At 38.9% G+C, this 72,089-nt stretch overlaps 4 protein-coding genes across 4 annotated transcripts; all 4 read left to right on the top strand.

Moving 5' to 3' along the window:
• The first annotated feature begins 8,799 nt into the window (after nucleotides 1–8,799).
• Nucleotides 8,800–12,594, top strand: LOC144476387 (uncharacterized). The gene is made up of 8 exons (XM_078193255.1): nucleotides 8,800–8,883; nucleotides 8,950–9,024; nucleotides 9,083–9,145; nucleotides 9,223–9,288; nucleotides 9,811–9,852; nucleotides 10,195–10,269; nucleotides 10,353–10,466; nucleotides 12,457–12,594. The coding sequence occupies exons 1-8, from the start codon at nucleotides 8,800–8,802 to the stop codon at nucleotides 12,592–12,594; spliced, it is 657 nt and encodes a 218-aa protein (XP_078049381.1).
• A 5,696-nt stretch (nucleotides 12,595–18,290) lies between these two features.
• On the top strand, nucleotides 18,291–36,559 carry Geko (olfaction protein geko). The gene is made up of 4 exons (XM_078192028.1): nucleotides 18,291–18,968; nucleotides 21,256–21,656; nucleotides 25,000–25,132; nucleotides 35,549–36,559. The coding sequence occupies exons 2-4, from the start codon at nucleotides 21,449–21,451 to the stop codon at nucleotides 35,718–35,720; spliced, it is 513 nt and encodes a 170-aa protein (XP_078048154.1). The 5' UTR covers nucleotides 18,291–18,968; nucleotides 21,256–21,448; the 3' UTR covers nucleotides 35,721–36,559.
• A 6,008-nt stretch (nucleotides 36,560–42,567) lies between these two features.
• Nucleotides 42,568–50,574, top strand: LOC144476271 (uncharacterized). The gene is made up of 3 exons (XM_078192980.1): nucleotides 42,568–42,754; nucleotides 44,999–45,200; nucleotides 50,433–50,574. Exons 1-3 carry the CDS (start codon nucleotides 42,568–42,570, stop codon nucleotides 50,572–50,574), a joined length of 531 nt encoding a protein of 176 aa, XP_078049106.1.
• Nucleotides 50,575–53,410: 2,836 nt separating this feature from the next.
• LOC144476359 (uncharacterized) lies at nucleotides 53,411–56,343 on the top strand. The gene is made up of 6 exons (XM_078193173.1): nucleotides 53,411–53,562; nucleotides 53,646–53,790; nucleotides 54,799–55,064; nucleotides 55,170–55,411; nucleotides 55,972–56,219; nucleotides 56,277–56,343. Exons 1-6 carry the CDS (start codon nucleotides 53,411–53,413, stop codon nucleotides 56,316–56,318), a joined length of 1,095 nt encoding a protein of 364 aa, XP_078049299.1. The 3' UTR covers nucleotides 56,319–56,343.
• The last annotated feature ends 15,746 nt before the right edge of the window (nucleotides 56,344–72,089 follow it).

Genomic DNA, 72,089 nt, shown 5'->3' with positions numbered 1-72,089 from the left:
GGCGTCATTATTTGCACTGTTGCGCAAAGTTGTAAATTCTGTTCGCGACCCAACGAATATTTATCGTACCCTCGTTCGAGGACGATTATACCTTTATGGTTTTACAACCTGTCCCGCGAGCGACGGATTCTTTTTATCTCCGGTTCGATTGGACGTGGATTCGCGACGCGTTTCGTGAACGAGGCCTCCTTTTCTCCGCCACCCTCTTGTTCCCTTCGTACCTCATTTTATCGTCCGTCCCCCTATCCATGTGTACACTTATTTCATGCTCGGTAAAGCACCGGGACTTCGGAGGAAACCAGCTTTCTTATTTGATAACGGGCACAGAAATTCGTCTGAAATCCTCCGGCAAAACATCTTTCCGCGTTGTGTAACCTCAAGCAGGAATTACTTTGCGAGCGTGAGTCTCGAGCACCTGTGATACATTTACTCTACCTTCTCCTCATATTGCTATTACTTCTATATAGAACTCTTTGCAAGAGCAAAAGTTATCTTTTAGAGGCAATACCGATGGTTATAAGTAACCATGTCATATAATATACTTTCGAACTACTGTCGCGTAACATTAAACGTACCATCGCCAATCCGGTCAAATTATTGATTTCATATTTGTTATTTCATAACTATTGAAATTATAAAGATGCTTCCATTGGAAATCGTTGAATATGTTTTTTTAAAAAATTGTGAATTTTAATTCTGCAATTTCTATAAGATAATAAATAATAACAGTGACTTTTAGATCTCAGTATGTTTAATTGTAAGGTTACAAATTCAGTACATTGTTTTCATGATTCCTTTTTCTGATTGACACATCGATTCTCTATTCTACTGCCCAATTAATGCGTAAACTATACACTATATAGGAAAAGATTGATTTTAATAAAGTATGCTATCATTTTCCTTATAAATGACCTTACATCATGACTATTACGAATATATCTTCTAGAAGGCAAATGACGAAAACGCAAAGTGTCAACTCGATTATACAATAGTGGAACAATAAAAAATATAACACCACCTTACGGAATTAGGGTAGAAACATTTTGCAACATTAAAACATAGAAACGCGGCGTACCGAATTACAGCGTTAGTACCGCATGCTAAACTGCATGAAAGTATGAAAGCACATAGGAAATCCACTGGTGACAGACAATTTCCGCGAGTACAAGTACCGCGGCGACGACGGTCGAGCAAACGCCCCAGCAGCGGTCAGGTTTACCAACAAAGAACAAACGGATTCGCGACGACAAACATCCTCTCGTCGCGAGCTTATTTTTTAATTAACGTGCAACAAGCGGCAAGCGTTGACCTCCTCCCCCCCCCCTCGAGCGTCAAATGCTTGGGTGCGCGGTGGCTAGGAGCCGGGTGGCGTGCGCGCGTTCGCGTGCCCTCGGCTATGTCACCGGCGCGGCCTCGAACCACAATGCAGGAAGTGCTCGGTACCGGGGCGCATCCCGTTGCACAAAAGCCGCGTGCAACCTGTGCAGTTGCTTGAGAGAGAGAGAGAGAGAGAGAGAGAGAGAGAGAGAGAGAGAGAGAGAGATATGCCCCACCGACGCGTTTTCTCCCGCTAATGAATTCCTCTTTATGCCGGCGAGTAATTGGTACCCCACATTATTCTCAATCAGCGGTACTGTCCCCGTCCCTTAGGAAGGATCGGGGAACAGGGTTGGGGCCGAGGGTCTGGCGGGAAGAAAGGGTGGATCGCAGGAGTTCGCGGGAGCGAAAGATAGAAAAGGATAGGGAGAAACGGAGAACGACCGGGACAAAGGGTAAAGGCGAGGGCGGAGGGAAAAAGAGGGAGAAGAGGGCGGAAGAAAGTTGCGTATCAGGCGAACAGGGTGGAACGAGGAGGCGCGCAGGGTAGAGAGGCGACGGGAAGAGAAACGCGGGAAAACCGCAGCCAAAAGTGCATCGGTGGAGGTAGCTTTGCTGATTTACGAGGAGCAGTTGCTAGGAGGGCATTAATATTCGTGACGGAATATTAAACCGCGAGCGTCAATGGGCAGAGCTTCAAAGGGATTTTCCGGCCTCGGTGGAGGAGCGGAAGGAAAAGCGGAGGGGCAGGGAGAGAGATAGATCGACGTTCCCGCGAGATTATGAGATTCTCGTTAAGTGTCACGTGTAAAGAGTTCTTTCATACGCGGATGCGCGCCGACCCCGACCGGCGACGACGACGTGCTCGTTTATAAAATACCGGCGCATAAAGAGACGCGAGGATTTATCGGATGTCCCAGGGTTCGCGGAAATTCGATTTAAAGTCGGCAGGCCGCCGCGCACCCGGTTAGGCGACACACGCCCGTAGGATTTCACTCGAGCCCCGCGTGGGCATCCGCGCGTGCTTCGTAATTTCGTTGGCTCGATATTTTCCGTTCGACGACAGACAATATTAATTCGAGCGTTCCTCGCTGTCGGATTTTTGTCTCGCCTTCGCCGCGTGAGAAACGGCCTGGTTCGACGATCCGTACGAATTTCGATAATTCAATCGGTAACGAAACGCTGGGTCCGCTGATTGTGCTCCCGTCCGATCGCGTTTTTTTTTGTAGCTATACATACAATAAAGTGTTAAAAATAATTCTCGATTCAACGGCAGATACTACAGGATTCAATTTACCGCGAAATGGCGTACGCTGTGTCGACGTTCGTTCGTTGTAGTTAGCTTCGTAAACAGTAAAACAGCTTTTCAGCAATTACATGCTCGGACAATATTCAATTAATTAATACGATATTTGCTGTAACTAATAAACGAGAACATGCCCAGATACGTACATACTGCAGGTCTCGGTAATTGCATGGTTTTACATTACATGGGTTTAACATGGATTTAAGATAATTATGCTTAACGTGGCACAACGGTATCGAAATAACAGTTGATTACCGACAGACTGCAAGTCTCTACGTATGTACGTATGTATATTTTAATAAATCGTTTGGTGCAGATACAAAATTATATCTCTTCCGGCAGTTACATGATAATTCGGAGAGCATTGAAAACTAACCGTGTAATTTGCAAAAATCAGAATTTGAACACAGTTAACTTTGTTGCACATAGCGAACTACCTATTCGTCTCATGTAACACAATTTTATAGAACAAGCCATTTTCTAGGGATTTATCTGCCGTGTTATAGGAGGTTTACCTGAACTATTTTGGACTAAACTCGATGATCCAAGATTGAGATAACCAAAGACTGGGAATTTGGAAAACAAGATATTTCCAGCTTGGAAAAATAAACAAAATCGTTACGAAGGAAACCAGGCGAGAGAGGAATGAAAATTCCGTTGTAGGCAGCAACAAACATTAATGAAATAAAGTCGCCGCCTGAGGAGGGTTGATCCGGTAATAATGAGGAGCATTTTTATAACGAGGATCACCATCACGAGATCATCTCAGGGGAATACGAGAGAGAGGAAGAGAGAGAGAGAGAGAGAGAGAGGGAGAAGATAGGGAGGGGTAGGAAAGGAAAAAGAGAGCAAGAGGAAGCATGCCGGAGTAAAAAGGCGACGAAGAAGAAGCGACCGCGGTCCAACGTCTCCGGGCATCGTCGTCCCCGTCGTTGCGGGGGGGACTTAATTATCTAATTAATTAACCTCAATCAGAACGATGAGTAATTTCTCGGTTCGCTGGCGCCTTTGCCAGCGTTGAGACTTTCTTGTCACGCTGACTGGGGCCCCGAATCACGGATGAGTTCACGGCAAATCGATTATATCCCGATGCTATTGCCCGCCTCTATTTAGGCACAATACGCGCCGCCCAGGATTCTCGATCCTCCGGCGTTATCCTGTTTTCGCTGCTCGACCAATTTGCCCCCGCCGACTCCCGCGCCCCGCTCCTCTTCCCGCAGCATCCTTTTGCTACCGAGTCCTTTATCTTCGGCTTTTACGCCGATCGCGCGATAACTCGCTCGTGAAACGACCAGACGACGCGAGTTTGTTTTAGCCTCGACCTCGGGCTCCCTCACCTGGAAACTGCATTCCCCCCTTCCAGCATCACAAAGGAAGCCAACAGCGGAACAGCTCCTACGCGAGGCTCCTTTAGGGCGACACACGAGTTTCTCGAACGATCCTCCTCCTGTCTTCGAGAGCAATTTTCATTAATTTACGAGAGAATCGGGAATTTGGGGGAAACCGACTTTCTAATCGAGCAACGAGAGTTTTCTGAAATTCTTTGATCATTTCACTATGCCGTAATAGTTAATATTAATGGTCTGGTCGGATTTAATTTAGGAGAACGAATACTCTTGAATATACCCGAAAAAAAATAATTCTCAAATCATTTGCAATAAGACTTTCTAATCGAGCAACGAAAGTTTTCTGAAATTCTTTGATCATTTCACTATGCCGTAATAGTTAATATTAATGGCCTGGTCGGATTTAATTTAGGAGAACGAATACTACATGCGAAATTGATCCGGCAATGTTTGTGAAACTTCTGAAATGATTCCACTTAGAAGAAAGTTACTTATTATCGCTTCTTACCCTCGCGCCGTTTATGACCGCGAGCTGTGGACTCACGTTCCGTGCATTCATTACTGAGTAACTGATGTTATTTGAGATAACATCAATGAAGCAACTTGTTTATTATTATTTATTATCGGCGGTGATGCTTGCAATATTATTTTCTTATTTCGTACGCATTTCTGCGTCTATTTAGTATGATATTTACTATTGATACATAGACTGTGTGTTCCATGTTTTAACAATTTCCTTGTTTTTTTTTATTAAGCACTTTTAATCACTATAATGAGGTTTACAGATTTACAGAACCCGGGATCAGGGTCAATTGTAACATTTTATTCACTTCACGTGCTCTATTAGTGACTTGGGTATTCCTTAACGTACAACAAAACCACTGTAATCGAATAATCTCAGATAAATAGATAAGAGGTTCGTACAATAATTATCATTGTAAACACAATAGTTTATGTATAATCACGTTCTGAAATCAAAGTGTTACAACCATCATCGATCTCTCCTTTGTACCGTGAAGTTCTGATACAAGTATACTTGTTGCCAAGTGTCATACTGTTTTATATTATATTTTTAATCCACCTTCTTTCAAATAAATCGCAGTATTGGTCTTTGCGAATATCATATTATATGATAGTGAAAGAAGTATTTGCACAATCGCAATTGTTGAATAAATTTCAACCTCTGCGTGTCGTAAATAGGGCTTAATAACTGTGGCTAATAATTGATATTTCATTCGTCATGACGCAACATTTTACGGGCGACTGTATTTATTCAATTCGCCGTGCCATCCCCTGAAATAATAACACCGGGCTCCCCATCCGAAGAAACTCAAATTCCAACTGTCTTCAGTCAGGGGCGCACCCCGCGACTTGTCGCGACGCTTCGCAAACGCCGCCACCCCCGTCGAAACCACCCCGTTGCGTACCAGTGTAACTGACGTTTCTGACACGTCGAGTGGATCCGCCGCGCCGTCCCGTTTCTCCCTGGGACTCCTTGTCGATATCGGCTACTGTTTTACATAAATCGGAACGGACGGCGAGAGGTCGCGGAGGGGGAGGGTTGGGAGCCGGAAATCGCGGGGAGGGTGACACGGCCGGAGATTCCTCTAAGTGATCGTCGAGTGTTTTCGCAGTCGGGCCGGGCGGTGTTTGCGAGCGGAATTCGGCCGCGAGCGTGTCGGTTTTTAAGCTTGGTTTAACCCTGCCCGCGGGGCCCATTCCGTGGCTAACTTCGTATTTAGTTAGTCAAGCCAGGGGGGGTCGTGAGGCGCGATGGGAAACGACAAGTGGTGGCGCCCCCATGCTCGCCGCCCGAACACAGCTCCTACGGATCCGTCCGCTCCGGCGACGAGTTACGCCCGCGCCCCGGCCTTTCATGTGCTAATTCCTGTTTATTTAATCGAATGCTGACGCGGATCGGCACCGCGAAAGGGCAAACGATCGCCCGGGGATTAATTTCTAATATGGTTTATCGTGACCGGACGCTCGAGTGCGGATTGTTTGGACAAACGCTGCCGTATCGGCCGCGCAAACAGGATTTCTCGCCGATCTTTTTTCATTTCATCTCTGCATGCTTTTTTCCGCCCTGCCCCCCTCCCCCATTTTGTTGTTCGCTGCTTCCTTCCGTTGCTCGGCCGGCAGAGGATTAGGCTCGACGCGATGTGTCGTACCCGACCGGGGCGACACGACGCGCCGCGCTGTGTCCGATGATCGATTCTTGTTTGCGAGCCGGCGCGCGACAGATTGTGCCCTCGGTATTTGTTGCCGCGTGCTGAATCTTTTAGCGACGATCCTGTTTCTCGGAAAATTACGACCTTGTTTGGACTGGTTCGAGAATCGGCGACCGCTCGATCCCGACGACTTCGGGATCCGATCTTTCACGAGCTATTGTTTGGTGACGATGTCCACTACGTGTTTACCGAACTTTAGGAGATTTTTTGTCGAATGTCTTTTAACAGTAGAAATAACGAAAGTTGAAATAAAATAACGTGTATTTCCCTACAATGATGACGACAAGGTTATGTCATTTAAAAATGTATATTTATATTGTTATATTATTTATAAATATAACTTTTCAAAATATATATCTATGGGTCTCTTGAAACATGGTTTCTCACAGAACACGACATTTTCTACGAACCTATCTACTGTGTTCTATGAGGGTTATTTGAATATTTCCGCTCTTACGTAATGTTTCGCACGTACAACGAGCAATCATCTATTTTACTCTAAATATCATCACTTTTAAGGATCATTTAGCAGCGAACAGTTGCTGCTTGGAAATAACGCAGCGAATAAAATATACAACGATAAGTATCCATTTTCTCGGTGAAACGCGGAGGGAATGGCCATCGAAACAACCGCAGAAATTAAAATAATAAAGCTCGGCTGTACGAGCGCACATTGTCGGGCTCGCAACGCTGATAACCTGATTCCTTTTTATATCCTGGCATTAAATCGACGGAAGACAGAATGAAATACACGCGGAACGTTAAACACCATATTTAATATGCGGCCGTATTTCCCCGAGTTTCTTTTATTGACCCAGGAAAATCGCGCGTAACGCGCGGAACGTGTTATTATCGCACGATATATCGTTACGGTGCTCTCCTCCCGATGATAATTTCGCGGTTCCGAATCGAACCTCGTAAAATTATAAAGCCCGTCCTCCGCTAAAAGCGCGGACACCGCACGGACCAATTAGCATCTCCGTAAATCAACGGAGAATTACTTTACGAGCCGGACCCGATGAAATCACCAGGACGTTTCGCCTCGCTCTCGACCAAGAACGACGATAATAATTCGCAACGCACTCACACATTGTCCCGATTTTGTTTCACTCGTTTTTCTTATTTTCCCGGTCGCTCGTCTCGGTTCAATTTTTCTCCGGCCATCATCCATCGCCGCTCGTTATCAGAGACGTTATCAGCGGCACTCCCGACTGTGTTGTTATTACGAAGACCGATCGATATTGCGAAATTAAGTCATCGGCCTCGCGTTGTTGCACTTCAATAACGAACCGGTCGGTAATTGCACTTTCCTGATTTCTAGCGAACCTTAACACAGTTTATGGCAAGTGTATTACGTAAATGCGTGTCACTTTACATCTTGAAGATGTTGTTTTAACTTACCTTTTTGAAGTGACAATCGTAAGCAAAATTTGTTAAACTGTGAAAAAGGTTCAAATCTGAGCATTGTACACGATTTTGAAAATATTAATTACATGCCAAAGTTCTAAATTAAAACATCGCTGAATATTGTTTTAATAAACGAAAAATTCTTCGAAGTCATGTTGGCATCTTTCATTATATGGAAAAATGCATAATAGCGATTAGAAACAGTAACAACATTCAAAGAATTGAGGAGTATCGATACATTACTTTTAATTTTTTAAAAAGATTTAGTCATTTTATGAAATGCAATTTTTTGTTTGCATAAATATCCGCAGACTAGTTGCATAAAAAATTACAGTTGTAAAATATTTTCAACTTTTGGAGAAATTTAGAAAGATGATGAAAGATGATATTTAATTTCTGTATAAACTAATCAGCAGTTTATATCGACTACTCTATTATAATTTTTAAAGATAAATAAATTCACCACTAAGTCAATAAACACATTATTTCAATCTTGAATATGAGACTGCGGCGTTACCAGAAAATATAAAATAATGAATCTCGAAGGATTTCTGCGGTAATGCCATTATAAGGATTACTTAAAAGAATACAAACAGCGTGACTCACCAATGTTTGTCGCTATCCTCCAATAGTGGTAAGCTATTATGAACAGGTGACTCACGTCATGTTGGACGCGTTACTGCACAGTCTCAATTAAATGTCATAATCTAATCTATAATTTTTCATGACAAGCCGGAGCAGTTACACCAATTAACGATACTAAACTTTTTCGTTAGGTTACCTCACGCGTTAATCACGGAACTCACTGAACATAGCTTTTTCCTCGGCGTGCATTATATGCATCTGTTTATCGAACCACGTATTTCTTCATAAAGGTACGTTTTCACGTGACAGGTAATATTGGTAATATATTGGCAAGGTAATATTGATTAATTGTACAATTAATGTATAAATGAGAATTGCTCTTAAAAAGTAGATCCGAAATGAAAAGTTATGGCATTTAGTGTCAGGTCATTCTGTCACGTGAAAACATAACTCGAATTCACGATAAAAATGTTTTTCTGAATTATATTCACTCGAAATGAAATGTTTAACGTTCGATAATTCGATAGTCAATTATTTGTAAGAGATGGCGATGTACCATCCATGACGGTTACATTTTTTAATAAATTACACGAACATCTATTTCAAGATGTTCTGGTCGTGTAATGACGTCTTTTGCGAGCTGACTAGGTCTTACCCCTTTTTAAAGCATATTGACATTTTCGATCCCCATGTGAGTTAAGTTCCTTATTCATCTGCATGGTTCACGTATTGATAGTAACAGTAATAATTTTTGCAGTCTTTTATAAGATCGTATGTGTTGGACAAACTGAATTTTGTCGTCATCTCGGCGATTATTTGGTTCGCTCTCCTTGTAAGTGTGACTATTGTCTTCTATGCATGGGACGTCCTATACACTCTCTCATTCGCAGGTGGCTAGAAAAATAGAACATTCCAATGAGCAGAAGCTGAAATTTTTAAAAGAAAACGAAGCAGTATGTTAACCTTGCATATCTCTTGCGGAGCTGCTTTTTGTAAAAACGATTTACGTATCAATTGACAATTGTTACAGCGATATCAACTAGTTGCTGCTCTAAAGGATAAAAAGGCTGAATATGAGGACACCGTAATCAAAGTAGTTAGTGTTGTTTCTAGAACGAAATAAAAATTCATGATCATTAAACCGACACGCTATTTGTTTAATTAGAATTCAATCATTATATATTATATACCATTCATTATGTTTCATTCATTAAGTACCATTCATTAATTATATTGTAGTTTCTCAAGTTTATTAATCAGAAATTGTACACTTTAGCTAGTCCTTCGTGAACAAACATGTACATGAGCCATTTATTTTTAAAGTTGCCTAAATTCATTTATTTTAAAATCTAGGTATCTCAGGAGTTTGTGTTTTAATAAATTAAAAAATATTAGTAACTGATAACATTGTAGTATAATATCCTTGTGTTTTTAAGGGCTGCTGATTTAAGTCACTTTTAAAATAAACGACTCATATTATTTAAAATGTTAACTGAATAGTCGGTTTCAGGTTGTCTAGATTCATATACGTATAATTAAAATCAAATAAAAATGTATAACCTGCCCCAAATAATAAAACAGGGGTAACAATTATAATAATCAGCGAAACACTTTTTAGAAAGAAACTCAACATCAAACGGCATTAGACATCACTGACGAAGTAAGTTAAAGACGATCAACCGAATTTGTAAGTAAAAATAAAAGTCGAGTTTGATAAAAATTTATATTCTTGATAGCAAACGTTGCGCGAGGAAAGAAATAAATTGTTTTTAATTTTTATGTCGTTACTTTCAAAGACCTTGTCTTGTCATACAGATTTGTATCTTAGAAGACACTTAATATTGCAAGAACTGTCCTATACTCAAATGCAATCAATTACAATATACGACGAATGATTTACATTTTCGTCCAGCACTGTACAGATTTAGGTTTCTAATAGCTTCACGGACATCTTGGCCAACAACTAGGCACAAATGAGCAATCGCGCACTTGATTGTTACAGCAGCTCAAAGTTATAACCACGAAGGTGGACATGCTTAGGAAGGAAATAGCAAAGATCGATCAGGAAGTGGACAAGGTATTTATCGATCATCCCCGGTACCTGATGGCCGGCTATCGCGAACGCTTAGTGATTATTATAATATTGTAGCTGATCTTCAGGTGGCGCTTCTGCTCAAGATCGCGTGTCCTGCAGGCGACGTCGTCGACCGGGAAGGATCCAAACTGTCGCCGGCCCGCAAGGGAGGTAGCACGGTCTCGCTCCAAGATCTCAAGGTGAGTTTTCAATTAAGCGGTGCGGCGCGCCAAGAGCAACGCGCGCCACCGGGATATCCGGCTGGTGTGACGCGCTGTAATTGTCACGAAAATTGCTCCGGGTGCGGTTCACCTCTTACTGGCCCCGGCGGTCGACGGTGTAACAATTCCGACGAGCGTTACAACCACAAAACCGTGGCGGGGCCGGGAATGCAAACCCGCGACAGATTGCCTGGGAATTCTATTTAGGATATCGCGGCCGACAGATGCGCGACACGCAAACTTACTTCGGTGCCTGTTCGCGAAATTGAACGGAACAGTAGGTAGGACCACCGCTCAGTTAGTTAAGACACATTCAACGTTCGCGGTTGTTGCCGCAGTTAGAATTGAACACCTACTGACAGAACAATGTTGTCCTTTGGATTACCAGCTATTGTGTCATATTGTGTAATGTAACGATGATGTTTGTTTCGAATAATGGGATCGGCTAATCCTTGATTAATGGTAATTACGATGAAATAGACGCTGCTATGATCACTACTCTAGTTATTGTGTGAATATTATTCGTTTATTCAACTCCTCGAGTGCCACGTCAGTAGTAAATAAATACCATGGATATCACGTATCTTCTTTCCTCATAGATATATTTAAATGTACTCTAATTAAATATTTATTATAAAATAAGTATATTTAAATATGACAATTTTGAATAAACAAAAAATTTCTGTCTATCGCGAATTGAGAAGTATTAATGACAAGAGTATAAAATTTTATTTTTACCTAACAGAACGAAATAATATTCATACTCAAGAGTCAGACGTATTAAAATACAATGGGTTAAGAAAGGTAAACCTAGTTATCATCTGCGAAGTGTATTATACCTTACACTCTGATGTCTTGTATTATGTATACTTTTTTATTATTAAACTGACGTGGCATTTAACGCGTCAAAACAATTCAGTTTTGGTGAGATGGTGTCGATTATTCATTTTTTTTTTTAGATTGCTTCATTGAGTACATTTTTATCTTAAATTTATAACGTTGTAAATGAGTTTGGAAAGATGAAGATCGAGAACAGTTTTAAATTAATAAAACATGTAATTGAAAATATTTATTTACGTAAAATTGTATATGATTGGATACAGTCTACCCCAATCTGAACAACAATGTTAGTACATATTCGGAATGGCTGCTATTATCACCAGGCTTATTGTACTCGATGTAATTGTAATAATGATGATGTTTGTTTTGAATAATGCGATCCACTAATCCTTGATTGATGGTAATAGCGATGTAGCTACGTCTACCGTGATTCCTCCATTTGCTGGGAGATAGTTAATCATCTCTTTAGGGTACTCGAGCGTTGGCCACATCACAGTCGATAATTCAGTTCTTCTGTGTGATATCAACATTTTACTTTCACTCTGGCGTATATCGTTTACTTCATATATTTTTAAAATTTCGTAAAGGAATTTAACGAAACGGGGATATTTGATTTTTCTGTTTTTGCCGTTGATGATTCAGAAATAAAACTAAAATTGTATATTTTGGCAAAACTAAAATTGTATATTTTGGCAAAACTAAAATTGTATATTTTGGCAAACCTTAAATTTCACACGCTTTATTAATATCACTATTATTTAATAATGTTTAAATCTTGAGGTGAAAGATCCAGGTTCTGAATCCTTATTTTTTATAATAGAGACACGGTTAGGAAATTAATTGTTGTTTCTTAGTACTTTGCAATGACTTTTATTCATGATTCTTAGTTTGCAGTGACTTTTACTCAGGATTCTTATTTTGCAGTGACTTTTACTCATGATTCTTATTTTGCAGTGACCTTTACTCAGGATTCTTATTTTGCAATGACTATTACTCATATAAAACTGAAAAAAATTTTTATATGCAATATCGCAAAGTACGGCGAAATATTCGTTCATTGTCCGAAAAAATATCTATTTTAAATAAATGATTTATATGAGCACTGAATGGCATCGATTAACACATAAAGGTTTTGGAACCGTCCTTCCCGCCGCCACAGCCACCGCCCCGAAAATATGGGATCTTTGTCAGTCGACCTCCTGGACAACGTTGTCCGCCTGCAACGAATGCATTTGCAGCTGCACGCACCAAAATCGGACTCAAGTAACTACGCGTCCGTGGAGGCCTCTTCAGAATCAGCAATTCATCGGCGTAAGTACTGCCTTTAATATTGCGCGCAATTCTCTTACTATTATCGTTAATTTTAACAGCCATAGTGAAATTTGTGTTTATACCCGTCAAAAATCATCGGTGAAAGTAGCTCGGAAAATTGGCAAGTCGTTATAGCGTTTATAAAGGTAACATTACAAAGAAAATTTACACAGGAAAAAGCAGGTCTTAAAATCGATAGAAAGCACACGATGGTCTGACAGTACTGCCGTAAAACCCCATAAAACACCGTGAAAACTTTAGTTTACAGTTATTATTTCTTTTCACAATCCACGATTCTTTTCTCTTTACTACATTATTTACCGAACAGCCTTCACTTAATGATCCATCGATGATACACATTGTAATTTAAGTTCCAATTATTACCTATCTGCGGAGAAATAAGACGATCGGAGGAACTAGTCTATTTACCTCTTTCCGTCTACTTTCTCTTGTTCCTGACAAAGTGTACCGGTTGCGTTGCTACAAATTGATCATTAGACGCAAAATTGAGCACTGTCACTTTCTCAAACAAGTTCCGTGGCGTATCAGTTGAAAGCAGCAGAGGGAATGACTCGATGGCACACTTTTTAATATCAATATACATCAATGCCTTCTCGAACAGGAAATCGAAATAGCGTGTCAGCAGCGTTTGTAGAACAATTCCATCACGTACGTTACTGTATTAATATGGCTGTGTGTATCACTTTATACGTTCTGGAAAATGAGGGAAAGTATGTAGATCGATAATGATCGTATCATGTTCTCGTATTTCTCTTTTCAAAAACATGAAATAGGATCTGTGTGATTTACGAGACGCCTTAATAATAACAGTGACGACATACAATTATTTATAGATGAGACTACATTCATATTTAAAAAGATAGGCTAAAGGTGTAATATAAGATCCATTTCTTTAATCACAATTTCCAATTAAAAATGTCTTTCCTAGAACTAGCTACACGTTTAGAGATAATGACACCCAGTTTGGATTTTTCAGAAAAATTTTGTTTGCCTCCTTTCACACGTTGGACATATAAAATGTGTAGAACTTAAACTTTAAATAATTATATACGTGCCACTTTTAAAATATTTTTAATATAATTAAATTTCTCAAAAAATTTGTTTTAGACAAAATCTAATATTATCTACCATATGATAGGAAAACGATTTAAATATCATTATCGCTGGTTGACCAGTTAACTTTTGGTATCAGGTGCGAGCAAATTCATTTGGAACAGCAGCGACCGTCTACACGGTAGCAAGAAGAGAAACATACGCAGAAAATCATGCAGCTCGAACATGGCGCGCCTCGACCTTCGCACATTGCGCTCAGACTCGCGGAGCAACGTCTCCACTTTCGTTAAATCGTTGCTCCAACTTGTCACAATTTTCGTCAAGGAAGATTAAATTCGCGGCAGATTGCCTATTCGGTTGCCATAAATTTCGAGATCATTTGATTCAGTGTCCATTCCGTCAAGGCTCCATGCTTGTAATTATTTATGTTTAATTAATCAATGTCTCACGGCTGGCTGGTTCTTCGCCTTTCACTTTACGACTTTTTCATTTGCGTTGGCCAAGGTAAGTTATGAGAGTGAAGTAACCGCGCGCACGTACGCTATGCTCTCGGTTTGAAAAAAGGGACGGCCGGGTCTATAAATTATTATTTTATTCGTCTTTAATCATATTTATTATTTTGCATCGCTACGACTTATCTTAACTCGATTGCAAGTTATATTTAGAGTCTGTGGACACGTGTACATGAAAGTCTGTGATACATTTTTGATAATAATAAAATATTTCAAAATGTTTCACTTTGGTATTTTATTGACATCGGTAGAACAATACATTGTTAAAGAGAAGCTCTCGTTTATTAAATTAAGTTGTATAAAGCTGTCGCATTAAGAAATTCTGAGAAAACATGACATTTAAATGTGAAAATATGTTTTGTTCCTTTTCATGGTTCTCACGCGATATTTATAAATTGTATATTTGCTTTATAATGTCCGGTAATAACGGTTATGTAAAGGGAAATGTCACGGGGTCCATCGTTTATGTGTTAATCCATGTGAAAGTCGTAAGCGTCATGATGTTGATCTGAAATACGCCAATTAATTGCGGACATGTCGGACCGTCATCAAAGAAAAGAAACAGCAATGACAAGGTTATAACGTCCGACGTATTAATTATTGACAGCGGTAGTGTCACATGCATGCAAATGTACTTTCCCACAGATTCCGACACGCTGCTCTTTATCGCGTCATTTTTTCACGCAGCGCGGCGATATGCCGGCTGTGTTTAATAGCGTAAATTAAACAAGACAACATAGTTGCTAACACGATAAGCATGATGAATAACCGTTTCGTATTTTTTAGTCTGTGTCATAAAAAATGTCTCTATGTAGGTTCATTAAAGCCACTTTCTTTCACGATACATGTATTTTGTCGTCAATTTTTATGAAAGTATCTCGTGAAATTTCATAAATTTTCTTCGAAACTGAATGTTGGAAAATATGTAACATCAAATCTTTGTAGTTTTCTGCCATTAATTATTTTATTTCATACGAGTACTATAAGGTGACAGTAGGAAATTTTTTCTGGAAGAAACTACTATTATTATATTATTATATTATTAATTAAATACTTAGATTTATTAGGTTAAGTAATCAATTTAAAATTTCCATAGATAATATCGAAATTAAACGTTGAAATGCCTTATACAAACATTAGAAAAGCTAATAGAAATTGAGCACATAAAGTATGTGACTGCCGATTGTATCATTTTACCCACTTTCTATATTTTATTAATAACTTGGACATTCCTTAATACACAATCAAATCACTGTATATATATATTTACAGGATAAATATGATGAACAATATGTACACCTATGTAAATTACAAAATATCGGGCTCTGAAGGTTAGGCGGTAATTGTGCCTAATTAACGATTAAAAATTCTATAAAAGCGAAGTGAACGTTCATACATATTTAACACGTATTCATACGTTCATATGTATATGTGTATGTTCAAAGGGCTAGCAGCCTGATCCAGAAGCGCTCATATCACTGACCTTGAGAAAACTGGTTGTTGTGAGAAGATTTCCTTTATTTTACGCGCAGAGATCACGAGGTGAAATTTAAAATCTGCGCAATGTTTTTCTTTTAAACAAAAAAATGTTTATACTATATACCCTACCCATAACAGCTGGAAACAATAATATAATTAGTATAAATGTAATATTTGTTCGCGCTTCGAGACATTTCATATTCGAAATCTTTTTTTGTTGAAATAATATTTTATTAATCAGTTATTTGCCAATAAATATATCCTTTGGCATCCTTATACGATGCACTGGTACTTTTTGCAATTTCGTAAGTTACGAAGGACTCAATTCCTCTCAATAGTCGTACTTTGAGATTTACGCTAATTGCCATTCAAGCCGTGCACACATGAAATTAAAATCGTAATAACGAAGTTTGCCGACATTTACGATATTAAATGGGGAAACATTTCCTTCGAGTTTTATGAAATAAATGAACGTAAATGGTAACTTTTCATAATGATAATTTTGGTACGATATAACGATGAAAAGGAAGGTTTAATTCGTATTAATACATATTTTTCATTGGAACGGGCGAATTCCCTGGAATAAATGAGAATTATTTTCGTAAAAGAGTGAAAATTATTTTGCCGCGTACAGAAAGGGGATTTATTTTACAGAATTCATTCAATTTTACGAAAGAAACTTTCTATAAAAGCTTCCCATTCGATGTCACTGGACCATTCAGTAGTGAAGAGAGATCTTTTGTACTCGACGGGCGAAGAGTTATCAAGGGCGTAATAAAGGCAAAGGTTTATGCGCGATTTAATTCGAAAGAAAAGAATTTTTTCGCGATAAACCATAGAAACGAGAGAAGCTACAGCGAACATTACATCAACCGAATGAAAATCTCATTCTTCGTTATATCGGTGGAAAGGTAAAAGCCCATTATTTTTTAACTACGCAAACATTTCCCTCTGTTAAGCGATTACCTTAGAGAATGAACTAAAAAAAACGAAAATATGATTCAGGTTGCTATTATTATTCAGATTGCTCTTAAATTCAAATAAAAAGCGACTAAAGTGTATTCATTTAATTGCATATTTAATATTTATTTACTCACAATTGCACGAGCATTCTTTCCAAATTAAATGAACTAAATATTAAACAGAATACAATAAGTTGGTTCGTTATCTAAGTATAAAAAATTACTATAAGATAAGTTCGTTCTGCTTTCAGGAAGTTTTCTCCGTGTGTTGAATTGAACTCAAAGTTGGGCAAAACTTCATTCGAGGATAACGGATAAGAGACAAATTTTCTACAGACCGTGACATGCTCGACTAAACTTCGCCATTTTTAATAATTCGAGCATGTATCAGATTACCAGCGTCGTAAGAAATTGTATCTACCACATTCCGTGCACGTGCGCGCGTAATAAAGACGTGAAAGTCGATAAATAAGTGAACCCCGGTATAGAATATAAACAGCCGTGTTTACACATTGCATAATATTATGACGATAAGACATAAACATGTTTTATAACAGGTAAATAAGAATTGCTGTCGATTTGCGGTGCTAAAGATTCTGTTCCAATTTGCCCGACAAGGAATCATGTTTCCTCTCTTGACTTGTCCGTTGCTGCACCGACAGCTTATGCGTAATGCAGTTATTTTTCCAGTTCTAGAAACTTCCATCTTTAAGCTAACAAAGTTTCATCGTCAATTTACTGAAACCATGAGAGAAAATCGAGCTGCGTTTCATTTCAGTTTCTTTGAAGTGGTTAACAAAATGTTCATTTTCACTGGACCGCAAACTTTATGGTTCTTGGACACATAAAGGATAGAACAAGAAACAATATTAACCATATATCAAACAGTTTTCACCTTATTGCAGCAAGTATAGTGCAGCAACTGCACTCCAGATTGAATAATGGGGAAAATAACGCAGAAACCTTGTAAAGTTTCCAAACATTTAGGAAAACATCGCCACTGTATTTGTAATAACAGAAATAAATGTTTTTGTAAATGAAAATCAATTTTGGCAGAAATTTGTTATTTCTATTATTGTACGATTTTCTTTCCATCATTGGATAAAATTAATTTCTACATTTTCGCAGTTTTTCGAACAAGTCTCTACGCAATTCATAGCCTATTGTAATATTCATTCTTTATTCTGATTTTATAATAAACTGCGGATTTTCATGAAACTAAAACGTATCCACATATACAACAAGTATGCAAACAATATACGCAAAAACGCATCAATTGAAATTGATCTTATGCAGGCTTAAGCAGAAGCTTTGAGAATTTAACTAATTATCAATTTAAGATATGCTATACTAATTATGGTATTTCGCTCGCATAATCGATTGAAAATCGGCCTTCACTGTATCGAATAAGCGCATCTTGATTTTTCAATTTTTGCCAAACAAACTATCACGGTTTTGCGAAACTTTTTTAGTTCGGCAATCTGCGCGTCAACTATCGGCGTACTGTTACGAAAGAGTTGAGCGGCGCTAGAATCCTTGAACTTTTTATTTTCTACGGATCAGCCTTAGACGAGGTTGCACCAGTTCTCGGCAGAGCGGCTCACAATACCGAGGGGAACAAGGCGCGGCACGAGATCGGCCGATCGAATCGCGGCGAGTTGCGGGCGAGTGTCCAACTTTCACTGACAACTCGTTAGGTTCGCCGCTAGCCGTGGTTTCGAATCATTCACAGTCATTCCACGACGTCGGTAGGCCGCGGCAGCGTCGGCGAATTCACCCGTCGGAGACGTACGTCTGACTCGCGACGTTCAACACGAACCGTCGCGATCGGTAGCCGCGATCGTCCATTAAACCTCGTGCAACTATTATCAGCTTTGTGCGGCATTCCCTTGTACCGATCAAGAAAACGAACCTCGCGTCTCTTAGTTATGCTCCCGTGGCTGTGACAGTGATCTACGACTACCAGGAATCGATGTGTTTTGCGACGAATCATAGTGCGAGATAAATTACGTACGCCGATTTTATAAGATCGAAGAAATCACCAAGCGTCTTTTATTTTCGTCTTTTGTCTTCGACGAGAAGGATTCTACTGCTGGGCAAAATTTGTCTGATATTGTCCTCGTGCGCGGACTCGTCCGCAACGTTCCACGAAAGTAAAAGGAAGCTCTGCTCATTCGGAGTAGGCCGAAGAAAGTGGAAGCGAACGGAAAGCGAGAGTACGAGCGGCTGCAACATCTTCCCATCGGAAAGCGGCAACTCTGTTAGTCTCTGCGAGTGCAGTGCACCTTCGATGCTTCTCACGAGTACGTATTGTTCCGTTCCCACGTAACGAGTGTTTACGGATTCGAAAAATTGGGTTAAGGTGTTGCATACCGCGGCCGTTGCGCAACAAAGACGTACCTACCGCGAAACTTTGCGCAATTGACACTTTCGGCAAAATCGTCGCGGAGCACGAAGCGGAAAAATGATTCGCGAGCACGGTAATGGGTCCAAATTCAGGTGGAAGACTGCAGCTGTTTACGTATCTTTGGATTTTGGAAAAAAAGTCGGTGAAGGTTGTAAAACAGAAGATTATTGTTCTCGGAAGAAATTTCGAAATAGTTCATGTAACGTAGAAGTTTAAAGAAAAATTTTATTGGATTATGGTATGTGTACATCGCTTTTTATAATACAATTGGATCAAGTAGATTGTGGTAGATTGTATACAGTTACTGTAGAAAGGAATTTTTAAAGTACGATGTCGAAGATAAGATTGTTTATCTCGTAGAGGATTTCGAGGATATTCAAAATTATGGAAAACTTTGTCGCATTTCACCTCTCATTATGTTTGGTAGAGCTCACTACCAACTGGATGAGCATCCGCAGTGTGCTGATTGCGCATAACAGATGACGAGAACTGCGGATGTTTATGCAAGCTCTCGTTTTCACAGACGATTTTCTAGGAAACATAGTTCGTAAAGGTTTCTTTCCGGAGTAATTACAATGTAACTTGATTGGATGCTATTAGTTTGATTAGTTTTTTGTCTTATACTATTTTTTGAAAACTTTAAGATTATAAAAAGTAACTTGCGGCCGAGTAATTGTTGATGAGCAGTAAAATTACATTTTCTCCAGCACTGAACAAAAATATTTCAATGAAGTGCTCTATTTGGATGCACAGTTCTTCATCACACGTTAAAATAACATTTAACATGAAGACTCTTACACTATCAAAATTATATTAAATTATGCAATAAATTGAAAACTGTACCTTTAATATTGTTAATAAGTCACACAAGTGATTGATACAATAATATTTAGATATTTAATGTTAGTAATTGTTTTATTTTAATTCAATTCTAAAATATATTAAATGTTAATATTTAACAAATATTATGTCGTTTAAAATAATCACACTTATATTCACAATTTTTAATAACGTCTATTAAGTAAATTAAAACTTCCTATACTACAAAATGCAAGAAAGTTATAGCGCGATGCAAATTTTTACGTTACGAAATAAGTTGTTCTGACTTCGTGTGACATTGTTTAGGTATTACGAGCAAACATGTTAATTAAAGAAAATTCTATTGATCTTTGCTTCCATTAAGAAATTAATTCAAATCTATTCGCACGTGGAAATAAGAAACTGGCATGACACGTGCTATAATCTATATCTAATTGCTATTTTCTATTTTCTATTTTCTATTTACTATTTACTATTTTCTATTTTCTATTTACTATTTACTATTTACTATTTACTATTTACTATTTACTATTTACTATTTACTATTTACTATTTACTATTTACTATTTACTATTTACTATTTACTATTTACTATTTACTATTTACTATTTACTATTTACTATTTACTATTTACTATTTACTATTTACTATTTACTATTTACTATTTACTATTTACTATTTACTATTTACTATTTACTATTTACTATTGAGAAAATATCAATGGGCACTATTGCTTACTATAAAGATGTAAATGTCATGGCATGCAGTAAAATTTTTCTCATAGATGCACTTTCTGCGACGTTAATTTCATCGGCGTTTTCTAAAATGGCTGTAACACTTCCATCGTTTCAACGTAATAGTTTTGATCAGGACTTATCCAAAAATATATAATACCGACCATCAGGTGATCATAGATAAAAAAGAATTAAGTCTCGATGACCTTAGAAACGCGAAAAATATGACCACAAGACGAACTTTCTGTTCATCCCAAAATTAGCTCATTTAAACCAAAGAATCTTTCCCTTTGAGATTTTTCCACGTTGCCGAAACCATATGAATTATTCGAAGTGGCCAGGTAATTTTGTTCATCCAGCACAATCTCCATTTTTAACACGAATGTTTGCACAAAGCAAACGTGACGTTCTATAGATCCGTATCAACGGTTCTATAGTAGACATTCTTCAGATTACCGAATAATCGTGGCACGGGTATCCATGTGACGACATCGCGTTACCGAAACGTTTCGCGGTTGATAATGAAACCAGTCGGTCGATCATCGAGCCATCTGGCGCACCTAATTTAAATGGAATAGTGACGCGGCATATAACCCGCGGTTCCGTTGATTAACGTATCCATGCGTGTAGGTGTAAAGCCGGCCACACGTCGAGAATTAAAGTTCAAAAGCCAGACCCAGTCTCTGCGTACCGATCCAGTCATCGAATCGGGCAGGAGGCCGCAGTGAATCGGGGATCCTCGATCGGAGCAGACGAGAGAGACGCGGGCAAGTGTTATATACGAGCTTAGTCACACTAGCCGGGGACTGCCAAGGACGCTAGTATGGTCATGGACACGAGCACCATACGTCTGGTGATATTCCTAGGGATGTTTCTGGTGTTCGCCGCGGATTACAACTACCTGGTCTCGACGATATTCGGCAGGCACTCGGAGCAAAATCTCACCGAGCCGGTGAGGGGTCCTGTTGGGCCGCCGATCGAGTCGCCTGTTCCAAGCGCGATCGCCAAGAAGGACAACGGCAAGGAGACCGGTAAGGACATATGTCACTAACAGGCTTGGCAAAGTGCTAACACTGCTGTCGCGAGATATTATCATCGCGGAAGTAAATCGCAAGAATGACTAAGTGAAATATTAACGTGCATGTACGGGCTCTGACATTTGACATTCTTGATCCATGCAGATCATTGTACACGTCTAAACTGAATAGGCTAAAGGTTCGTCTAATTTAATTGGCCGAGTTTCTTTGATTCAGCTCACGATACTGCGATTCGTTGTAAATTGAACGTTTCTGTTGATTTAAGAAATTATTGCAATTCATTATTGCTTATATTTTTCATTCTCGAGTTATTACATATTCTCCTACAGCAAACGCGGTGATTGACAATTATCAACACATTCTTTTAAGTTTGCCATTTGCCATCGAGTCATGATTTGATTGATTACTTGTTCGAAGCGACTTCGCAGTAATCATAATCTATTTAGATTCTCGTAAACAAGCAATTTATAGGCCATAGAACCGTTCACTACCGTTGTTTTATCAATCGAGTGACCATCGTACGCTATTTTGTCAGTGATTTATGTAAACATGCTCCCGAATGCCATCCATTTCGCATATTTTCAACGTGATCCTTACGTAATCGTTTCGTAGTCGTTAAAAAGGCTCCGATTGATAATAACACTATAACACTGATGTAATCTGTGGGTATCTCCTAGTGTCTCAGCAGAATGTTTCTATCGGAAAATATGACAAATTCCGTAGCAACCTACCTGTCTTTATTATTCGCGCGAGAATACTTACGACGGGACGGAAAAATGTTAGGCGGTAATGATTATACATACGATTCCCATGTCCATTTGGAATAAACGCATATATGTATATGAAATGAGGATATAAAATATTCAAGATACCAGATATGATTTATAGAGTTAGCGTTAACTTACCTAACTGTTTAGGCGATTCAAATAAAGGATAGAACTGTTGAATTATGTATGTATAATAATCGATCTACAGACATTGAAATGGATATGGAGCATAAAAAGATCACTTTTATTTTAATAAACGTGGGAAAAATCTGACTGCAATTCTTTTCCACTCAGGTTGTCACGCGCATTTGTTGACCTTTACTGACTCGTTTTGTTTCAGTTCAATTATGAAATTTTTTCCCGTTGTTTAATTTAAAGCTTCTTAATCGGCGCGATCGATATAGATTGAATATTGATAAAATCTAAACATGAATGTTACTCATTCCTGTTGTAGCCATGAGAATTAGTCATCAAAAGGTAACACAATCGAAAAGTAATTCTTCCTACGTCACACGACTTTGTTTTATCCTTTACCAGATCTTTATGCGTACATAATCATGATTCTGATATAGCAATAAATTCTAATATTCCATTGGTTTCTCATTAATTTCATCTGCCAAAAATGTAGCAACCTATAATATTATTTTTCAATTCAAAGATTTCCTTTCCAAACTGCATTTCGTTTTTAAATTTTCTTCTCGAAAATTACCAAATACGCTTCTAAAAGTTTCTCAATATCGTTCAATAATTTCAAGGTATTAATCAATATCATCCCATTCGTCTGTAGGTTTTTCACATCGTTGTACATTTCATAAAATAATACCAATTATTTTCAATATAACGAGGGTATTTCGTTTCCTGCAATTTCGTCCGAAAATTCAGTAGATACAATGGATATAAATAAACTTTACTGGACGTCAAATATATTTCACAATAAAATCTGCACATACCATTAATATCTACAGCCTAGCGATGTTTTTTCCTTTCGAGAAAACTACTCGCAGTAACTCATTAATATCGTGAACGAAAATAAAAAGAAAAAGACGTAGGAAAGTCCGAAACAGGAAAAGTGGAAAAGCCCACACGCGCGAGGCAATCGAAGATTTGAAAACTACCTGCAGAATCGGTCGCGAATGATTTCGATCGATTGTATCACGATCGGTTATATCCCGTGGAACAGCCTGATATCGGCGGGTTGACCTCGGGAAACCAGTTCGTTGAGCTAGAAAATGCATTTCGAAAGCCGGGGACCGGCTCCGGTGTCCAACAGCCGTGGCAACCTCTTGGCGTCCTCGTCCACGCGCGAGTCAGGGTTTCACGCTTACACACGAGTTGCATCCATTATTTCTGTCCCTGGGTGTATTCTCTGAAATCGAGTTTCACTGCCGAGGAAAAGCGGTGCTTAGTGCCATCAAAGCCATATTAGCGCCTTCGATTTTTTCCGCGGACGCGTCCCCGCAACTTCAGCTTCGTTTTTTGGATATAACGCGCGCGGACTGTCGTCACCGTCCTTCAGACTTCCACGGCGAACAGGTCTGACCAGTTTTGCTCCTTTTTCTGCAACGATTGCAGAGTTTATACCGACGTATGCCGCATTATTTTCCTGCATGAAAACGTTCTGTTCCGCCGGATTATTTTTAGACAGCCCGAACGATGCCGAAATCCGAAATGTTTGTGAAAATACAGTGTTTTAACCGGTTAACGATATATTGTGTTGCGACTGATGTACTCGTTAGAAACAACTAACTGGTTAACACTGCAGAAGCAGATTCCGGTTCGATAAAGGATTTCTCGTAGTTTTCTCCAAAGGCTGTTAAGAAATGAATGAAACTCGTTAAGGTAGAGATACTTTGTAGCTTGTTCGATCGGAACGCTCTTGGCGTCCATCTAGAGTTGCAAACGGATTAATTATCTCCTTAAGCGTGTACCAAATGCCGAACGCAAGATACTGTAACTCGCTAATGACACGCTCAGGGAGTTGCACGTATGTCCACTTTTTTCAATTTAGCTTTTTTACTGCAATCAGCTAAAGGAGATCATTATTTTTTAATCTCAGAGCTAATTATTCCAGTAAGCAAAAATAAACAGTTGTGAGAAAAATTTTCTAATTTTACTCGTTACACAAAAAGTGTAGATAGCATACGTATTATATAAAATTTTCGTAAAAATAAAAATAAAATCGTTCGTAATTGGAATTTCATAAATGAACCCTTTCACCACGGGTGAGTTTTTAATTTTTCGGTACAAAATCGCGGACTACTTTTATTTGTTACATACGCATGCATTACTAAGTGGATTAAGGAGGATATAAAAAGAAAAACATTCTTTTCCAAATACGAAAATTGAAAATATTTAAAATTCGCTTCCTTTGCAAAATTTTGCGAAATGCTTGGAACGCAAATTTCACGTTGCCAATGGTTGGTGTTTTAAGTATGGTTTAAGTATGGTGTTTGATTAGCATTGTAATTTCTACAAAGATTAAGACGACATATTCGATTTAGCGATTCATAAGCAGTTTATTGTAAGAAACAAGGTCAAATGTGTACACGGATTTCGTAATTAATTTGCAGCAGTGTCACGACGTGCCCGAATGATGGCGACGATCAAGACCGCTTGCCTGCCGAAACTGATATGCGAACTGACCTCGTCCGTGCATCAGGATCAGCTAAGCGAGATGGAGAGGTCGTTACTCAACTTGATCAGGTAAATCATGACCTACGATTCTCCTTCTTCTTTGATATCTTGCGAGAACTTGAAACGCTACGTTCCTGGAACCATACATCAAGGAATAATTTCATTCGAAGTTAAGTGTTTTGCGAGCAATGTCTATATTGAATTGTCAGCATTTCTTGGATGTTGTGTGGTTCTTCGAACAGTTAGTCTCTGTTAACTATCTAGGCATACACAGTAGCCAGACTGCACTGAAAAACGTACACATAACCAAACGTACCTAACAATTCATGCTCCGTTTCTGCGCATTCATTTCTGTTAATATTGATTCACTTATATCATTAAAACGAACATGATAAAGTACATAGATTTCCAAATGTTCAACAATCTCTATTACGTATCTGTAAAACCCTAACATGTTTTTTAAAATGTTTAACGACCACCCTTTCCCCTTTCATATTTCTAAGCCTCTTACATTTCGGCCCAACTTTTGCAAACTTTTTGCAACGTTCACAGAAAAGAAGTAGACAATAAAGATCAGTTGCACCAATCTAACACTCGGTTACGGATTCGAAGTAAAAGTATGTTTTCACCGCTTTCCAGCACAACGACTTCGTTTCACCGTAACTGGAAAGAATCTACAGGTGCTTCGGTTTTTATCGCGAGCGACGGGCTAGTTTAAAATTTCAACTAAGACAATTTTCGGCGCGATTCGCTTTCGACCGGACGAAAGAACGGGCAACCAGACGGGCAACAAAAGCCGAAGGCAATTACACCGTTAACTGTTTACGATGCATTCGGCGGAATGATCGACGCGAGACGTTCGAAGCCGAGGCGATGATCGAGCAATTTCGCGTTCGAAGTTTTACGGTACGACCCAAGGCGCTCGTAGACCACGCGCTTTCATCGCTCGGACCCTGACTCGCCACTTTCACTTTCCACTTTCGTCTGTCATTGGTAGTATAACACGCTCGGAACCGGGCGGGCGCGATCGCGCTCGCGAGACGCGCCAGGAAACGCGTGCACACAAAACAACTTACGTCATTGAAAAACGAAACTGGAGGAGCACCGTGGTGGCCGCTCGCAGACCAAACCGTATCGCATTGTCATTTAACTCCGACACGGCATTGAATTTCGAGCTAAAATAACTGATATCGCGTGCTTGTATTTCACGGTACGATAATTCGTTTATCGGTTGACCATTGTAGTCGTGTTCGTTATTCTTACGTAACATTCGACTAATATTCGATATATTCTCACGCGATCACAAATTGTCGCGTTTCGAACCTATTTCTATTGATAATTGTTACATTATCTTGAGATTTGTGTACTGATGCCAAATGCGAAAATATTGAAATTGAGAAATAATTATTGATGTTATGTCAAGGTTATGTAATAATTACAACAGTTTTGTGACAGGAACAAGAAAGTTGTTCTATAATCACTTTAATGGTGATTGGCGACCATTAAAGTGAGGCGTGTGTAGAACGTACATTCATTATGAAAATTACACGACACAGTGTTTACAAGTACCATTCAACATCTAGCGAAATTAACTGCAATGATGGTGATATGTGTTAACAGGAAACAGCAATTAATTTCTTACTTTATTCGTCGTAACCTTATTTACATGTTCACTACTTTCTCACACTTCCAAGATTCAAAGGACATTTACAGAATCTTCCTTTCGTTACGGTTGTTATAAAATAATAATATAGTAAAAGGAACTCGTGAACGAATAAAAGTGGCAGCAAGCTAAACAAACATTCTTCATACAGCTAACTTCTGGTATTTTTAAAAATGATTTTTGCGAAATATGCAAGTAGAATTTAAAGATATCTTCAGCTTATGAAATAAAATTTAATTAAATTTAATGCACTCAAAATTGATTTTCAATATATCTAGACTAATAATTAAGAAGCGGATTTCATGGATTTGTAATAAAAATGAGACGGTGAAATTGTGTAAACGATTAAAGAAATGAATTGCTTAGAACAGTTTTATACGCTAAATAGCTCATTCTATGAAAATTCTGGATTTTGAATTTATCAAGATAACTTCAAATACAAAGATCTTAGAACGGATCAGATTATCATTCCTTCCGTGAAGTTTTGAATTTCATAACATCCACTGTATAAGCTAAAGATCATTTTTCAAACATTGAAATGGTAAACTTGGAAACAGTTTAAACGAATACAATCATATCATTTTCGGACTATTAAATGAACCAATAAGAACAAGTATAATGTTTCTATTAACGGATGCACGAAACTATACTGAAGATCCATGTTTTGTTAACAATCAAAGATATAAACCAACACTTTATCATACCATCGCTTCTGCAAAGATTTTTACAGAAAAACTGCGCAACCTAGTGAACAAAAACCTGCCATAACTTCCATTCAATTCAGTTTGCAGCAATTTCGAAGGTCGCTCGACTAAAAATCGTTCTCGGAATATTTGCTTCCCGGTCCTCGTTACCAAGGCTACACCAGATCTCCGGAATATCAAAACGTCGAATGGATCGCTATACCTCGAAATTGTGTCGAAATTTCCCGTTGCAAATCGCATTGCCAATCAATCTCGACAAATGTCAGTGATCTGCGCCTGGCGAGCTTTTATTGTCGGCCGTAGCCCGTAGCGGGGCAGGGAACCCGGGAATACGTCGAAATATATGAAAACGCACGGGCGTCGTCTGTACGCGCGCGGATCGATTCGCATTTCATAAAATCCCGCGCGGAGCAGTTTCGTTTCAATCAATAACGCCGGGCGCGATATAACGCCGCGATGCGCGCACCCGCTCGGGATCGCGCGATCACCGCGCCGGGATTTCGCGCGGCGCAAACAAACCGATTCGATCCCGGGCCGCGCCGCCCATTGACGAGTCAATATTTGGGCCGGTTTAACATAACTTTGCTTTTAATCGGCGAGGAAAATGGCCGCGGCGCGACGACCGCCGCGCCGAATTATCCAAATAATATGGCGGGTCCGCGCTTTACCTTCCATCGTAAACGAAAATTGCGGGACACGCCGCGATCGGTCCCCGCGTCATCGAATTTTGAGCGCGCGCACCGCGCGTATCGGCGCCCTCGTTTCTCGAGCAATGTCCACCTCGGAATCGACGAGCGTTAACATCCACGTTACCGACCTGGGAATATACTATAGCGCGACCAGCTTACGCGCGCCATCCAATTTCGCGACGAAGCCCGCTCCATCCCGCGCGTCGATTCTGATATCGAATTCGATGTTCGCCGGCTTCCGCATCTGTTTAAACTTGATATCAAACAGTGCGTTGTTCCTGTTTGCTTGATATCTGACGGTGCCTCCAAAATTGATGGCTGAAATCCCGTATATACACGCTGCGCTCTCGATGAAGTCACTAGAATACGGATTATTTAATCAAGTAACTGCGAAGAGAACGCGTTTTCGCTATATTGTGTTATTTGCATCGATTCAAGCGTTCGCTTCCTCTTTGAAGCAAGATATGCTTACCATCGTCAACTCTATCTAATTGATTATTACTCTTTCCTTCTTCATTTTTCTTTATCTTATGATTGTCATTATATGTGATAGTATTCTGTTCTCAATGATTTTTTTAATTACTTCTCGTTTATATCAAAGAGTTATGATTAGCTAAATAGTATTGTACAGTAAGTAGAGTGTTCTTGAGTAGTGTACAGTATGAAATATTTCTTACAAATGCATCCTTGAAAATTTTGTTCTAAACAAGGATTGAATAATTTGGAAAAAACAGAGAAAAGTTCTGAGAATTAATATAAATGGAAAAAATCACTGCATATAATTTGTATATATCGTTGAATATAATAATTTGCAATATCGAGTTAAAACAATGCATCACTGCCGGCGAACAATCGAGCCTGGAATTCTTCGACTAGAAAGCAGGAACACTTGACATTCACCGGGACATACCTTTCGCGGTTTATAGAAATACTACAGCGGAACCGTGTTGAATTATTCTACTTGTACAGGGATTGTCTGTTCGGCGTCACCGCCGCCGCATCCGGCGATTAAGAAGTCGATGATGCTTCAAAGAACAGGGAGAGAACGCGCGATGTGAAAGTTCGTCTGTTCTTATGTAAGCGAGCACACCGAAAGCGGAACACAGGTTGAGCGAACGCGTTGTAACAATCTGCCACTTTCCTTTTCACGGGTTATTCAATCTTCCAACTTTCTACGATGCCCCGAGCGATTTCGAACCACGTGTCCCCCGCCACCTTATGCCGAGGCGTCTTCCATCGATGACGAACGCTGATCGACTAAGTAACGCCATTATGCAACTGTCGAAAATGAAAAGCGTGTCATGCGTTATTTGTGCTGATCTGGAAACTGGCAAAGTTGTACAATGTTTGGTTGACTTTATGGAGTTTATATTAAACTTTAACATTCATAGGGTTGCATGACTCTTGAAATTTATATTTATAATAAAATTCATGAATTTATATTTTAAAATTAAATTTATTATTGTTACATTTTAAAATTAAATTTATTATAGTTACATTTTAAAATTAAATTTATTATTGTTACATTTTAAAATTAAATTTATTATATTTACATTTTAAAATTAAATTTATTATTGTTACATTTTAAAATTAAATTTATTATTGTTACATTTTAAAATTAAATTTATTATATTTACATTTTATAATTCAAAGTTGCACTGTGAATCTCAAATTCTTTTGGATAATTTTCAAGACGCAATAACCTTTTTTTAGAATTGGATTAAACGATTTAAATTTTGTTTAAATGATAGACGACCAGTTCACTAGACCATACTATGTCTGAATTATACACACGAATCCTTATTAAATAAACTTATGCATGCAAATCACAATAGTTAGACTGTAGTATAAAGAGTAATACTATTCTCTTGAAATTTAATTGAATATACGGTAATTATTAATTAAACAAGAATACATTTTGTCACAATCTGTCGCAGTCACTGCGAACGAATAGTTAACCAAGGTATAAGAATATTTGATCAGTCGATTTTTAGAGTCAACGAGAAGGTTCCTTTGGATCGAGGAACTTTGTCTGTACTTACTTGCGCGGCGTGGCGTTCCTTTTCCGTTTCCTTCGCTTTTCGCTTTCGTGTTCGCGACTTTCAAGACGCCAAAGCTTAATTACCGCTCGAAACGGCGACGTCGCTCTAACGATTAACGGTGGCCCGCAACTTAGCATTTTATGTTCGTCCCGTAGCATTGCGCGGCAAACCTCTTCACTTTTCTCTTCCGGTTGAAAAGGTGAATTTCGTTCAGCGTGTTGCCCGTTTAATTGACAGCAATTAAGCTCCGTATCCTCCCCGGTGTCTCCCGCATTTTGTTACGGTTTCTAATTAACAGGTGGACCGGCCCGTCGACTCAACGTTTCGTTCAAATTTCAATAAGAAAAAAATATCGCGCGATACGCGGAAGCTCTCGCGCGGCGCGGGGGCTGGAACGTTGAGATTGACGGAAATTTCGTGTTCAACGGTTGTCCAATTAATTAACGTTTCGACAGAGAGCGCCGGCTGCTTGCACAGGGCCCTTGCTCTAGCAATGTTCATGCGCGTATCATTACTAAAATATTCATTATCGAATACGGCAGCTCTACACGACGAACGAAGATAATCCATAGACAATTAATAACGGTAATGCATGTGTAGTTACCAACGGGGAAGATGATTAAACCGATATGGTAGCTCTAATTTCGAGGATATTTCGGCGGAGCCCAGTAATGATTAATAGCGATTTAATGATGTTGACTCATCATCAACAACGAGATTATCTGAGCGCATGCGGCGAATGATAAAATTCGATCGGCCGTCGGCGCCCGAAATATTGCTCTAAACCTCTGTCGTGCCGTGTCTTTATTTGTCACTGGATGGATTAAGTAATTAAAACGTAAATGGATTGCCTCTAACGGATTATTGAAATCAAAGCCCCCTCTAGAAAACAGAGCTGTATCGGTATATTGCGAGTGTACGGTCAAATTAATTTCGGGAGGGAACGCGTCGCATGGAAATGATGAAAACGCGTATGTAAACTTTGCTTTCATTTGTAATCCACGGTCTCTATAAAAAAAAAAAAATACGCTCGTATTCGGTGCACGAATTTTATAGCGTCTGCAAATGGACGTGTACAATGGCTATACTCGTTTCTCTGAAAAGTATGTTTTTCGTATTATTGCGATGAAAAGTGGCTAAAAATGAAGTTATTCATCGTCTGTTTCAGAAAAGTTATAATTTTCGATAACATCTCAGCATACTCATTACATATTAGTAAATATATGTATACAGTAAAGGGCGAAGCAAACTTTACGTTGCTATAATACTTGACACAAATGTCAAGAGACCATAAATTCCTAGATCGTTTTGAGGCGTCGCATAAAAATTCATGAAATATCGATAAATTCAGCTTGAAAGAATTATAAAAGTAATAAGAAAAATTTATAAAACTGAAGCAAAATCGTACAAAAATGAAGACACTACGCGAAGATAAGAAAAATTGTTTAAATGTCTTTTAGGAATTTAAAACTCTACTTACTGCTAAACAAAAATTCTTTCATTCTATTTCAGTAGGTTTGTCACTTAACATTAGAACCACTAAGCTATATACTTCTATAATAATGATAAACATTTTTTATTTATATTTGGTACAATATACATTGGTACACATGCATTACAATGTATACATGAATAAGGAAATTTATCTAAAAATTTTCTCATGGAAACCGTTCTATAATTTGAGAATTGTAAAAAGGAGCCAGAAACAACTGACCAATAGTTCCAGCGTTAAGAAAGTTCAATTCGCCGATTCCTCGGCGAGCAGAACCAGAGCCTCTGATTGAACACACACGTTACTTCAAACTCTCTATCTAGAGTCTATCCTGCGGAAAATAGTTTCCCAAAGCTAGCGTCAGTCGGGAAGCTTACAGGGCGCCGAACAAAGCCAGAAAATTGGTAGTAGATTGAAAGATCGGATAACAAGTTCGCGAAACAATCGAGCTGAAAAATTCCCTCCGCCCTCAGTGACCCAGAGTGCACTTAAAAAAAAAGGAAGGAGAAAAACCGTCGGGTATAAGGGGAGGACGAAGCCGCAGCGAATCGTATCGCGAGCGGTCCTCCCGACGCGATTAATGTCCCGGAAGGATCCGAGCTTTATATTTACTTTTATGCCTGCGTAAACGCGGCTCCCGGCCAGCCCGATTTTTATTGGATCGTGGATCGCTCCCGGTTAAACCGATCAAGATGGAAACGCTAAGAAGCCGTTCCACGTTTATTCGTCGTGTTCCGGGCCGCGGACATCGAGCAGCCCGAGGCGCGCACCCGCTCGTAAACGCTCGGAACGCTCAAAAACGCCTCGGATTTCCCTTTTGCGGCCGGAACGAGCGAGAGCGTCTTCCTCGGGAGCCATGCGTGACGAAACTGCTCCTTGCCGGCGACGTCCTTCTTCCTGCCGCCACCATTTTCCTCGAGGATCGTGGCTCACCCTTATTTCCGAGCGTGTTCCCGCTCCGAGACGCGGAATCCTCCCTTCCGTTTTCATCGGCGACCTCAGGGAACAGGGGTTGACGCATAGTGGTCGATTTTCATCATTCTGCGGACATTCGATATTCCTTAAACCTCTAACCGCGAGCGAGTTTTTCATATTTCGATATGAAATCGCGGGTTAGTATTATTTGTTCTCCTTACACGCCCTAAGAAATAGATTAATATACTTATAAAAAGTGAAGCAAAAAAAGAATTAAACAATTAAACAGATTTTTCATTAAATAATTAAACTTAGTTCTTTTTGCTAACTTTCACAAAATAATTGAAATGTGAATTGTACATTGCTCTTGATTAGAGAATTAACAATTTAAAAAGAAAATATTTCACGAAATTAAAATTAAAGTATTTTTCTTGATGAAATGTTTCGTGTTTTACTCAATTGTATTATTAGTTATTAAAGTAAACAATTACAGTGAAAGTGTATATGTACAATACACTAAGAAAAGAATATATGTATATAGCTAATACTATATATAACTATACCAAAAAATATATATATAGTAAGAAAAATGGCAATTTAGTTATGAAAAATTTCATTCGCACTAAATCCAGCCGTGCCTATGAGGTTAAATCAGCGGTGTCGCGAACGAATTCTTTTATAGAAATATGAACAGATCCGAGAAATTCCTTGTTCTTTGAAGACCCTTGGAAACTTCGAGTCGTGGCTTTGATGCTGATTATACTGTTGTAGGGTGATTCTCTTTTTGGCGCGAGTACAATATTACGGGGTGATTCGTTATTCTTGAATGATAATGGGAATTTTCGGGATTTTTCAACTTTGTTTGTTAGCCGTAAGGAATGTTTGTAATATTATGATTCATTTTTTAACAGATAAGGTTACGTTAATAGCGTAGTAATAAATATGTAAAAAATATAGGATAAAGACTTGATAAAGCTGCTTTTATCTATCTTAAAATTATCTACTTTGTAGAAAAAATAGAAAAAGATATTCAATTCCAACATTTCATTTTCAAATACAATCATACTCTTGTTTCGGTAAAAATTGTTTTCACGTTCATTTTCTGATATTTCTGATAAAAACTATTGAAATCATAATGTACTGAAATAAAACTGTAACATTTTAAATTCTATTTAAACCATTCTAAAAATTGCTATTGGAGAATCAAAATATAGTAGAAGATAATTATAATACTGTACTAAATATGTTAAACTCTGCTGAAATAATATCATACGATTATAAATGTAAAAAATTTTGATTCTCCGTATATAAAATAGTGAAAGATGGAAATTTGGGAATGGTCAGCATTTTTAAAACCCCTGCTAATAAAAACGAAGGAAGTTGACCGTTCTTCCGGTGTTCCTGACAGAGCACGAACGCATAGTTGTGTCTTGGAACCGGAGAAAGGTGTCGCGTCAGTGTAATTTCCAGCCGATTTGCCGAGCGCAACCGGATTCCATGGTAGCTGTTTACCGACTGCCGTCGATATCGAAAGTAAAAGGCGACTCGCCTTGTTCCTGTTCTTATATACCGCGCGCTCCTCGACCAGTTTATCATGGTCAACAGTTACGAAAGCGACGCTGATTTCGTCCGCGCCACGCCATTCTTTCAAAACACGTTTCGCGACCCGATTCTTGCGAAACGGCCAACTGAATTTGCTTGGATACCGTGTCCCGAACGCTAGACACGATCGGTTTCATTTCGAAAAAGATATAACTTCTATTGCACTAAATTGTGAAGTTTGGTCTTTTGCCATATTGATTTCTGTTAATACATCCTTCATAATATCTCACTGCATTTGAAATCGAAATTAACTTCACAATTATTTCATGCATTAGTTTTTAATTACCAAATAATAAAATTCCTAATAATAGATGTCCATAAGTATGTACTTATGTTATTGATGAATTAAATATATGGATCATAAAAATATTTCAAACGAATTCTATGCAATTTATATCGATATTTAGTAATGGTTAATAAAATACGTTCATTGTTTTCTCACAAGATAACTAAGATATAATAATACTTCATATGATATTTATAGTGCTTCACAAAAATGTTACACCTTTCAAAATTAAACAACCCCTTTCAAAACTGAGCCAAATGACTTGAATTTTTTGAGATGTTAGAATTTTTTTGAATTTTTTGAAATTATTTTCCTTGCAATTAACATCTATAAAACTATGGTGAATATTTCTTTCGTTATCGAGCAACTATTGTTTGCCTTAAAAATTATAAACCTTCTTTCGTTTGACCTTAACTAATGTAAAATAATGAAATAATAGTCTTCAGTACTAAATCAGTATCTTCTCTAACTGATCATTTTAACAACGAGTTATGTACAGTTTTGTAACAGACTTTCAAATCATTATTCTAAATTTTTAGTTGTATTTTCCATTCACTAATGTCTCTGATACATAGAATACACAAAACTTGAAAATATTTATATTTTCTAATCAGATACCTTTGTCTTCATATACAGAGTGTCTCAAAAGTCACTTGCAGTTGAGAAGAGTTCCTAAGGTTATTTGAAATAACTATTTCCTTAGCGCAAGTGCAACCCCCGGCTTTGTTTACGAGTTATTAATTAGGAACAGAGACCAATAAGAGTGCTTGGCTGGCGCAAGGTAGTAGAGCCAACGAGCGGACGAAACTCTGTTCCCTGATTGGCTCGACCTCTTCGCGACAGCGGATCTCTACCATTGGTCACTGTTTTTCATTAATATCTCGTAAACAAAGCTGCGGATTGCTTTTGTGCAAAGGAAAAAGTTTCTTCAAATGTCCTCAGGAGTCCCTTATTTCTCCATTAAGAATGACTTTTGAGACACCCTAAAATACATTAGCATATTCACTATCGATTTCGTAGATCGTCAATTAGATAGTGCTTCGATAGCAATGAGAAAAAATAACGAATGAATATTTCGTGAAAATGTTTCAGGGACACGAGCTTGAGCACGCTAGCGGAAGTGCCCACGAGATACCACTTCGCGGCTCACATGGGCCAGTTGATATCCGGCTTGGAGGGCCAGGGATGCCACAATTTCTTCCCGTCGTGTCCTCTGGCTGGCTCCAGCGTTCTGAACATGATGAAGAAGATCCGGCTGCGCTGAACGACGGACGCGATCCTGAAGAATGACTTTACAGAACACAAAAACGACAATGAAGCCTGTGATATCGATGATTGTTTATCCTGTCGAAGTCTCGGCAAAACCACTTTATACCGTTTTTGAAGATTTTTTAGATCCGAATACTGCCGTCGGATCTCAACGAAATCAGTGTCCTCTAAACTTTTATGTACATTCAGATCATGCTACGCGTAGATATCTGTCTGCTGAGATTACGAAAGTCATTCCAAAAAAACGTTTGTCCAGTATCTTAGAGTATTTTGTTAATGAAATCGAATAAGACACGACGGCAAAGAAAACACTTGCCGGTAGTTGAAGCTACGTACTGATAATCATGGAGTTGTTGATTATATTTTTTTATTGTAATTGTTAAGCAAAATTGTGAGCGAGCGTATTGTTGAGATATTTATAGGTACATGATTGTTCGCTGTACTCGACCAATTACGACACTCGCGCGTCTGATAACGATCCAACGGTTGTATCATTTGATAAAACTAACACCATTCAATCGACGTAAGATAGCTTTAGACTGCGCCTAAGAGAATTAGATAATATTTAATGTGTTCCCGGAGATTTGCTCGCGTTTTACGAGCGAATAGAAATTCATGACTCGTATTTATTGTACCAACCACTCGCGTAATTGTACACGGTACTGTTTAAGCTCAAATACATTCGACTTTATGTCTCTGCATATTGCAGGTATATCGCACGAACCGAACTGTACAATTAAGTTGTATATCATACAATTACGGATTTTATGTTCTTCGAAAATAAAGCATCAATAAAGACATGTTTCCGTTGTTTGCAAACCCTCGCTGGTGGTGAAGTGCTCCTCGGGAACACGCGTTTTATGTACCTGCAATTTCACTATCGAAGCATAGTTTTATGCGAAATTTGAGAACTCGCACTGAAAAACACATAAAACACGGGGTTGCCCTCTTCAAAGATACTGGCAAGTATATGCTTATTTAGTATTAGATCGGCGTTAAATTAGAATGGTCACATGTGTGGCTTTCGTTTTATTTTAACGCGATCATAATTATTTTTACCCTGTTATTTTATCATCAATATTATTCACTTATCTAAACTGTATGGAGGATAACTAACTGTAAAATGAATTTATTTCGGTCAGATTCTAAAAGAATTATTTATGTAAAAGTTAAGGAACCAAAGAACAATTTCCGTTCAATGAAAAATCTACGTATATTTTTCTTTTACTTTCCTGCTATTCCACCGTATCAATCATTTTTATTAAACTTCGGTGGTTCAACTTTTACACAGTCTGTGCAGACAGGTTTTCATCGACAACATTCGTTAAACGCACAAGTTTTACTGCATTCAATACATATTTTTACAAAAATGACCCTAAAGAACATTTCATGGTAAAACAATATTTAAATTATACACACTATATATAAAACTACTTTCAGCATCCAAGTGAAATACCGGCTATGCACTTCGCAATCCTTTCACAGATCATTCCCTTTTATGCACTACAAATTAATCTTTTCTGAGGTCTTAATTTACCTTTCAACAAATTAACTTTATAATTTTTTTAAATCAAATTCTCCCACAAAATTATTTATGAAATTTAATTCACGCGAGGAAATAGTATTTTGTAATTCTTTTATCAAGCCAACAAATTGGAAGCTCTGAAAATAATATTTTCAGATATTATCTAACAAACTAGTTCTTCTAACATACCAAAGATGAATAATAAATATTATCAAATAAGATATAATAAATATACATAATAAATAAAATAGTTATTTCGTTTTAAATACGGATTCTGTTGCAAATAAGTGAATTTGATTTTTAGAAATGTGAACAACATCCGCCAAACGGTTAACTTAAAAACGTAAAAGAACGCTTAAAAAACGTACGACGGACGTGCATATAATATTTGTGCATATAATAATAATAATGCATATAATGTTTCCAATACGAATAATCCAAGCATACAGCCATAAAAGTTGAAAAGTACACGTTCCACCACCCTGTCAGATAAAGCACGGATCAGTTTAATTCGGCCGATCCTCTAAGGCCAGAAGAGCGTAATTTCCTGGTACCCCGAGCGCAACATAACAATAAAAATTCTCTTTCACGGTTCCATTTCTCCGACTCGCGTTACGCAACAGCCCGAGTTCGCCTTTATTAATTTCCCGGGGCAATTACGCGAACGTTTGCTGCGTTCTCGAGATTCGTCCCTAATGGCCATTCTACGAGAATTTACCGACGCTCGAACTGATTTCAACGAAGTAGTCCCTATTTACCATCGGCGTATAATATTTTGCGAGCGTATAATACCCACAAAGGTGGTCAAGGTAATGCCTCCTTTCGTTCGTGCCCGGTTCTTGCAATTATTTCTCCGAGCCACGGCCAGAGGGGGGAACTAATTTGCGCGACAACGGTTTACCCATTCCGTCGTCATATTGTCCGTGTTTAATCCATCGAGATCACCGCCCCGTAAATTCGACAGCGGCTGCTACCCATAACATTTTCATCCTCCATGCTATGTGTTTTTCTCCTTTTGCTACTTTGATTTCCTTCTTCAATACTTCAGGTCTATAGCGAAAAATATCTTCGGATATATTCTGAATCGACGATGTCTAGATTGTGGATATTTATGGAACATAAGAATTCCAAATAAAATTACTATTATAAATTTATTATTTAATACGTTTTTACTCATTTATTATTATTTTCACAATGAAAATGAGTTCTCAACTTGTGCGAAGATGGTCAAATTGCCCGAGAAGAGACCCGGAACCATCAAATGAAAGTCCACAAAAATTGACTTCTCCAACAAATTATTCTTCGACAAATATAATTTAATTTTCCACTGTAAAGTTTGATAAAATAATTTTTAATCGTCTGTATAAAAAAAATTCTTCCGACATGGTAACAAAAAGCCCAAATTTTGGTTCCATCAAAATAAGTAAAGCTTCACTAATAACAGAATAAAGGAACAAAGAGAATTAAAGGAATAGATTTACATACCACATAGTAAAATATTAATTAACCGCGTTGTCATAGGGAAGCCGAGAATTACATCGAAAAGGCATTGGCTCGATCGTAACCTCTCTCTTCGAAAATTCCACGGTGGTCGATCGTCCATGAAACTTTCTCATACCCGGTAGCCGAGAATATCCCTAGTCTACGTTTTCCGGCGCGCGTTCGTTTCGGTAATCGTGGATTATTCAGAAAGTGTATCGTAACGTCGTCGCGGCAGCACGAATCACCGAGCGAAACAGCGGGGGATCCCGATTTCGAGTAGGAAGTCGGCCCTCGCAGGACCACGCGGCAGGATATTACGATTTCTCGAATCGCAGAGTTGGCAGTGGCGCGAAAAGCGCCGATAAACGGGGCACTCGCGATCATTTTTGCGAGGATATCGCGGAATCCTAACTGCTCGCCGGGACTCTCTTGGCACAATCCCGTACCCCGGGATTGTTACCCGGCTCGCGACGGGAGGTGCTTGGCATTGCGCTTAAGCCGATAAAGGCGCCGGAGATTATTATAATAACTTTTCGGGAGCGGCGTCGCTGTAAATTGTTCGGATTGTTTTCGCGTGAAATCGCTGCGCGGCAATTTTTTAACCGCTGCGGGAAATTGATCTGGGACCAAGATGCTGCAAATATTTTCAGCCGTATTTAAATCAGAGTTAATCGTTTAGGTGATGATTAGGCTGCAGATCTTTATGCAAAATCAACTTGTTTTTCTGAATGATTTTTTTCTCTTTTTTCTCTGAATGATTCTAATAAGTTGGAATTGATACATTGACATACATGAATACTTTTAATCTGTTTACTGTTATGAATGATAGTTAATTATTCGTCTCATAAATACATAAATGCATTGACTTACTTTAAATGCAATTTACCGCTTTGCGAATCAAACATGTGCAAAATCCACCGCTGGTAAATTGAATTCGACTTTTTCGACTTTTTCGACTTTTCTAAGAATTATTTTAGAACGTTCTTTGAGATATGAATCAAAGGAACATGTAAAATAATCACAAAATACCGTGGAACAAGTTATAACAATCTTATAACGTTCATTCCAAATTATATCCTCCGAAGAATATTAAATATAATCGAAAAGCTTCTTGGAAAGAGGTAAAATTATTTCAAAACGTACAGTGTGAACAATCTCATAAGAGGAACATGACAATTTATAACAAAAGAATTTCGTAACAAGTAATAACAATTTCAGCACGGAGCATAGTACCTAATTTGTATTATCACCCTAAAAATATTAAATGATCGAAAAAATGATCTCTATTCCTCGATTAGAACACTTTATTTCTTTATTTCTCGAATAGGTAATATATCACGTGATACATTTATGTTCAGTATCAAATAGTGGTAATGTCATAGGCTGATTATAGAACCATTTTCCAAGCAAGTAGCTCCGATAAGTGCAAGAACCTGCAAAAAATGAGGACAAGATAAATATATGTTCATATATTTGAGTACTTAATATACCGATTGGATCGGTGATGCAAGCGGATAAAAGTGCATAGGCGATATCGGTTCCGACCTACATGATCGGGGTCACATAAGAAAATCGCGCCCATTGAGCAACGATTCCAACAGGTTCGCTTGTAACCGGTCTCGTTTATCGTGTCCCGTCGCCGTCACGCAAGAAATCGATTGTATTCTTACAGAGTAGTTGCTGCGTGATCGCACTTAAGTGGCCGTTGGCATCGTTTCTATGAAAGATCAACGCGAAAACAACTGATAATAAAGACCTGTGCATGATCTGCGTACACAATTATCGCCGCCCGTTACTTTCAATTTCTCATACTTTGCATACATTTTTTTCATAAAAAGCAATATGACCATTTTTAGATCGTTTTGAGACTTTTTACCCTTTTAGATTACCCTTTAAGTTATTTCTTAATTATAAATTAATTGGTATCTCGCGAATTTTACGTGCTTATTTTTATAAACGATATGAAACGTATTCGTATTAGAAATATCCAGATGGTTACAATTGATTTACTTTTATCGTTTGTACAAGTTAAATTTGTTATAACGAGGTTAATATAATTGCCATTTTGTTATATACGCTTTCTTTACTCTCTTTTAATATCACAGGTAACCATACGCATATAGATTAACCCTCTGCACTCGAGTGGTGACTCTGAGGCACCACTAAAATTACTTTATCACGTTCCAAATAATTCTTGTACTAACAAAGATTAGATTTAAAAAATTGATAAAAGTGAAACTGTTGTTACGAATCACAGGAATCAATTTTGTATACATAAAATGTTCTTTATCGTATAAAATAGAAATACTATAAGCCAGAAAAGTTATTTTAGATTTCCAGTGAGAGTGGTTTAGAGTGCAAAGTGTTAAGATTATTTTAAATTTTTCCTTACATATAAAAGTAATCAAATACGATCACGATGAACATAAGAAACTGTAAAAGAGAACAAAATATTTCTTGAAAAATTGAATTCCATTTTCGCTTGGAAAGATTAAATGTCATCCATATTGAGTGGTACCAAAAACCAATTCGACACATTATTTTGCAAGGAATCGATAAGAATGATATTTCAAATCAATTTCTTATTTCTATACTATTGTATAATCGTGTGAAGAGGTTACCAAACACGTACTTGATCGAATTGTGTCATAAATATGGATCAGCGGAGAAAAAGTTCAGGTCGCGTGGTATTCCTTTCCAAACCACAGAAGCTCGGTGGGAGATCGCGGCGACCTTGGGGAGGACGCGACTGGGTCAGCAAAGGGGACTTCAGGAAGAACGTCACGTAGGAACGTCTCGTTGCCGCACTAAATGTCGCAACCCGGGGACTCGCCATTCGTTTGAATGCGTCGTCGGGTAGGGGCGATCACTTTCTCTTGGTCGGCGCGATCGAGCTCTCAGAGTACGTTTGCCCGGAGAAACACTCGGCAACGGGTTTTTACCAAAGACGCAACCGCCACCCAGGTTTTTCGCCGTCGGTGTCCCGGTGACACACGATCGAGGGAGTAAAATCGGTTGTCGAGTCGCGACGAATATCGGTGAACTGTTCGGCGAGACGAGTGTGCCGGAAACGTGCGCAAACAGGTCGCGGTCGGGGGACTTGGATGAGCGAGGATTCGTTGGTGACTAGGGTGCTCTCTTCTGCGGTCGAGACGTGATCCGGTAGCATTCCGACAGGCTGTGGAGTTCGTTGGTGATATTGCAATTATTAGGTGAGTGGGAAAAGTGTGAATGGTGTGGACCAGTTGTCGAAACTGTTATCAGTTGTTTACCCTGTTAACGCTCTATAATTCAACATTTTTATATGTGTTCAAAATAACTGATGCAATAAATGCAATCTTGATGATGTAAATTGTCAACGAAGTTGCAAGTCTACAAAGATGAATTTATTCTGATGTGTGAAGTAAAATTTAAAAACTAGCAATGCATAAACATTTTATTGTAGTTTTGAAGGATATATAAGAGAACAAGACGACAATGTGGCTAAAAATTGAAGGAAATAAAAAATATTCTGTAAAATATTTTTTGCTAACGTTGTGATCATAATTAGCCAATGAGCAATCTTAAAAAATCATAAATATCAAATCATATATAATACAATATAGTATTGTGTATAATATCATATGAACACGTATACATAAATGTATCATTGAGATATTTAAATATAATGGCGTTATACATCAATGATATTAATTAAGACATCTCATAACAGTAATTTTATATATTAATAACTATGTATTAATAATTAGTTATCTATATTATATATAATATAGAATCATTATATTATATAATATATAATTATTAGTTATCTACATTCCATAGATAACGTTCCACGATGCGACTGAACCGCGCGTTTGTCTTCGTGGGATGTTACTTCCTGGCACTTTCTTTGGTTTGTGCGTCTCCGACTCCGGAGGAACCGGCCTTTGTACTTCCTGTACAGCTTGTCGGCTTCCCATTGATCATTGCCTCCGTGAGGCTCTCTAATTTCGTAAAGAAGTTAGCGTACTCGCTCAGTCCTGGTAAGACTTCCAACAGATGTTAATAATAATCCATTATTGATTTCTTTCGATATGAATTTTCATACTTAATTTTGGTACTTAATACACTGATATACTATGCTAAAATATTAACAATGATAAACTGGTACTTAATACAACAATATTTTACAACAAACTATTATCAACGATATTAACAATGGTAACTTTGAAAAATGTTGTAGAGATGTTGTTGTTACTCATCCCGAATGAAAGAGAGATGAAAAACACGTTTTTTAAGATTTTATGAGAATACTCTTTTTATTAAAACAAAAGTGATTTTTTAAACCCAGTCAGAGATTAGCTTCCTTCATTTGTTAAATATCAAAAATTGTTCTAAAAGGGGTTTATTAATACGACTCGAAATAGAATAAAAATAGAATAATCGTTTAAGTACAATAAAAATTGGAAGCATTTCCGTAATTCAACAAACATTGACTAATACATGCAATGTGCAATTTATTGGCCACGTGCTGGATTTAATGAGGCATCACAAATTATTCTATAATAAAAATAATATAATTCAATACTGAATTACTGATCGCTCTAAATGAAAGGTGTACACTGCTATAACTGGTAACAAAACGGAAGGAGGGATCGAATAAGTGCAATGTTTCGAAAGTCGTGGCAGCGCCGCGCGCTGATTACAAGCAGGAAAAGGAATCGGAACCGAGGCGCATAGGTAACCCGAATTCATCGTGGTTCCGCGTGTGAATCGAATTGGCGAGCAGTGAAAGCGAAAGTGTTCCACTTGTTGCGACTTCTCCACTGAAGCGTTGGAATATCGTGTAATGCAGGCGTAACACACGCTGTTTCCTGAATTCAAATTGATTCTGTTAAATTGATTCATTGAAACGGCCGACTGAAATTTGTGCGCAGCGATTAACAGATTTTATCGATCCTGACGTCCGATTACACTTCCACGCGCAATACTCAATCGTACATATTTTGAAGCTAATTAAAGTGCTATAACGGAAAATTACAAATAGAGCCATGAATAAAAACTTAAACTTTCTTTAGCGCAATTTACTCTGATTCGAGATATAGTATATGTATAATACACGCGCAATTTAACTTTAAGAAGTTTGAAAAGTATGCATTATTTATGTACTTGGAACTTATATAAAGTTGAGACACCCGATGTAAAATATTACTCGAGTAAAGGATATAAATTATATTCCCTAGGAAATATAGTAATAAGAAAGTTAGAATTCGAATTATCCTAAATATACTGAATATCCTTTATGTATTATCGTGGTATACGGAAATTGGTTAAGAGAAAGACTTTCATGCTATTACGTGGTCGTGAATGTTAATCTGATAGTTTTAAAACTGAATAAAAAAAAAAAAACGAATGATTGATATTTAATAAACCTCGGGCGAACCAACGCAAATGGAGGTGAATTAAGAATGTCAATTTTCATTAAAAGAATAATCGAAGGGGTCGTTGATTCTTATATAAACAGTTTTGAGTGATTGGATTGGTGACTGTCGCTCAGATTGATGACAGAGATCAAGCAGTGCGAAAGTTGAGATTGAAACCTGCATAATGCATTAACGCTGACTGACTGCTGTCATTGGATGACTCCGATAGACGGTGCGAGGGTCATTCCACAGATCATTTAGAGCGGAGACTAAATGCAGATTCGCCGCTCGAGGACGTCGAAAGAGTTCCATTTCCTATCAAAACAATTAAATAACAATTCGGACAGATATGTGAAATTACGAACGGAAATATGTTCTGAGAAGTGAAAAAGTAATAGAATAATTTGATTATAACATTCAAAATAATAAATTTTTAATGAAGTTTACGTTAAAATGACCGCTTTCTGCTAATGTATTAAATAAAAATCATTATAAGTTTACTTAGTTGAAGGTAGCTATTTATTTTTAATTACAGTTTTATACTCGAAACTGTGAAAATGTGATAAAACATTTTATCATGTACTCCACTGTTTTCCGTCAAGTATACACTTAGTAAGGTAATTTAAGAGCTAATTTGCATACGTAATGGCTTATATTATTTGCGGTTCAAAATATTTAAAATATTAAAATATTAGTGTTTCTGATGAGACGTGTCCTTTAAATCAGGCAGATGCTTCCAGTAAACCTAACATTTAGTGTTAATTGACAACTAGAACGAATCTTAAGGAGTTAGCGTAAATTATGAATTCATAGTTCTCAGAAGTTATTCAGCAATACGTTGGCAATCGATCCTTTCATTTTCAGGGACTTACGCAAGTCGAACGAAGAGAGACCTGCCTCTGATACACGACGAGGAAATCCTAGACGTTGGTCAGGTCGAGAGGAAACTGGTAGCTGAGCTCGGCAGCAACGTTTGCATTTACGAAAGAATTTGTGCCAAATATGCGACTCGCACGCTGCGTGAACGTAGCAAGGAACGTGATCTCGATTGGAACATTGTCTTCAGGTAATGTAGATACCAATTTTACCTCTGATAACTTATTTCTTCACTTTACACTCTTTGCTCTGAAGTTTCGATGATTGAAGTTATCCATATCTTTTGTTGCAATGTTCGAGAGTTAAATTATTTCGACAACCTCTTGAACGAATAATTTAGAAATAATTGCATCTAGACCATTTTTTAAAAATAACTTTTTAAATACTCTACTGGACATATTTTTAGTTTTAACAATACGTAGTAGAAGATAAATGTTATCCGGCTAGATTAATTCCTAGAGGAATTAAAGAACAAAAAAGTGAAAATCAAAGTATTAGAAGGTTGTTGTAAAACGAAAAACAATTTTTATACTTTGAACAAGCGAAGTGCAACTTTGTCTGGTACGCTAGAGGGATTAGTTAACTAGACAATAGCTAAAAAATTATTTACAAAAATTGCAATTTGTTGGCATAATAGAAGAATTATAGAACGCATTTTTTAAATTTCCTTTATAGGCTCGAATAAAAAAGTTAAAAAACGAGATTTAAAAATTTCTTTATTATTGAAATTTAAAAACGATACTTTAATCATTGTTTTCAGTCGTTTAATCATCTAAAAAAAATTCTAATCACCTTATCATGTTATTGCATTTTCGTAGACGTTCAAGTCATTTCGCGTCTCATTGTAGATTAGTCGTATTTCGTTTAAAAGTACAACATATAAGAATTTGCATAGTAAACTCTCCAGACAGCGCTAGAGAAGCTTTAACTGCTGTAAGCCACAACTTCCTGGCGTTCTTATAGGCAGATAAAACTGAATGCATGTAATGAAACTTGAAAACAATTTTAAATTCGCTATAGCACAAGCAGTGAAACAAGATCTGACTATCTATGGTAAAAATTAACCATCGTATTATCATTATTATACAATATGTTTAATCGAATGGTCGAAAACAATTTATGAACTAATCTCATCGTTAATGAGTGTATGCACTAAACGTTATTAATTGAAACTGCCAACTAGAATCTAAGATATAAATCAATAGTAAGGAAACGTACGAAATGAAAAATACTTATAATAATTAATAGTGAGGAGTTTAAAAGTTTTTATAGGACGCAAGCAAATAAATCTGCTGCTACCATTTTATTGAACAAATGACCTTTCAAACTCTTTATTGGTATTACTTACTCTAGCTGCGTGATATGACAGTAACAGATATTTAGCAACAACTGGTATTAACAGTTAACAAAATTCTCAACGCTACTTACTAAAACACATTCAATTATAAAATGTTTATGAATCAGAAGAGTGTCTTTTTCTGCGTTTCTTGTTAACTTAGTAATACCTAAATATATTCTTTTATTTGTATAATTTCAGATCTAAATCATTTTTCAATTTTTGTTTACTCGATTGGCAAAAGATAAATTCAATTAAAAAATTCACAGTCATTCGATTTGTGGTTAAAGCTCTTCTGCGTACATAGAAAAATAAACACTCGACATAACACATATTTTCATTACTTTTTGACAAATTTTCTAAATTCGTTTCTATTACAAATATACTCGAACAAATTGAATTTTATTAACATGTTTCAAATGCAAAAGAGTTATAAAACATCAACGATAATAAATTTCAAATCTCCAGTTTTAGTATCGTTAATTAAATTCCTTTGATTTTGTGAGAATTTTGTGAGAATTTTGTGAGAATTTTGTGGGAATTTTGATACTCGATTTTCGATATTTAACGTGATAATAATATTTATACGCCTTAAAACTATTCTTTATTCAATGTCTGATGCGGTGACCATAGAAGAATCGTCCTATCAGTTATTCAGTTATGGGGATTACTTGACCTTCGTGAATAGATTATAAGAGAGCATCAGTAAAACAAGTAGCATCCATTACGAGATTTCGTTAGCATGCTCTAAACATCGTTGCATTTTATGTAGAGGCGCATCTTTATCGGACGCGGTGCAATCGGTTGCGTAAGCTCGACCCTGAAGTTCACGGACCGCGGACTGGTTTTCCACCTTCGTCCAGGTCGGTCTACTTGCGAAACACTATTGATAGGAAGCTGAATAACGGGTCGCCTTAGCATGTTGCGGAAAACCACTGACCCATTAGTGCGACTTGCCGTCCGCTGGTGGAACTCCCCTCCGTGCCCCCTCTTTCTTCTAATCCCCTTGCATTCGAAGCTATTTTAATCGTAAATCTGAAATTAAATTTCTGGCTCATAGTTCCATTCTATGTAAGAAAGTGCATTTTTAAGCATACGATATTGATTCTTTTCATTTATACCAATAGTTTCACTATGTAACAATTTTTTAAATCGAAACTTTGTATAAAAATTATCTTGAGACGTGATAGATCAATTTTAGTGGTGCCCCAGAGTCATCACTCGAGTGCAAACTTTGATTCGCCCAAATTATACCAATAGCCATAAACATGCGATTAATTTTTCTCTCCAGAAACGTCACCCTTCCGAATGCATTACCATAGGTTTAGTATTCCGTATTCGGTATTTGACGCATCATGTTCACCTTCCTTTCAAGTAAAATTCACCCTTTTGCAAATTAAATTCACCCTTTCACGAATCAAACTCACCCTGTTATAAATCATATTCATACCGTGGGTGTTGTCAGGGTGAAATAATACGAATTTCTTGAGTAACACGAAAATATCATCGTTTGTAATGATTGCACTGCGGATCTCTGCACTTTGATTAGAACATACGAGAGTTAAATGCTATAGATGCTATAAATAATAATTTACTGATATTAGATAGTTTGAAGAAATAATTTACTTGTTTTCCTCTTACTCACTTTTGTCATAAATGCATAAAATCTACAATGTAGTAATAACCTATTAATATAGTTATATTAATAACGCTAGGTGATGAAATGTTAAACTAAATTATTACACAATTATTAAACGCTCTGTTGTATTTAAGTAGAATTGAACGAAGTCTCTGCAGTCACGCTCCACCGTTCATATTTTCCTGATATGCTTTTACATGGCACAGTGGGTGTGAAACGAAAGGGCAAGCTTTTCCATCAAAATGTATGTCATGACTGAATTTACGATAGATGCGAAGGTTGAACCTTCCCCTTTTACAACAACCCTTGAAACTTTGTGTAAATTTTCTTGGTCATTGAAAAAAATTATTTATTTATTGCGGCGTGTGTTACTGTAAAATCGCAGTAATTTCATTCAAAGCTCTAGAAAACAGAAAATCGTATTATTGTAAAAAGATAGCTTCAATCTTTAAATCTCTGGTACACTCATTACAATAGAAAATGTTCCAATATCCTCGGATACGTTTCAGTTTGCAGCATTCTCGCGTGCACTTGTTCAAAAGTCGATAATTCGTCGAAAATCTGAAATTCAGTGTCCAAATACTTCTTGCAACAACAGTATCTCATAGCGTCGTTCGTTCTGCACTCGAAGAGGACTCTGGGAAGGGCTACCTTCGCCGAACGATCCTCCACTACCCGAACCGTGCTCCATTAAACTCCTACGACCAGTTTTCTGTCAGTAGCAACCTCCAATTCATCGTCTCCCCGTCCGTTATCCCTTCTTGTTCAACCTCCACTTGATCCGGGTGCACGCGCAGGTGACAGAATCGTTTAGCCGACGTGAATTTCGTCGTCGATGACGCGTGCTGGCCATCTACGACGGGGGGCGGAAGCGGCGTCGTCGAATCGCTGATAAGCCGTTCGAACGCTACGAGCAGATAGCTCGCGACGCTCGTAAAACGGTAGAGGCGCGAGGATGAGGACCGCGGAGGGACAAACGATGGAACAGAGTTATCAGGATGCATTAGGACGGTCGTGGAGGCCGCCATTAAAGGCTATCTGCTCCCGGCGTTACTCGCAACTGAATTTAGTGGTAGCTCGTTCGCCGGTTGGCCTACGGAGAGAACGGGCTAGACACGGTAGCACGGATTTCTATTAGCTCGCCTATTGGAAGAAAGTGCTAGCAGCCCATTAGAAGGACGGCCACCTTCGCCCCCCTCCGGTACCTTTTAACGATTTATCAGCAGAATCGTTCCCCACGAATTATCGGGGAATCCGTGGAATTTTGTCGGGCTACTCCGGCCGAGCTACGTCTACGGAACATTGGGTTTCGTTAGCCCCACGGTTTCTCGAATCTGTGAACGCTCAATCTTTTAGTAGATCCTTGATTGTAGTAAATTTTATGCTGCTACCGTCTCGGACACCGTCGCTAGAGCGTGAATAGTTGGGCGGATTTAGGGTCATCCGGGGATTCGGGCTGTTTTAAGTACGTCTGGAACGGACTTAAATGCTAAACTGAATTAAGTATCTGCTTCTTCAAACGTTTTTCATCCTACTGTTTCACTGTAAAATAGGAACTCGTTTTAGTCACTTTCAGAAATAATCAACAATTACAGGTATGTTCGTCGCTAATAACTAGATTGCAGATTTCATGCATTTATGTAAAAAGCGAGTAGATCAGATACGAAATATAAGAGTGTAAGTGATTTTAAAATATTATTGTATTCTTCTTAACTCATTAAAATTATTAGGAATAGAAAGGAATACCTATCTAGATCCTGCACTTTGTAATTAGTAAAAACACTTTTTATTTTGCATAAAAGTCCACAGTCGGCTAAGAAAATTCAAATAGTTATGGATGAAAGGAGAAACGTTAAGCAATTAATTTTCTTCGGGCCAATTAGCTCGACAAGAACAGCTAAGTAAGTAAATAAAAATTGAAAGGAAAGAATCCTTTACAATAAATTACATATTTTGTAAACGTATTGTATTTAAACAAAATATAAAGAAAATTAAACATATATTATATAATTCAATATCTTACGCATTTTTCAAAGAGACTGCTGCGGATAGCTGGTTAAATGTTCGAATTTTTAACTGTACGGAGCCTCTTGCACAATATTAGCAAATTACGATGCAAATGACAACTTTTCACAAATATTCTGAACTTATATTTTATCACGCGAAAGGCCCTTTATTATGAAAAATCGTAATTCCCGAACCTATGCAACATCGCTAGAGCAGTTTTCAATTTCTATTAAAAAGACAAAGATCATCGATGCGGAAAGTCATCCCTCATTTTTTGATAACTCCTGCGCGCCCCGTGACGTGCAATTGTACGTCAAATCAGCGGATTTATATCGCTGGCCTAGGTCCTTAACCCCGATCATTAGTCGCCTTTTCCCGTAAACTCGCGTGCACGCGCAGCTGACTCGTAAAACTAACGCGGCGAACTCTTCGTTTTGCAGCGAGTACAGATCATCGCCGAATCCGATGAAGGAGAATTATTTATTGAGCGTGTTCCTGGGCGACATTATTGGCAGCCCAAGACTGTGTCATCAGCTGGCGAAGAGAGGAAGAGGCTGCGACGACGGGACGTTCACGGATTAACTGTAAACCGCTATTTATGTCGTACAAAACCGACGCCGAGCCCTGTACAGATTGTAAATATCCTGATGACGCGTATTCCGCGACTCCTCGCGCGAGTTCCCCCCTCCCCTATCGCCGTACGGCCGCCTCCGTTCCCTTCTCGCCCGTTAATCCTTCGGACGAATAAAAGCCGCCGCGGCATTCGTGTTTTCTCGCCTCCTTTCGCGTAACGAGGATCCCGTGTCGCCGCTGTAACAAAAACGACCGGCGGTTTAGCGATACTAGTATACCAGCCACTCGCTGCCGTACAATTAATTGTTACCTTTAAGGCTGTTAACGTTACCTGAATCCCCGTCGTCTCTGGCCGCGCTTCTTCACCAATTTCCCTCGCTGTCACCTTAAATTCTGCTCGTTAACCCTTAGTCGCGTAGCAATCCGCGCGTAAGTTACTACGGTTTGTTGAAAAGAGGAAATTTGTAATTCCGCGATACGTAACTGGCCGAAACTACAGAATCGCCGATGTCGCTTGTTAGCGCGACGAATGTAAGCGTCTAGATACGATTGCGTTGATTGTGGCTTCACTGAACGTCGGTTGGCGATTCGCTGCTTCCGTCTGGCGATTGTATACATGCCGCGCCATTTTCTAAAAGACGTGTTAGATAGAACATTATTAGGAAATAATTGTTATATATAAATCTCGACGACTTTTTGAAATATTTAAAGTTAAACGGGTAAAACTGTATCAAATTACTTTCCACGAAATATTTGTAAAACATGTTACTTTATAAATATATATTCTACGTCGATTTTCCGTATTGATTTGGCAGTCAAGCTGCAAAATGATCAAAGTTCAGTTCTACTGTTATCCCGTGGATATTATTATGTATAAAGCACAAAACATGTCCAAAATTCGCGCACGATGAGTTCATTATTTCAACGGTTTTCCTAAGGAAAGATTCAAGTGACATCACACTCTGTTAAAAAAGAAAGTGGTGAATTATTCATTGGCTAGTCTAAAACCGAGCCTCGCCCGTAGTGAAATTTATGTTGAAAGACAGTTATGTAACAAGTAGACGTAAGATAGGCGTCATGGAAAATTAAGCAAGAGACAATATCGCGTTAAAATATCCCAGAAATTTCTGCAAACACTGCCAGAGCAACGATGAGTACTTGTGTCATTTACCAATTCCGTGTTCAGTAATGAATAAAACATATTTAATATACATGTTATAACAGTGTGTTCTTTGTTGCATTCCCGAAATACGGTGCGGAAATTTCTTTCTTCTTTTCGAGAATTTGTTTACAATTTATTTCTTGTCAAACAGTAATTCTGATCTTTATTTTAATCTGTAAACTTCTTTAAATTCTGTATTCTTTTCCAATTATTGATTGCTGCCACTGATAGCAACTTGTCAGCTTTATATACTATCTGCACTTTGTATTCTGTAATTAATATTTTTCAGTTATTATCAGACTGTGGATCTAATACATCGACATTTTAAAACGCTTTATTCTGTTCACTGTTTAAAATGAGATCCACTCATTTTTGTCATAGATTTGCAAAATCCACAGTCTAGTTATTCTACTAGCATTATGGCAATATATCCTCCAAAATAGCTATAAAAAGATAACAATTATAAGTTGACATATAGGTGAACTTATCCAGAAGAGAAATGAAAAGGAAATGTCACTGTTTTCTTAGAAAATCAATTCCCTTTAAATAATTTGTTTTTATTCATTCCATGATTGATATAAGTGTTGCTATCTGTTGCTTATTTATACAGAAACCAACTGTATTGATTAATGGATCGAAAAATTCTTTGAGAAAGATGGATTCGCACTGGGTAACTCATTTTCAATGAAAGACGGACTTGCATTGAACCATTTCGTATGTATATTATCGAAATAGTTATCTAGTTTATTCGTTTGCTCCAATTCACTCGTTTGCATTTGGTTATTCCGTATGTGTTATTTAAATCTTGTTCATAATTTTGTTGCACTCCTGCGCTTTCTCTTTCCTCTTTTCTAAATATCTGTATCATTCTTTCTTGTTCCTTTTAGACTTACGTCGCGCCAGCTCTAAGTGTCTCGGTATCAAATACTGTATTTCTTATTTTATTTCCTTATCCTTTCCTATAATGCTTTTCATACGTTTTATTTCAATAAGATCCTTAATTCCAATAACTTTAAGTTCTGATTACATATCCAATAAAATAGCAGCTGCGCAGCGTCCTTATATATTTCGAACAGATTATTGCGCTTGTAATTATAATAATGTAATTATAATAACAATAATAATGAACTGTGCTGAACGCGAGCAAAAAGTAGGCACGTGAGACCGCGAAGTGAGAGTAGCTCACGATGACGTTTCGCCTACCTACGCCTCTTCGGCCGACTTTGTGTACGAAGAGAGGCTCCGAAGAAAGTTCCAGTTGCCCGTGGAACTGTGACACGATCATCCGCGAAGTGAGTCACTCATGCGAGTCGTTTGAAACCGCGTCGTTTCAGTCGTGCAAAATCGCGTTTAAAACCAATAGGACCGTTCCGAATACAAAGAAATTTAGCGCCGTTTAACACCGCGAGAATTTCATTCGCGTCGGTGTCGATTTCTTTGCGAAATATCACCGCGAAGCGCATAAAGTTCGACAGATTTCTCCTCGTGCAGAAATCGGAACGGTTTCTCCTAAAATTGATACGTTAAATCGTGGCAGCATGTTACGGTGAGCCGAAACGAGATTCTTGAAAGAACGCGGGTATCCAGGATTCCCGGTAGCCGTAAAACCGAGAAACAAGGGTGGAATAGGAGTGGCGGAAGATTGACGTCCAATTTCGACGGTTGAAACAGAGAAGTCACGCGATGATATTCCACTTCGTCCTTATTTGTTTCCTTGTTCGCTTTGACGCTCGCGCCGAGGATCAGTTTCAAAGGTCTGCCCAGGAAATTGATGGCGCTCGTTACTGCGACTTCGATGGCACTCGAAACAACTACGGCGCGGCTGATTTGATACAGTGAGTAGAAAAATCGTATCGTTGTTATCGTGGAACGGGACAGACCGCCGGATAATTTATCGTCGTCGCGTATCGTCGCTTAGGTGTCTCGATCAGTTGACTGGCGGCCTCGTCGATCCGGAGAACGGAGGACAGACCGGCAGGAAAAATCAGTGGAACGGGTCAACGGGCAGACAGATGTCTTTCACTGATATTTTCACGAGTCTGCTGGACCAGGGACAATCACCGGTACGTTAAAAATCATGCGAATTTCAATAAATATTCTCAGTGGTTTATACAGTTGACGTAAAAAGTATTTTTACACCCATTAAAACGGAATAACTTTTTTATAATTGGGCCAGGTGATTTAAATTTTTTTGCAATGTTAGAGGTATTAGTTTATTAAATAATGGCAGAAATTTTGTTTTAATTTATTAATATGATCTTGAATAATTTTGAAGTAATTGTGACAGTCAATTTCTACTGGAATAGGATCATATTAAAACTGTAGAATTTATGGACTTATGACAAAAAGTAAGAGATCAAATAGAATATTACAAAGACGTTAGAAGAATTTAAATATCTTGTTACATTGTTTTTAACTCCTAACAATTATTAAAAGAAAGATGTTTTCATTTTGGTTATGCTTCTAATGATTAAGGTTGATCTCTTTCATTTTTAATAAAGATCCGCAAATATACAGGATGACTCACTTAAATCGACCCTGTCGAATATTTTTATTATTTTGAACGCGTCGGGGGCATTTAAAGATGAATTTTATTTTATCAAATGGAATTATAAATTTGTTATTATATTAGACGATTTTAGTAATACAGTGTTAGCACTTATCTATTTAAAGTTGATGTTCAAAAATATGACCATCAGCCTCAATGCAAAAAATTTACTCATCTCTAAAATTGGAACACTTCTGGAACAAATTTGGAATATGTTTAAATGAGTCACCCTGTACAAATACGAGGTATTAATGAAAGTAATCAATTTTAGTGTCGAAATTTCCTTGCAAAGTCATCACACGAATAAGACAAGTTTTTCTTTTATTTTAATCATCATAAGCCACAAATATATTTATAGTTCGCTAACCGTCGTTTAAAAAATTGAGAATCATTGAAACGGATCGCTCGCGTCCGAATCTTTCGAGGGCGCTTGCTATGCGAAAGAAAGGAAATTGATGGAGCAGTACCGAAATACGCGACAGTAGCTCCCACGCGAAGTTTCCGGGAACTTTTCTACTTATAGCCGCATCAGACCGCCTCCTTTCCGGCGGATACGACGTCTGGCTACTACCAATCGAATTATCCGGCAATATCAGGTGGAATGTTCGATCTTCCGGCTGGATTTCGGCTGAATCTCCTGGACGCCCTGTCCACCATATCCAGCCACGACGACTACAAGTGCGTGCCCAGGATACTCTGCGAAATGGCGAGCGGAAAACTTCCCGGGCGATCTTTAAGCAAACAAACCTCCAATTTCTTCGACATCTTCGGCAAAAACGCTCTCATGGAGTACGTTCTCGGCCACGATCGAACCGTGATTCGGGATTACCAGCTTCGTCAAACGAGCTGATATAGCCAGAGATTCGATGTTCCTCTACCGGTTCCTGTTTTCAGATGGCTGACCAAAATCGACGTCGCGGGCCATTCTCCTTTCTTGAACTTCGGCAGAGCGATGGTTCTCGGTTACAGCAACAGAGGCGACTCTGTCGCGTGCTTCAGGGCATTCCCGAAGTGTCCAAGGGACCCCAGTCAGCTAATTTATTACTTGAATAATTATAACGGAGGGTTCTTCCGACTTTTCAACAGAATACACATCGGGAAACGTGGGGAATTCGATCGTTTCCGTAATCAGCGACGTAAGTCAATACAGAGTAAAGAGAAAATTCTACCCCCACATTTGCTTATTTACATTTAGCTGTTTAAAAATGGAACATACAATAAATACGAACAATTTAAACAAGATATTGATCATAAAACAGCATAATAATATTTATATTAAATCATCAAAATTTCTTCTCCTTCGTTGTATCTTCGAAACCTTTCTCGAAAATTATTCACGTTTATTGTACACTCGGTTACGGTAATTTTGTTTAATTTAATAATAGATTTACAGCCACTTCGACCCCAAATCTAAAATAATTTTTCTACCTACTGTATTCCTATTTTACATAACAAAATTTATTCTATGCATATGGAATTGAGTCCTGTAACTCATATAACAATTACACTTTCAACAATCTTTTAAATCCAAGCTTCGACGATATCTTTAAAAATATCGCTACAAAAACGCGTTAAAACAATTCTAATGGCGCCGCAGAGTCGCCATTCGAGTGCGAAGGATTAATTTAATCCGTCCTGCGATTTTTGAGGAATTTCTATTTCTAAATCAAACTCTACTTCTGATTTATTTTTGTAGGTGATCATCCCGTAATTAAAACGCAAGGGAGAATCATAACCGGTTCGTCGATCGATGCCGACACGCCACGAGGTTTTGGCAGCGACGTTCAATTCCCAGTTAACGAAGACTTCAAGGACAACAACGAGATTGTTTTCCCAGACGAAAGGTTTCCGAGGAGTGAGTTTGTAACGAATGATATTCCTAATTACATACCGACGTCAGAGGAGAACGTTTGGCAAAGTGTTCGCGTCCCGTTTTTCCCTCAGGTAAGAGCATGAATTAAAAATATTTGGTAACATCGAGTGACAATTATCTGATTTTAGGTGTCGTACGGTAAAAGATATTCTCGGTTGCGATTCCCTTGAATCGTTACAACAAAGACGTAAGAAAATTAAGAGATTCCATTTTAGTCACCGTCACAAACCACCCCAAAGCTGTTAATACTAATCAATATTTATATAGATTTATCTTATCGTCTCCTACACAGTCTATAATATTTATAATTCGTCTGCAAATTTATGCAAAATACAAATTGTCTGCGTGTACCGTAAAAAATAAGATGACTTAATGACTTAATAGATACATCGAAAATAGATTTAGTAAATCAAAAGTAATATATTGACATTGTTAAATGCGTAAAATCCGCCGTCTATTTATGATTCTTATAAACCCTATAGAATATAATTCGACTAAGAAATATATCAAAAATTAAATTATAGAAATAATTCTATAATTACAATATCTGAAAAATATCAAAATCCAGTCATTTTTATTGGTCCGGTAGTTCTAGCGTTAAAAACGAGACGCGTTCATAATGCAATGTTATCTCATCGTATTTCACGTACTCGTAATGCACGCGGCGACTTCTCGTTCGTGTAGCAAAGCGATTTATAATTCCATAATACAGCGAATTTTAGATCCGTAGTTAACGAGCTAACGGTGACCAAAGATTAACACGAGGAACGTGCCCCTGTGTATTGTTTGCAAATGACATTGTTGATGACTCGTCAGATGTATGATCGAGATCCTCTGAATATTGCACTTGGTGTCTACTAACTCGAAGGACCACTCACTGGTGTGGGACTGAATGAGTGACCTTATTTGTAACGCGCAACCTAACCGTTGCGCGTATCTCTCTGCGTCTTCTGTACTGTACTGTTAAGCTACGATGTGTACTGTTTGAAGCTATAATCTATACTGACTCGTGTAAAGCTCTAATCTATTCTGACTCGTGTAAAGCTCCAATCTATTCTGATTTCCGCGACTTTTCTCCCTCAACCCCTCTTTTGGGCCCTAAGCGCCCCTCCCTCTCCCGGAGTCGAGGAACACCTGGCCATCCCTTCCAATGTGCCCAAAGCACGTTGTCTGTGGTGGGGATGACGTGTGACGGGCCGCTCGCACTCGCGGGTGGACGGGTGTTTGGCAACGCGTGGAAATTCCAGCTGGCCAGGATCGTAGATGCCGATACCTGGCGGCCAATTCCCTTTTCCCTTAGTCTTCGGACTTTATGGCTGGACTTCTTGGACCTGTGAGACTAACTGATGGCATGACCTTCATCTTCCTGAAATCTATTTAATTTTATGTGCCACATGTTGGCTGCGGACCGGTCCGCTAAAGAGACTGCAATAACCCTAAACGAATTGCTGAAAAACTCACAGATGGTCGGCCATACCATAAAGTCACTTCTAAATCTCTTGCCTTAACAAGACATAGAACCGCGTTTTGCCTGTATTCCGTTATAGAACATGAAATCGCATAGAAATACGTTTTCCGTACTTAATTAGCGATTTTTGCACAATGTACGATTACGCTTTTCATCGCGAAAGTGTTAATATAATAGCTGTGGCATGTAATTTTTAGTAACAAACGAACAGGAGGAGTTGTAACATTCAATTTTACAATCGAAGACTCCCCCAACAACGAACCCTTGTTAAATTCTTGATTACGTGTAAGTCACGCCTTATTGCATGTTCTTTGTTAGAAGCTAATTGCAACTCGTTCACGTGCAACCGGCACAAAGGTACAGGAAACGCGTAATAATTAGTAATAGCTGCTTGCGTCTAACGCGGCATCCACGGCGTTTATCCGTGTATTTATTAATTCATTGGATTTTCGAGCATTTATACTCAACTTTCAGAACCGTAATTACACTGGCCACGTCACCCCTTCGATGATTTCATAACAATGACACAACAAGGTTCATCGAAATTATATCCTACACGGTTCCGTGCAGGTTTTTGCAGGTTTTGCGTGCCTGGCAGCAAATTTTGCCGATCGTTGAATCCGTTAAAAATAAAAACTAACAACTTAACAACCACCTCGTGTGTTTGACGACAGTGCGAAACGAGGGTAGGGTTTCAGAGCCCTCGAACAGTTAATCCATATCGCCTCGTAAAAATAACAAGCATTAAGTTGCACAGAGTTTTAGCGATTTTTATCGTATATGTTCAACGGAACAAATTTATTTATACCGTAAAATATTTTATTATACTGTAAAAGTGTATACCTTAATTGAAAATTTTACGTATATTTTATTCAGTGTTTAAATTCTTCGAACAGGAAATTTTAAATAAGGTTCTAATTACCATGAAAATTTTATTTGCGATTCTTAATTTGATATTACTTGAACAAGAAGCATTCTTGCATGTGGACGAAATTGAAATCAGTAATTAACCCCTGGCACTATTACGTCTTTCAGAGTTACGTCGATTACGACTATTTCGCCCTTAATTATTTGATTAATGCCACGAGATGATTGTAGTGTCCCGATTGTCCTCGTTTACTTTAATTCCCAAATTTCGAAAATAGGTGATTTAAATTTTATTTCAATTTAATAGAAATAATTGGCAGCCATATTTATTAAATCGTGCAGAAAAAGGTTCGACACGCGTCTGACTTGTTATTATAGTGCAAGGGGTTAATCATGAAAATCGTCGCTGTTTGAGTAGCTAACAAGAAATTGCCGTTTACTTTTTAACATAACTGAAAAACTGCTGCAAGATCCGCGTGCACAAGCGATAAAACGTTGAAGATTGAACAGATCGGCAGGCCCGGAGGGGCAGTAAATTCTATCATTTAAACAAGCTAGTCTTCCGTTCCCGGATCGCCTCGAATCGGAGCTAAGACGACCAAGTCGAGCCAATTCCAGGCCAGACAGCTTCTGAAAGAACTCCCAGGCAAGCCGTGCAATTTTCTATCAGCAAAAGAAACCTATCTCTCGCTCTCTCTCTCTCTCTCTCTCTCTCTCCCATTCTCGGGCAAATCTAAACGTCCGTAGCACGCGTCCCCCCGGAACGTTGACCACGAAACTCACGCATACAACGCGCCGGTGCAACTTGGAAACAGAGAAAAAGCCGGGTTGGGGGTACACGGAAAAGCAACGGAGGCAACGTGTAATTATTTTATCCTTTCTGGCGTGTAATTCGAGGCGTGCTCGCATTCGAGTGGCGCTATCACGGGGCTCGCCGGTGGGAAGACGGGGTGTGAGGGGGGGGGGGGTTGGTAACGGCGACGAACACCGTAGCCCGAAGGGCCGTGTGCCTTCGACAAGGCCAAATAGGGTGCAACTGACAGCGAAAGACAATTAGCCTTCTGATACATCCCGATGTCGCGCGGCGCGGCCCTGAAACGCGGAGGCGCGTCGCGCAGATTCGATACGCGGAACCAGGCGCGACACCCGCTTGAATATACGGGGGGTCGAGCCTGATTGTTACCGGCGACCGAACCTACCGGCCTCCCTTCGATTCCGCTTCCATTGCTCCGCGTAATTGAACGTCGGTTTTTCGTATTGTTACTCGATACCGGCTGATTTGCGACCACCCCTCGGCCAGCCCCGACCTGTCGCCTTTTAATTCGACCGTGCCGGGGAAGATCGGAGATTTCAACCGATTATCCTAGTGATTTATACGGCTTCTGGGTGGAGACCTATTTTTCGGCGGGTGGTACCGATGGATTCGTACGGAAATAAGTTATATGCGCTTTGTACACCGTATTATATACAGAGACCGACTAAAGTATTTATGCGCGTTTCAAAGCGCAATAACTTTTTTAAGACTGGACTAAATAACTTGAATTATTTTTAATGTTAGTTGAACTGGTGTACTGTGTAATGGGTAAAATACTTTTCTTTAATTTTGTTATTACTTGAAATGACAAAAAATAGGAAACTCTCGTTTTTTAATTTTTTATCTGAATCTACAAATTGTAGACACAATTAATAGGGTTTAATAGATTTTCTCTTTAGACATGTATATTACGATAAAAAACAAGACGAACTAAAGATATTTATATACGCGATATGAATGTGCTTACATAATTATATATAATCGGGGAAAGAAAGAACATTGGAAAACTCTATACCAGTAAAATGAACTACACAGTGCATCCCTCGAATGTAATTGCACTGTAACACTGTCTTCATATGCCATTAATCACCAGAAAACGATTATAAACATAATCCAGCCCCAATATTAAACGCACCAGCCCTTTCGGATTTAGGATCGTTAGACAAGATTTGCAGTCACGCCGAGCATTTTTCCCGGCGGAAAACAATCGCCTGGCGAGTGTCGTCTGGTTGAAATCGAAGCCACAAATCAAGGATAAACGAGTAATAGGCTGAGAGGCAGACGATCCGATACCGCAAAAGGACCCACCGGCAAGTATGATTCCCTGTGACGACGCTCGACGCGGTAATCTCACTCTATTAGGACGGTATTATTTTCCATGGTAGACATCAAAGAGGATTTCCCGCGGGTTCATTGTATCGCGGCGATAATTCCTCGTTATTAGGAGCGGGTCGGGAACGTGGATCTCATGTCGGCTTACCACACCCCGAGTGCCGAAACAAATCCGGTCGAATTGGAGCCGATGCAAAGGAGCTCCTTCGATACGTGCCAGACCTGACAAAAGGGGAGCAGAGGAGAGGAGCGACCGTTAGGGGATGAGACCGTCGCGGCTAATCCCCGTGAAAAATGCGACGCAGGTGAATGGCCAGGATCACCAGGTGAGAGACACAAGCTGAAAGGGAAATCGAATTTTCCGGCGGCCGCGCGGAGTAATCAACTGCACTTGATCGGCTCGGTCGCCAAAATAATTAGACAGTTCCTGGGGGCGCGCCGCTCTAAGGGGACTCTCGGGATATTTACGCCGGTAGGATCTCCTCGAGAGAGAATTCTCTGCGGAGAGAGAGAGAGAGAGAGAGAGAGAGACGCCGGGCGGCGCTCGGATTGCTCAGAGAAGCGTTGAAATTCGACGGCTTTAAGGACGGTTCCTCCACGGATGCTGGATATCGTTAGCTCCGGTGAGTTATACTTTATCCGGGAGCTATATTTCTGTGACAATTGCCGGATATAGGGTGCCGAACGGTGCCGTTTAATCCGCGGAAGCTGGATATATCGCTGTTTCTCTTTGCAACCATTGGTCACGGAATTAAGGGCAACGAGTGCGTTCTGGACCGTACGACCATGACTCTTAGGAGTTCAGCTTGGCTCCGAATCTTCTTTACGTAAGATCATGGTTACACACGAACGAACCTTTTCTGATACTGTTTTAAAATACGATTATTGTGAATATATTAGTTTATCGCGTCAACCGGGCATGATGACATATTTTTTTACAAGAAAAGTACAGTATACATAAGAATATAGTGCAATATACAGTATATTAGCATTTCTAGGAATATAAAGCATATTCTTTAGTATGAAAAAAGTACAAAGAATAAAATATAAAGAGGGAAAGGATAATTGTGGGTTAAGCATTTGGAGATTGTAAACCAAGTCCCTTGAAGCTACAATAGATCTGACAATGTAAATAAAAAGTATATAATTCGTTGGAAAACAGCTTGTTGGATACGCTACTTATAAAATTTTATGTATTCACCATCTAACTTTCACAAAGCTATCTTAAACGCGTGAATCATTTTACAGAAAAATCTTGATTATCGGAATCAAAACATAATGATCGAATTACAGTAAGTTTTTCTCAATTTTCTCTCAGCTTGTAGATAAAAATGGACAATTTGGGAAGAGGAGATAAAGAAGAGCATTTACTGTATTCGATAAACAAATTTAGAAGAACTATCTTCGAAAAGCTATTCAATATCTGAGAGGTATTTTAATTTCTGGTCTCAGCAAATTTCTGTGAAGCATAAATCAAAAACCAAATACGCGACTGAACCCTCGGGCGTAATAGTCTGAACAGCAAACTGTATCATCGACGGCGACAAAAACGCGGCAGAGACAAAAGGATCGCGTGCCTGTGTGAAGCGAAGTTGGAGATATTCGCAGGGGCGCGGGTGGATAAAGGAAATTAGGAGGATTCCGGGGTCCGAGTTAATCAGGAATCAATAACACGGAACACCGAGCCCGCACGAGGAATAAGACATAAATTCCCCGGCATTCCTACCCTCCGTTTAACCATAAAACACCGGCGACCTCCTATTTAGCTATATATTTTTCTCCACGAGCGCTTCACAATGGTCCAATATCGTTGGATCGTAATATACCGGCGAGCTGTCCTTTCCTTCCCGATGGAGTTTTCAATTTAGACGCATCTTTGTCACCGGGGTGGATCCGGGGAACTGGCAATTCGACCGGACAAAAGGAGCCCGCCGACCGTAGATCTCCGCCGCTGAAAACTGACTCTCTATCGTTCCCTTGGCCGCTTGATCGACAGAATAATTCGACGGGAATGAAAATTCACGTGCCCGCCCACCCCACCCGGACCGCGGCGAGGACCGTGAGGCACTCGCCGAGTTAGGGGATCCGTGACGGTCAGGCCAACGCGGATAAGTGGATATCGCAGGGAAGGAAAATATCCCTTCGGCCTCATTGTCGTGACCACCGAGATTTCCACCCCCTTTTAAAACGGTGAATCGCTCCCTTTGTCGATCAAGTGTCGAACCGTGAACCGACCCACGCACCCTTATTGGCCGGACACTTAAACATTTCTGACGCTACGTGCCATCTTCGTGCGATAAACGACGCAGTTCAACTTTATAACCAAAATTATATGAAATAAACTGTATTTTACAGTTTACATTTTCACAGAATTATGTATAATTTTCTTTAGCAATTTTTTTCAACATATTTCTTAAGGTACTTCTTAGTTTTTAACACTAAATCTGCTGAGCAATAAAAGGAATATTTACAATACTTTCAGTAATGTTAAAGTTAAATATTAATACCGGTCGTTTAACTCGTACGGTAGTTTTAACGTGGAAATTTAAACTAATTATTAGAAATTGGATACTCAAATAACAACCTTGAAATTTTTGGACACTTGAATAGCTGTGTTTTCATCAGTTTCTTTGTCTTATAAAATTTCGTCCCTCCTCCATTTAATGGGTAAGTAAATAGAGTACAATTATACCAATATAATTATGTATATTTATTGTAACTATTGTTGTAACTATATTGTATACTAATGTCATTATTATTATTGTATTATTAACTTCTTATCAAACATCTTAAAATCCTCTTCAAGACATGATTTTACTCTTGACTCAATCTTAGCCTCATTCTCGACCTCTGTCCTTATCGCGTCATACCTAAACATTTCTCTCGTCATGTCATCGTCGAAAATCTGTCATTAGCTTTAGAATTTCCTATACTCTCATCACTTATGTTAGAACAAGATCATTGCCAACAAGTTTACTAATTCACCATTAAAATAAACGAAGATAAAACCAGAATGAGTCTTCCTAAATTCTCCGATCGGAAAGAGCCCTTACATTTCTTAGGAAACTCTCCCGTTGTATTGTGGCAGTGATAATTAATAATAACCTTGACATAACGTTCCCAATGATGCAGTAATGAAACGAGTAATGAAATAATATCTTGATTCTACATTGGTTGGTGTTTATATTGAAAACTTCTCCTTCCTGTTTGACTCAGAAATATCGAAGGGAGCCACGAACGACCCCAGCACAAATCCAATACCCGGCGAATCCTCATTAAAAAAGGGAATCACCTACTCCCTTTATCAGATCGTCAAACAGCGGAACCTCCCTTTAAAACATCGAGAATGGACGATCCGGTACGGATAGGCTTTCAAATCGTTCATAAATAAAGCATCGAGCTGCGGGTTGCGTTTCGTGCAACGTCAGTCAGCCACGTTGATTGCAGCATTGAGGACACGTGTCGCGGATCAATCCTTGGCCGCGTGTCACTATTTTCGTATCATCGCCCAAGGGTGCCGGCGACTTGCCGTCCGTCTCCTTTCAGTCGGCCAGGTTCCCCTCAGGTTCCCCTCAGGTTCCCTTCGAAACGCAGCTACGCCGCATCCCCCGCAGACCGCTCTTTTGTGGCGGATCAGACGCCCGAGCCCGTGTCACGAGGAAAGCCAAAGATAGCGCTGTCCTCCTTCCCTCGCTATCCTCCTTCCTTTGCGCCCCCCCCCCTCCGCCCCGTGCCCGAACCCCTTCCTTTTTAAAACGAACTAGACGACGTTTTAATGCGACCGGATTATGCGACCGTTGGCAAGCGCAGGATTTTCCTCGAGATTGTCACGGATAAAGGACTCGGGCAAACAGGGGCAAAGGACACTCGCCGATTATCGACGCTTCCTTACACTGCTGAAGCTGGTTTTTTAATTAAAGTATCAACTGCCGAGTTTGCTGACTTTCTCGCTCGCGCTCTCGCTCGATCCCCAGCCCGACGGAAATTGCTGGAAAACGAGACGGAATTCAAAGAGCGCCGCGACACGCTCGGCTTAAAGGATTCGTGTCGAAAAAAATGCGAAAATCCATCGTCGGGGTGGACTGAAATATTCGTCAGTGTCAGGCCTCGGATCTCTCGCCGACATTGTTGTTAAATAGGAGCAACTTAAGAGCGGTATTTTTTCCTCGGTAATTTTGGTGAATCGAAAGCAATATATACTGACATTATTAAATATTTTTAGTCTTTCTGCTGTTGACATTGCAAGTAATTATAAATGCACGAAATCCTGAATTTATTCATCTGTTTGTAGACGCAGCTCGCTAATTGAGTCGGGATTGAGACGAATGTGACCTTCGTTGTAACGCCGAGCGGCGCTAAAGGGGCAGAATTTTCCAGGAAGATCCGAGTACTCGGAAGAGGCGCGACCGGGAAGAAGAAAGATGGAGGCGCTTAGGCTTTCGCTGGACGTCCCCGGTAAACGCTGGTTCGCGTGGGCCCGGAGGGCGTTCGCTGGCCCGCGAACCGTCGTTCTCGGGCCCGCTAGATGAGAAATGTCCGTTCCGCATCGCCGAAGGCTAATTCGTCCTCGAGGACGTTAAGCCGGTTGCGAGTAACGGCCACGTTTCGTCGGTTTTCTTGCGTCGCGCCGCGCCGCGCCGATCGTTTCTTCTCCCGATGCGGTTTACGGGGACGAGTCGCTCGTTTCTGCTGTTTCTCCACTCTCTGGTAAAAACTTGATGCGCGCCACTTATCCGCGCGCGGATAACGCGAGCCAGGAAGCGACTGGTTTTAACCGAGCGCGTGGAATATCGACGCGCCGCGCCGCGCCGCCCGAACTCGGAATTATACGGTTATGTAAAACTCGCGGCCAGTTTTCTCCGTGTCTTTGTTGTGTCCGCCTGTTTCGTAATAACGCGCATCTTTCTTCGTTTTTGACCAGCTGCGGAAAAGAATGAAGAACGCGGCGCGGTTCTTGCGTCGATCCGACCGTTGCTATTATCATCGCTGATACTGATGTTTCTTTCTTTTTTTTTCGAGTGAATCATTCGGACTGGTAAGATCTTGTAACTGTTCCGATGATTCGTTTTTCTAAGAATAACGCGTATTCGTCGCCCTTCGATATTTTAAAAATTATAGATGGATGGACAATGCTGCTTCCTGTTTATCGATGTCTACGCTTTCTCAGTAAAACTATTGTCTTCTTAGTATTTCTTCGTACGGTGATTTGCGAAGATAATCATAATTCTTTACTTTAGGGGACTAACAATTTTCAACTTTTTTTTGTAGGATATTTTTACGAGAAAGTTTTGATGTATAACTCTCGAACCATTTCTAATTTCAAAATATGCATTTTCGGAATTTTTTCGTCAAATTCTACGAGATTATAAGAAAAAATTAAAAAATTTTGGTTTCTTACAGTAAAGTTTAAACGAGGTAATTGTTGTGTAATTATGGACGTTCGGATAATAGAACACTGGAATAACCTGGATACAGCGTTAGATAAATCCTTACCAACATAAATAGTGTTACATGTGAATCATTTTCAAGTTTAATCTTCAATCTTTTATACGTGAAACGTGTTGGTTAATTGCGAATTCAGAGGTTCGTATAATCAAAGAGATATGATAGTAAATACGGATTTTTATGGAAGATAAGCAATGTCTTCGCTGATCATTAAACACAGGAAATGCGTGGGCATCTATTTCCGTCAAAATTAATTTTATTGAGCACGTAACGATGCAGCAGTATCTTCAGATTAGATAAAACCCTCAACCTACCAATGACTCTGAAATGCACAAATATAAAAAGTCGAGTTATTCCTGGATTAATTTCTTCTCCAAAATTCGCTTCCATACATCCTTCATTGCAACCAGTCCGACATTTAATACCGTAGTTATCATCTACCAGTATTTTTATATTAACGAGAGTATTTTCTCCAATCTGATCTTATCTCATAATTTTCCAATCAATATTTTTACAACGCTTATAAATTACGTTCTAGCTTCGAACAAGTTTGCCTTTCCGGAACGAGACGATGCGTCATCGTTCATTTTGTATGTTCAAAGGGAAGATCAATTACGCCAAGCGCGGGTTAAAGTGACTCGACACTCGTTGACAGTGGGTTAAATATCGACGGAAATAATTTAGATGTCCATCAGAAACGAGACGCTCTGTGTACACTTCTTTTTTTAGCGAGTCACCGTTCCCGGGGCCAGTAAACGCGGCCGATGCTCGCTATCATTCCCTTATCCGCGCGGAACGCGGTGTTTGCTTGGTTTCCCAGTATTTGTCGTAGGTAACGCGTATGAATTATGGCCAGAAGGTATGCTGGGATGTGATTATACGGTGTCAGTGGCGTGTACTCGGAAGGAGTCCCGCACTTTGCACGGTGGTGTATTATTAAGCGGACAATACAACCAGCTGGGGTAGTTGCGGTTGCCCGATGGGGGTCGAAACTCGACTCCCATGCATCATAATGGAGGGGGAGGGGGGGTGTGGGGGTGGGAGCTGGATACGCGTGCGGGACCGGGGCCTGGCCTGTTAAAGAGTGCCGTATTTGTACGGCCCCCGCTTGTGAATGGATCCGGGAAAATCGTCCTGATCCGATTCGTTGTCCTTTCCTGTCGCGCCTCGCTTCGTGGGAGGTGTAATTGCAGCTTTCAGGCAAAAGGTGTGTGACGACCTGGCAAATGACTTCGGAAGTCTCAACGACTGTTTTTGCGACGCACAGGAAACATCCAATCCAGAATGACTGTTTCCTTTAGGATTCCCCCATTCGCGAAAGGTACTCCTGACTTTCTATTCTGTGCAAATGGGATATTCCATGACGCGCAATCATTATTCTATGCTCGCGTCGTCTCGGAATTTTCCGAAATTCTGTAGGTTTGTAGAACTCGACGTGCGTCACGATTTATAAGCGATGCTTCATTCTCGAACAACTATAAAAGAAAGAAAAATGAAGTCATTCTTCAAAGCCAGTGTTTGATCAAATTATAACTCGATTATTGTAAATATCTCTGAGGGAGATATTTAAAATATCTCTATTATCAATACATACCATAATACCTTACATTTCCATCGTACATTAATTTCAAGGTGACCTTCCAAAGAAGGCAAAGAGATAAGATAACATTACCATAGTATTCAAATTAAACTATTTTTCAGATATACAGCTATAATGGCCGGTACAAGGACCTGTGACCCGGATCCAGTGCAACACCACCCCTTTACCTGTGTGTAAATATGTTTAAATTGACAGTACATAACCGACGCCGTACCAGAGGAAGTCGACGGTAACGAATTCGCGTCAACCGAATGCCAGTTCTAATTCGGCATCTGCGTCACCGTTATGTGTCACATTTCTCGCAAACCATTGGTGCACGTAAACTGAACGGAAATGGTTAAGTATGTCGTTACGTTTTGTTTTCACTGTGCACCGGAAATGCATTTTTTTATCAGGAAGCACAAAAGCGTCTCGCGTCATGTAACCTATTTCCGAACAAAATGTCCGAAAATTTCCGTCCAGAAAATGATCCATGCTTTCGAAGCAATGCGTAATCAATTTTAGCGTTTGTCTGAGGGTTAAGTGTTAGATGCATAAATTGAGAGATAAAGATTCGAGGTACCCAGATATTAATTTTACGCCCTGGAGTAATTCGTAATTCATAAGTCTTCAATCGTCGAGGATACCTTTCCTGGCTTTCTCATTTTTCCCTCTTGGAAGTTTCCATAATTTTTTCTAACTCACATTTTTGTCACTGGGTGGCTTGCTTTACGTTTAAATCCGGAAAATTTTGACCGCGAGAATTTAAAAATATAATAAAAATCTAATGTGTAGATCGAGTAATTTTGTAACCAAAACTGATACTGTCTTGAAACCAAATTAACATTTTCTGAGTTCTTTATGGCTTAATATTTTATTTTTTTTAATCGAAGACATTTGTGGGACAGAGGGATTTATCATTACTTATACGTTATTGAAGAGTTTATTAATAGTTTTTGAATGTTTCTTTGTTCCATGAATTATTTTGGACTAATATTTCTGGAATGCGTTTTGAGGTTAGCTATTATTTTTGGAAATAACTTTGGATTAATTTGTCGGCGTTTACGTGAGAAATAGAGTCCAAACTGATCTCAACTGCATGGTGTTATTACATTTTTAATGCATTTAGAGATTGAACTTTCTTCGCCATAAATAATCAATTCCATATTTATATTGTACTTTATGCGAAACAATTTCGAACTTAGAACAATTAAAGCTACACAATTAATGAAATCAGCGGTCACGATTCATGAACAACGTGAACCGTGGAAACGATGAATCACAGTGAAGCTCAGCTAATCCCCCATTAAATATACAGCGAACGTGCAATTATCGTGTGCTTCCACATTTATTACTGTTCCGCGATTACCCTATTATTAGCACCCCGAATCTTGCGGAATGCAGCTAGCCGCGGCTATTAATATTTCGAGGAGTCACAACATCGCGATGCCCCCATGCGTAAACACATTTATTTGCGTAACATTTGCTGATAATTCATAGCGGCCGCTAATTAAGTGCCACTGTCAACAGATAGCGCATAAAGGCGGTCGACAAGGGACGAGAATGGGAGCGAAAGACGGTCGGAGCTCAATGGACCACAAAGTATAATCGGCTTATTCGCTCGAGTCGAATACGAGGTCCGGGGCGTTTATCATCGTTGGCATGTGCTATCGTGTGCATTTAGAATCGTGGTTTTATTCCGTTGTAGCGATTAGCCGTTGGTTAATTCGTTCGCGGCACTTCGCTGCAAAAATCCCGTTTCCATCGACGACGTTATCATCGAAGAGACAGCGATGGGGAGTGGTCGATACCACTGGTACAAAAGCGAATCGCAGCATAGGAAGTAATACCAGTCGTAGAACTATGCGAGAACAGCGATACGCCTGCATTTCAAACTGTAATTAAAACCGAGACGGTGGTTTTGTTAACTCTGTTGGATTTTTATTAGTTAATTGCTTTTCTGCCTTCGTGGATGACTGCGAATACTATCTTGGGTACCTGGAATATTTATACAAAATACAAGTAGTCGATGTTAATTGTTAGCGGCTGCAAGTGTGATAAAAATGTCCTTTTAATAATTGCAATAAGTTGAAAATAATATAATATCTTAAAATTGTACTAATATATTTACAGCTTTGAATTTGATGTATTCCTTTTATTATAATTGTATAAAATCGCAATCTTCGAATAACAATCGAGATATTGAGACAGTCTGTTTCAGGCTTTCGTATTGCAAATATCTCTTTACGTATAAATCTTAATTCAAACAATGATATACTCGAAAAGGGGCATTCCCCGAAGATAAATTTTTTTCTGGAATTCACATGAGTTTTACACTGCGTGTGAATGCCCGATAAAAGTGCGTTCACCTTTAGGAGAACCGAAGAATTACCAAAGACAAATTCCAACCAACCGATCAGAATCCCCGTTATCTAATCTAATCGACGTGTCGCGTGCAGCGTCGACGGTTTATTATTTGCCTAACAAATTATCTATGAGGATAGAAATTTCACGTTGAACCCGGCTTACTGTATGATCCGCCATAAAATATTCTATACCAACAAAGTTTCTATAAATATTTTACAGAATTTTTTATTATAATTTATTATTTTATTTTTATTATCACACTTTTACGTGTGATCAGTTCAGTCTACGGTAATTTGTTCGCAAAACGATCTACAGTATAAATTCATAGACATTAGAGCCACTGCAATTAAATAACATTGCACACATTGCATTAGTCAAAAAAATATAACACATAAAGCTCGAAAATAAAAGAGACGAACACATCGACCGCGAAAGGTTCATTGAATGAACATCTCAAGTCGGATCATGCTAATTTCTTTCCGTTAACTTCTTACGGGATCGCAGCCATTAGCCAGGTACAGGAACCATCTAATCTTCGTTTCGCGTCATCGAATCGTGTGATCCGGTTTGAAAGGGCGACATCCACGCCCCGAATTTGCATCGGTAGCCGTCATTAGCATGCCAGGAAGTCATCGTAAAACGGCTCGTCCCGGCGACGCGCGCCTCGACCGATGAGTTACGACGGAAAGGGTTGAGTTATGTAGGAAATTATTCGAGCGTCGAATTTATGCGCGCCGGCCGCGACTTGGCCGGGATATCAAGTGATATTAATTGCCGTGGTAAAAAGCGAAGGCGAGCGAGGGGTTCGGTTGCTCGTTTGCCCCGTTGCCTGGAGCAATTATGCGTGACGCCCGTGTGCGTCAGACGCTTCACGGATTTTGTCTGCTATGGAGAGACGCGTGATCCATGATGCAAAACAAAATAATTGGGGGCTGCGGACAACAATGACATCGTTCCTCTTGTTAATAAACCGTGGTGTCGCTCAAGAATTTCCTATCCGATCTAATGCTCCCCGTAAATATTGAACAGTGGAGTAATTAGTGTTGTATTATAAAATTATATAACATGTAAAGGACAAAAGGGAGGGAACGGGCGTGCACAGAGGGTGCGCTACTAATTCGATCTGTTTGTAGTCACAAAGAGAGAGGAGCGTTATAATATACGATTGTTAACAACATAGCTCCTATAATTAAATGTAAGATAAGTGTGTGCAACGTACCTCTATTAACCCTTTGCAGTCGAAGCCATTTTTATTGTAATTCTAAAATAACTTTTGCGACATACAGCATTTCCATTTTATATGACAAAATGTTTTTTATGCATATGAAATTGAATCTTGTAACTCGTGCGAAAAAAGTTTATACAGTTATAATTTAACAGTTATAATTTATAATTTTTCATAATTTAAAAATTATTTTCGAACGGTTACCAATTTTAGTGGTGCCTCAGAGTCACCACTCGAAATTAACAATCAGGAATACCTAACTTAAACGCTCTCAGCTATTTCATTTATTCGCACGACATACAGAATTTTATATTTCTCTACAAACAGATAAATGTACATATATCGTACGATTACTCCGTATAATCAGAAAAATAGAGGAGTGCAATCATTTTGAAAACATTTTATCCTCTGAACAAACACGATTCACTGCCCACTCGGTTATTCATGCTTCCCAGTCTTCACAGCTGCGCCAATGTTTCCTGATAGACCGTGAAGAGTTATATCTGTGACGTTGCGCAACGATTATTGCGAGACTCGATTATTGCACCGTACGCCGTCTGCATTTTAAATCGTACGCATCGTATAATTAAATTAATCAAATCAAACTAATTTTGTACGTTCTCTCGAATTATAATGTGTATTGTAATATTTTAACTCTCATAACTTTTTTTTAACAATCACTTTCGCAATATTTCATAGCAGGATATCTTCTATTCAACCCTTGCATAATAGAATGGTTTATACAAAAATTACTAGCATAGTGAGACTGTGAAAAATCCTAAATAAATGTGTAAAGAATGTGTTAATCTACTTAATCAAACAATCATAAATATTTAAAATAAAA

Source organism: Augochlora pura, chromosome 10 (genome assembly GCF_028453695.1).
Source record: "Augochlora pura isolate Apur16 chromosome 10, APUR_v2.2.1, whole genome shotgun sequence".
NCBI classification, from domain to species: Eukaryota; Metazoa; Arthropoda; class Insecta; order Hymenoptera; family Halictidae; genus Augochlora; species Augochlora pura.
This window is presented reverse-complemented; position numbering and strand designations above follow the sequence as displayed.

What these genes read in the sequence shown, in the direction of transcription:
- LOC144476387 (XM_078193255.1), top strand. Translation starts at nt 8,800, where the DNA reads ATGTTCTGGTCGTGTAATGACGTCTTTTGCGAGCTGACTAGGTCTTAC. An exon ending in TTGACATTTTCGATCCCCAT is followed by an intron (nt 8,884 to 8,949) that starts GTGAGTTAAGTT and finishes TAATTTTTGCAG; the next exon opens with TCTTTTATAAGATCGTATGT. An exon ending in TCTCGCTCCAAGATCTCAAG is followed by an intron (nt 10,467 to 12,456) that starts GTGAGTTTTCAA and finishes TAACACATAAAG; the next exon opens with GTTTTGGAACCGTCCTTCCC.
- Geko (XM_078192028.1), top strand. Translation starts at nt 21,449, where the DNA reads ATGGTCATGGACACGAGCACCATACGTCTGGTGATATTCCTAGGGATG. An exon ending in GGACAACGGCAAGGAGACCG is followed by an intron (nt 21,657 to 24,999) that starts GTAAGGACATAT and finishes ATTAATTTGCAG; the next exon opens with CAGTGTCACGACGTGCCCGA. An exon ending in TCGTTACTCAACTTGATCAG is followed by an intron (nt 25,133 to 35,548) that starts GTAAATCATGAC and finishes AAAATGTTTCAG; the next exon opens with GGACACGAGCTTGAGCACGC.
- LOC144476271 (XM_078192980.1), top strand. Translation starts at nt 42,568, where the DNA reads ATGCGACTGAACCGCGCGTTTGTCTTCGTGGGATGTTACTTCCTGGCA. An exon ending in AGCGTACTCGCTCAGTCCTG is followed by an intron (nt 42,755 to 44,998) that starts GTAAGACTTCCA and finishes TTTCATTTTCAG; the next exon opens with GGACTTACGCAAGTCGAACG. An exon ending in GATTGGAACATTGTCTTCAG is followed by an intron (nt 45,201 to 50,432) that starts GTAATGTAGATA and finishes TTCGTTTTGCAG; the next exon opens with CGAGTACAGATCATCGCCGA.
- LOC144476359 (XM_078193173.1), top strand. Translation starts at nt 53,411, where the DNA reads ATGATATTCCACTTCGTCCTTATTTGTTTCCTTGTTCGCTTTGACGCT. An exon ending in GGCAAAAACGCTCTCATGGA is followed by an intron (nt 55,065 to 55,169) that starts GTACGTTCTCGG and finishes TCCTGTTTTCAG; the next exon opens with ATGGCTGACCAAAATCGACG. An exon ending in GCGTCCCGTTTTTCCCTCAG is followed by an intron (nt 56,220 to 56,276) that starts GTAAGAGCATGA and finishes ATCTGATTTTAG; the next exon opens with GTGTCGTACGGTAAAAGATA.